Source organism: Onychomys torridus, chromosome 7 (genome assembly GCF_903995425.1).
Source record: "Onychomys torridus chromosome 7, mOncTor1.1, whole genome shotgun sequence".
Classification (NCBI taxonomy): Eukaryota; Metazoa; Chordata; class Mammalia; order Rodentia; family Cricetidae; genus Onychomys; species Onychomys torridus.
The window spans coordinates 81,954,488-82,026,576 of NC_050449.1; the positions used below are offsets into that span (position 1 = coordinate 81,954,488).

The 72,089-nt window shown below is 40.0% G+C and overlaps 1 protein-coding gene across 1 annotated transcript; it reads right to left on the reverse strand.

Moving 5' to 3' along the window:
• Window positions 1-20,622: 20,622 nt before the first annotated feature.
• On the reverse strand, window positions 20,623-59,860 carry LOC118587532. The gene is made up of 16 exons (XM_036193563.1): window positions 59,794-59,860; window positions 58,479-58,503; window positions 55,722-55,835; window positions 42,095-42,165; window positions 41,054-41,072; window positions 39,963-40,076; window positions 33,899-33,933; window positions 33,074-33,098; window positions 30,281-30,421; window positions 25,534-25,601; window positions 25,069-25,093; window positions 23,780-23,820; window positions 23,360-23,384; window positions 23,072-23,140; window positions 22,129-22,185; window positions 20,623-20,724 (listed from the first exon to the last, which is right to left on the reverse strand). Exons 1-16 carry the CDS (start codon window positions 59,848-59,850, stop codon window positions 20,630-20,632), a joined length of 981 nt encoding a protein of 326 aa, XP_036049456.1. The 5' UTR covers window positions 59,851-59,860; the 3' UTR covers window positions 20,623-20,629.
• Between the last annotated feature and the right edge of the window lie 12,229 nt (window positions 59,861-72,089).

The following is a 72,089-nucleotide window of genomic DNA, read 5'->3' on the forward strand; positions in this document are numbered from 1 at the left end:
AGGTTCTGACATATTTCCAGAGGAACATTACCTAATATTGTTCTCAAGGACTTGGGTGTACTATAAAGGGCTGTTCACCTTCTGTCCTAGGTGTTGGAGATATTCTGGGGGAGTACTTTAAGCCTATCTGTATCTGTGGCAGATACTATCAAAATATCAAATGTGCCTTCAAGATGGAGATCTGGGTACTAGAAAGATGGCTCAGTAGCTAATTGTGCTTGCTGTTCTTTCAGAGAACTGGTCTCAGTTCTAAGTAGCTGCATAGGATGGGTCACAATTGTCAATTACAATGGCTCCAGGGAATTTGACATGCTATTTTTGTACTCTGTGAGCATACTCATGGATATAGAAATAATAACAAAAAAGACATTTATTCAGGATTATTGGCATTATAGTATTAAGATGCTAAAACATACATAAACGTAATTAAAAGTTGTAAGCTATTAAAACCACTTAAAACTAAAAAAAATAAAACAACAAAAAGCAAAGAAGCTGTCTTTAAAAAGTTGGCAATCAGAGTCCTGCCTCTAGGACCCAGGCCCTGGGATACAACCAGTCCCTAGAAACCCCCATCCATCTCTGCCCCAGTTTCTGGCCAGCAGGGAAAATTCCTCTGGGCAGGGATACAACCAGTCCCTAGAAACCCCCATCCATCTCTGCCCCAGTTTCTGGCCAGCAGGGAAAATTCCTCTGGGCAGGGATACAACCAGTCCCTAGAAACCCCCATCCATCTCTGCCCCAGTTTTTGGCCAGCAGGGAAAATTCCTCTGGGCAGGCTCCACCATCAGAACTGCCATCAGACCCAGCAATCTCCAAGACCCATGCTCTAATGCAATACCCAACCCCCTGCGAAACCAGTGGCTTTCTGAGACATAGAATATACCAGTTGTTATTGGACCAAGAGGTGAGTGAGTCTTCTCTAACCCAGAGAGTCGTGCTTCAGGGCCTAGGCGTTGGGACACAATCAGTCCCCAGGAAGCCCCACCCATCTCTTCAGTCCCAGTTATTGGCCATCAGGAAAGGCTCCTGTAGGCAGACTTCCCTACCAACTCCCCATTGGACCCAGCAATTTACAAGAACCACATCCTACCCTAATACCCAAACTCCTTCAACACTAGAGCCTTCCTGAGGTACAGAACCTGCCAGCTCTCATTGGCCAAAGAGCCGTGATAAGACCAAGAGTGGCTCCCTGAGCCACAGAATCAGCTAGCTTGGATTGGACCAACAGCACCTCCCTGAGATACAGAATATGCCACCTCAAATTAGACCATGAGCTAAGATTGGACCCAGAGGGGCCCTGTGAGACACAAGACACAGCAAGCACAGACTGGAACAATAGCAGCTTGCTCAGAAATATGCATCTCTTGTACCTACTGGAGAAAGAGATGGGTAGATGCCAGTGCAAAAACACATACCACAATATAAAGAGCAATACAGCATCACCAGAACTAGGCCTTTTATAACAGCAAGACCTGATTATCATAATGTAGAAGCAGAAGAAAGCAACCTTAAAAATAACTTCATGAATATGCTAGAGGTCTTTAAAGAGGAAATGAAAAATTCCTTTAAAAAATTAGGGACAAGAAAAACAAAACAAAACAAAAATGGAAGAAATCAATAAATCCCTTAAAGAAAGCCTAGAAAACCATGAAAAAGCCATTAAACAGGAAAAGGCAACAGTTCAAACACGGAAAGGGAAATAGAAACAATAAGAAGACACAAACAGAGAGAATGCTAAAAATAGAAAATATGAGTAAACAAATAGGAACTACCAATGCAAGCATACCAACAGAATACAAGACATGGAGGACAGAATCTCTGGTGCAGAGGATGTAATAGAGGAAATAGATTTGTCAGTCAAAGAAAACACTAAATCCAAACAAGTATTAACACAAAATGTCCAGGAAATCTGGGACACCATGAAAAGGCAAAACCTAAGAATAATAGAGATAGAAGAAGGAAAAGAATACCAACTTAAAGGCAGAGAAAATATATCTAACAAAATCATGGAAGAAAACTTTCCAAACTGAAAGAAGGAAATACTTATGAAGATAAAAGAGGCTTATAGAACACCAAATTGACTAGACCTCCACCCCCAAAAGTCCTCTCACCACATATTGAACCACTAAACATACAGAATAAAGAAAGAATATTAAAAGCATCAAAGGAAAAATGCCAAATGACTTATAAAGGCAGACCCATCTGTATAACACTTGACTTCTCAATGGAGACTTTGAAAGCCAGAAGAACCTGGACAGATATAATGCAGACACTAAGAGACCATGGAAGCCAGCCTATTCTAATATACCCAGCAAAACTTTCAATCACCATAGACAAAGTGAACAAGATATTCCAAGACAAAACCAGATTTTAACAATATCTATCTACAAATCCAGCCCTACATAAAGCACTAGAAGGAAAATTCCAACCTAAGGAAGTCAGATACACCCATGAAAACACTGGCAGTAGATAACCCCACAGCAGTAAATCTCAAAGAAGGGAAATACAAACACACTCCTACCAAAAGAATAACAGAATTAACAATTACTGGTCATTAATAGCCCTTAATATCAATGGATTCAATTTACCTATAAAAAGACATAGGCCAGAATGGATAACAAATCAGGATCCATCTTTCTGCTGAATATAAGTAACATACCTCATCTTCAATGACAGACACTACCTCAGAGTAAAAGTCTGGTAAAAGACTTTCCAATCAAATAGATTTAAGAAGCAAGGTGGTGTAACTATCCTAATATCTAAGAAATTAGACTTCAAAGTAAAATCAATCAAAAGAGGTCAGGAAAAACATTACATATTCATTACAGGAAAGATCCACCAAGATGAAGTTTCAATTCTGAACATTTATGCCCCCAATACAAGGGCACCCACATTTGAAAAAGAAACAACACTGAAGCTTAAATCACACATCAAACCCCACACATTAATACTTGGAGACTTCAATGCCCCACTTTCACTACTGAACAGATCTGCCAGACAGAAAAACAAGGAACTAACAGATACAATGACTCAAATGGACTTAATATATATCTACAGAACATACCACTCTAACACAAAAGAATATACCTTCTTCTCAGCACCCCCAAAAACCTTCTCTGATATCAACCACATACTCTGTCACAAAGCAAATCTCAACAGGTAAAAAATAAATTTGAATAACTTCCTGTATACTATGGGACCACCATGGCTTAAGATTAGATTTCAACAACAAAAATTGCAGAAAAGCAAAAATCTCATGGAAACTGAATAATGCCAACTGAACCACCAATTGCTCAAAGAAGAAATAAGAAACAAAGTAAAGACTTCCTAGAATGCAATGAATATGAATGTACAACATACCCAAAATTTATGGAACACTATGGAAGCAGTGCTAAGAGAAAAATTCATAGCACTAAATGCATACAAAAAGAAGTTGGAGAAATATCACACTAGTGATTTCACAGCACACCTGAAAGCTATAGAACAACAAGAAGCGAACTCATCCAGGAGGAATAGACATTTGAGGGTTGAAATCAATAAAAATAGAAACAAAGAGAACAATACAAAGAATCAATGAAACAAAGAGTTGGTTCTTTGAGAAAATCAACAAGATAGATAAGCCCTTATCCAAACTAACCAAAAGGTACAGAGAGAGTATCCAAATAAACAAAATCAGAAATGAAGATATAACAACAGACAATGAGGAAATCCAGAGAATCTTCAGGTCATACTTCAAAAACCTGTACTCTACAATATTAGGAAATCTAAACGAAATTTACAATTTTCTGGCTAGGTACCACATATCTAAGTTAAATCAAGACCAGATAAATAATTTAAATAGACCAGTAACCCCTAAGGAAATAGAAATAGTCATCAAGTTTCCCAAGCAGGCCAGGTGGTTGTGGCACACGCCTTTAATCCCAGCACTGGGGAGGCAGAGCCAGGCAGATCTCTGTGAGTTCAAGGCCAGCCTGGACTACCAAGTGAGTTCCAGGAAAAGGCGCAAAGCCACACAGAGAAACCCTATCTCAAAAAAAAGTCTCCCAACCAAAAAAAGCCCATGACCAGATGGCTTCAAAGCAGAATACTACCAGTTATTCAAAGAAGAGCTAATACCAATACTCTTCAAATTGTTCCACACAATAGAAACAGAAGGAACATTACCAACCTCCTTTAATGATTTACTCTGATTCCCTAACCACACAACAAGGAAAGAATAACAGACCAATCTCCCTCATGAACATTGATGCAAAAAATACTCAATAAAATATTGGTAAACTGGATCCAAGAACATATAAAAAAATTATCCTTGATCAAGTAGGCTTCATCCCAGAGATGCAAGGTGTTGAACATATGAAAATCTGTCAATGTAATACACCATATAAACAAACTGAAAGGAAAAAAAAACCACATGATCATTTCATTAGATGCTGAAAAGGTCTTTGACAAAATCCAACACCCATTCATGATAAAGGGCTTGTAGAGATCAGGAATATAAGGAACATACCTAAACATAATAAAGACAATTTACAGCAAGGCAATAGCCAACATCAAATTAAATGGAGAGGAACTCAAAGCAACTCCACTAAACGCGGGAACATGAAAAGACTCTCCACTCTCCCCATATTTATTCAATATAGTACTTGAAGTTCGATCTAGAACAATAAGACAACAAATTGAGATCAAAGGGATACAAACTGGAAAGGAAGAGGTCAAACTTTCACTATTTGCAGATAATATGATAGTACACATAAGTGACCACAAAAATTCTGCCAGGGTACTCCTACAGATAATAAACTTCTGTAATGTGGCAGGATATAAGATTAACTTAAAAAAAAATCAGTAGCCCTCCTATATACAAATGCCAAATAGGCTGATAAAGAAATCAGAGAAATATCATCCTTCACAATAGCCATAAAAATATAAAATATCTTGGGGTAACTCTAAGCAAGTTAAAAGAAACTGTATGATGAAAATTTTAAGTCTCTGAAGGAAGAAATTGAAGAAGATATCAGAAAATGTAAAGATCTCCCATGCTTGTAGATAGGTAAGATTAACAGTAAAAATGGCAATCTTACCAAAAGCAATCTACAGATTCAGTGCAATCCCATCAAAATCCCAACACAGTTCTTCACAGACCTGGAAATAACAATACTCAAGTTCATTTGGAAAAACAGAAAACTCATGATAGCTAAAATAATCCTGTACAAAAAAGCCACCTTTGAAGGCATCACCATCCCTGACCTCAAGCTCTGCTATATGCCTATAGTAACAAAAACATCTTGGTCTTGGCATCAAAACCAATATGTGGACCAATGGAATCTAACTGAAGACCCTGACATTAATCCAAACACCTATGAACACCTGATTTTTGACAAAGAAGCCAAAACTGTACCATGGAAAAAAGAAAGCATCTTCAACAAATGGTGCTGGCAAACCTGGATGTCAACGTGTAGAAGAATGTAAATAGATCAATATCTATCCCCATGCACAAAGCTCAAGTCCAAGTGGATAAAGACCTCAACATAAATCCAGTTACACTGAACCTGATAGAAGAGAAAGTAGGAAGTAGCCTTGAATGCACTGGCAGAGGAGACCACATCCTAAATATAACACCAGTAGCACAGACACAGAGGGCAACAACTAATAAATGGGACCTGCTGAAACTGAGAAGCTTCTGTAAGGCAAAGGACACAGTAATTAAGATAAAATGACAGCTTACAGAATAGGAAAAGATCTTCACCAACCCTACATGTGACAGAGGACTAATCTCCAAAATATATAAAGAGCTCAAGAAACTAGACATCAAAATAATGGACAATCTAAAAAAAGGGGGCTACAGAGCTAAAAAGAGAACTCTCAAAGGAAGACTCTCAAATGGCTGAAAAACATTTAACGAATTGCTCAACATCCTTAGACATCATGGAAATGCAAATAAAAATGACTCTGAGATACCACCTTACACCTGTCAGAATGGCTATGATCAAAAACAATGAAGACAGAGCTCTTTTTATTCTCTGAAAAATCAAAAATGACTTCCTTCTCCTTTGAGATGTAAGTTCGGAAAAGTTTGGAACAGGTGTGAGTACAGGTGAATTAACCAGAGAGATGTGAGTTCCCAAGACAACATTAAAAGTATTCTACTACATAAGCTATCAGGAGACAAATTGCTCCTTAGCTTTCATTTTAGAGGTAACTAGATGGAGTTGACAATGTCCCCTATATGCTCAGATATTTGAAAACTTGGCAGCCAGTTGGTGGTGCTATTGTGGGAGGCTTGGATGGTGTCTCTTGCTGGCAGAAGTATGTGATTAAGGATGCAATTAGCGATTAAAAGCTGAACACTTCCAGTTAACTCTCTTTGCTTCATGTTTTCAGTTGAGGCTGTGAGCTTTCAGCTTCCTGTTCTTGCTGTTATGCCTCCCTGCCATGATGGGCCCCTAACCCTCTGGAACTACAAGTCAAAATAAACTCTTTCTTCTATAAAACGTACAAACAAACAAAAACACTGAAGATAGCTTATGTTGGAGAGGATGTGGAGAAAGGGAAACACTCTTCCACTGTTGGTGGGAGTGCAAATTTATACAGCCACTCTGGAAATCATAATGGTGGTTTCTTAGAAATTTGTGCATCAATCTTCGTCAACACCCAGGTGTACTACTCTTGGGCATATACTCAAGGGATGCTCAACCATACCACATGGACCCATGCTCAACTATGTTTATAGCAACATTATTTGAAATAGCCAGAACATGGAAACAGCCTAGATGCCCCTGAACTGAAAAAAAATGGATTAAGAAAATGTGGTACATATATCCACAATGGAGTACTACTCAGCAGAGAAATCTATGATATTATGAAATTTGCAGTCAAATAGATGGAACTAAAAAATATCATCCTGAGTGAGGTAACCCAGACTCAGAAAGACAAACATAGTATGTACTCACTTATAAGTAGATACTAGATATAAAACAAAGGATAACCACACTCCAACCCACAACCCTAGAGAAGCTAGCTAACAAGGAAGACCATAGAGGGAAACATGGATCACCCTGGGAAAAGGAAACAGATGAAAACTCCATGAGTCAAAAGGGGATGAGGGATGGGCAATGGAGGATAGGGGATAGGGGATGAGAATGTAAGAAAATAGGATGGTTGAGCTGGAACAGGGATGGAGTGGGAAAGCAATGAAAGAGATACCAGGATAGAGGGAGACATCATGGGGATAGAGAGAAATCGGGTGCTAGGGAAGTTCCCGGGAATCCCCAAGGATGACCCCAGCTTGGACTATTAGAAATAGTAGAGAGAGTGCCTGAACTGAACTGGCTTACCCCAGTGACCAGATCGGTGAATACCCCAACTCTCATCACAGAGATTCTCTCCAATGACTGATGGAAGCAGATCCAGAGATGCACAGCCAAACACCAGGCAGCGCTCCAGGAGTCCAGTCAAAGACAGAGAAGAAGGATTTTATGAGCAAGTGCATCAAGATCATGATGGAGAAACCTGCAGAGATGACCAAACCAAACTAGTGGAAACTCATGAAAGTTGGATCAATGGCTGTGGAGCCTGCATGGGACTGGGCTAGGCCCTCTTCATGGCAAGACAGTTATGCAGCCTGATCTGTTTGGGGGGCCCCCAGACAGTAGGATCAGAATCCATCCCTGATGCATGAGCAGGCTTTTGGGAGCTTATTACCTATTATGGGACACCTCTAGCAGACTTAGGCAGGGGGGAGGGGCTTGGACTTGCTTCAACTGGATGTGTTTCCTCATGGGAGGCCTTGTCTTCTTGTGGGGAGAAGTAGGGGGTTGATTATGAGGGGGAGGCTGGGGGGGCAGAAGGAGGGAAGAGGTGGATCTTTGATTGGCGTGTAAAATGAATGGAAAAATTTTCTTAATAAAAAAAGGAGTTGGCAATCTGCCCTAACAGGCAAGGCATTTAGGAACCTGAGACTGATTAAGGAGAGCTGTATTGATCTATACAGGCAGCTTCTGAAGCTGCTCAGAGGCTGGTCCCACTGACTGTTGTCCATAAACAGCTAGGTAGCCAGTGTGTCCTGGGGTGAGACAGAGCCTGGAGGTCTGGTTCCTTCTCCTTGATTCTGACAACCCTAGGAAGCAAGAGAGGAAGTAAAGGTCAGAGCACAGTAAGCTGATGTTATCCATCTTCCAAGTGTACAGCAGATCTCCCCATGAGAAGGTGTAATGGGTCATCATTTTTATCTGCCATGTGGACCCCAATGCTATTTTCTCACACCATGTATTTCTGTGTTTCTGTGTGCTTGTGTACTGGTGATTATTATAGTTATGTGTCTTCATCATCAGCTTTTGAACTTGGGCATAAGGCATTTCATTATCTTTTTTAAAAAATTTATTATATTTGTGTTTTAATTTTACACATCATCCATGGGTTCCCCTGTGCTTCCCCCTCCTGCTCCTGCACCCACCTTCCTCTCAGCCCCTACCCTCCATTCCCATCTCCCACAGGGCCAAGACTCCCCTGGGGATTCATTTAAACCTGGTGGATTCAGTACAGGCAGGTCCTGTCCCCTCCTTCAAGGCTGAGCAAGGTTTTCCTGTGTAAGCCCAAGGTTCCAAACAGCCAGATGATGCACTAAGGACAGGTCCAGGTCCCACTGCCTGGGTGCCTCCCAAAACGTTCAAGCTATTATATTGTCTCACTTATCCAGAGGGCCTGATCCAGCTGGGGGCTCCATAGCCTTTGGTTCATAATTCATGTGCTTCTATTTGTTTGGCTACTTGTCCCTGTGCTTTTCCAATCTTGGTCTCAACAATTCACACTCTTATAGTCCCTCCTCTTTCTCGACAATTGGAGTCCTGGAGCTCCACCTGGGGCCTGGTTGAGGATCTCTGCATCCACTTTCATCAGTTATTGGATGAGAGTTCCAGCATGACCGTTAGGGTGTTTGGCCATCTGATCAACAGATTATGTCAGATCAGGCTTTCTCTCGACCACTGCCAGCAGTCTACAGAGGATGTATCATTGTGGATTTCTGGGGACCTCTCTAGCACTCTGCCTATTCCTGTTCTCATGTGGTCTTCATTTACCATGGTCTGTTATTCCTTGTTCTCCCTTTCTTTTCCTGATCCAGCTGGGATCTCCTGCTCCCCTAAGCTATCTTTCCCTTGAAACTTGCCCTTCATTACTCCCACTGTTGTCCAGGTTGTTCATGTAGATCTCATCCATTTCTCTGTCATTGGGTGATCCCTGTGTCTTTCCCAGGGACCCGTTTTCTAGGTAGCCTCCCTGGAGTTGTGTAGCAGTCTAGTCATCTTTGTTTTACATCTAGTATCCTCCTATGAGTGAGTACATACCATGTTTGTCCTTCTAAAAACCAACATGTGGACCAATGGAATCGAATTGAAGACCCTGACATTAACCCGCACAGCTATGAACATATAACTTTTGACAAAGAAGCCAAAAATGTACAATGGAAAAAAAAGCATCTTCAACAAATGGTGCTGGCATTAAAGGATGTCAAGGTGTAGAAGGCTGCAAATAGATCCATATCTGTCACCGTGCACCAAACTTAAGTCCAAGTGGATCAAAGACCTCAACATAAATCCAGTTACTCTGAACCTGATAGAAGAGAAAGTAGGAAGTAGTCTTGAACACATTGGCACCAGAGATCACTTTCTAAATATAATACCAGTAGCACAGACACTGAGGGAAACAATCAATCAATGAGACCTGTTGAAACTGAGAAGCTTTTGTAGAGCAAAGGACATGGTCAACAAGACAAAGCGACAGCCTACAGAATGGGAAAACGTCTTCACCAACCCACATCTGATAGAGGTCTGATATCCAGAATTTATAAAGAACTCAAGAAAACAGACATCAAAATGCCCAACAGTCCAATTAAGAAATGGGCTATAGAACTAAACAGAGAATTCTCAACAGAGGAAGTTCAAATGGCTGAGAGACATTTAAGGAATTGCTCAACATCCCTAATTATCTGGGAAATACAAATCAAAACAACTCTGAGCTACCATCTTACACCTGTAAGAATGGCTAAGATAAAAACACTGAAGACAGCTTATGCTGGAGAGGATGTGAAGCAAGGGGAACTCTCCTCCACTGCTGGTGGTAATACAAGTTTGTACAGCCACTTTGGAAATCAATGTGGTGCTTCCTTAGAAAACTGGGAATCCATCTTCCCCAAACCCAGCCGTAGCACTCCTGGGCATATATCCAAGGAATGCTCAATCATACCACAAGGGCATTTGCTCAGCTATGTTCATTTCAGCGTTGTTTGTAATAGCCAGAACCTGGAAACAACCTAGATGCCCTTCAACTGAAGAATGGATAAAGAAAATATGGTACATATACACAATGGAGTACTACTCAGCAGAGAAAAACAATGATATCATGAGGTTTGCAGGGAAGTGGATGGATCTAGAAAAAATCATCCTGACTCAGAAGGTATTTCATTTTCCATAACTCAGTTTCCTCAACTGACATGTGGATGTCAGATCCCAGATTGGCAGTGTTCTTTGAGAATTTAGAAGATGGACTGTGCTGTTGAGTTCTTAGCCATATAATCCACCTCATTGCCAGAAGTTCCTGTTCATTCACTCAACTGAGAGGAGGTTCAGCACAAAGAGCCACACTTCCATCTGGGGACACCTCCTAAGGCACAGATGCTGGAAATAACTTGAAATATACATCTTCTCCTTAAATAACTCTGTCTTCTGCTTTCTGGTTTGTGGAATTGCCGTGAGCAAGGATAGAAAATGCCTTCCAAATGGCATTGTGGACTCCACTATCTGTACACATGCTGAACTAAAACTTATCTTAATTAATATTAGAAGCACACATTAGTAGGTTCATATCTAGGACTTAGAATAAGTAACTATTCCGTGTTAGCTGCTTGGGTAAGAAGAAGGATTGAGCCTCACCACAATCACTTCCTCTACTTACCATCCAAATCATACCTTAAATTTTTATTTAAAATATGTTAGGACATCTCCCTAATGAAAAAGGTAAAATGTTGAAATGGTCAAACCCACCAGGTTTACATTCATGAGTCTGTCTTCCTGTTTTATCTGGATACAACTGATTTAGTACCTATTGGAAAATATTAGATAATGATTCTCATTTAATTGACTGTGACAAGCTTTCGGAGACAACCTTGAATCCAAGGATATACAGTCTGGCTTTAATCCACATGAACAAAGGTGTTAACAACTTGGAATGAAATTTGAGACCTCAAGGAAGAGAAAAAACCCATTCATATCTACAGGTTATATGTATGGGAGAAAGTATTTGGTATTCATATTGTAGTATCAGGATGGCAGTGGTGTGACATAATTTTATAGTTTTTCCCCAGTTTCAATATAAGAAACTTCCATGTCCATTCCCTCATTCCATGTGCCCCTTTCAAAACAAGGAAAACTGTGAGTGCTGGTGGGATGAGTAACATTCCTTCTCTAGTTGAGGGTTTTAGAATCTATGAGGAGACATACTATGAACATGTCTGTGCAATTGAACTGAAGACCTTCTGTCAGTGAGGATAGCACCATGGCATGGGCTGGTGTAGAGGACTGAGCAAAAAGGGGTAAAACTGAAATCAAATGAGCACAAGCATTCATCTCTCAGTGCTTCCCAATACACATACAATATAACTTGATGATGCATTCTCCCATGACTGTGATGGATTATATGTCCTCTGAGCTGAGAAAAAAGCCACCTTAGTTGCTTTTGTCAGGACAAGAAGAAAAGTAACTGATATAGTCAGTTGTAGTTTTAGATTTCTTGTCAGTTGCTCTCCTGAGGTGGCTTACAATTGCATGTGAACATGAGATGGGAACTATTGGCTAAGTCTTCATTTTGCAGATCAAAATCAAGGAGGCATGTATATTTAATTGACATCCTTGCTGAACCTATGGAAATAACCAAGCCCAACCCACTGAACTCTTTCTTACACCAAGACATACCCTTTGGTCATGATTCACAATCACAGAAAACTCACCTGAAATGGGAATGTGGCCCAAAACTAGAATGCACAGCCTTTCTGTTTTATAATCATAGTCCAAACCAGAGTGATTAGTTTGAATTAACAGTCCCAGACTCCCTGAATTAATATTTTGCCAGCAGAGTTTTGTCCAGGAATGCCTAAACTAATTTATATCTCATAGAACACATAACGTCAACAATTTATATCTTGTTGGATGTTTGCCATTTTCAATGTAGAAAATTTGTCCTAATATTTAACTGTCAATTGTTTATGACTATCCCAGCACTGGTGATATTTAGTGTGTTCATGGAATATCACTGGTTAAGTTGTTAAGAGTAATAAATACTCTCCAAGACTGCAAATGTTCCCTGAGACAGAGCCTGCCAGCACCTGACTGGACTAAGAGGTGAGTATTTATCTTCATATCAGAACATCCCAGCCCCTAGGCTTTGGGCCCAGGGGCACAACCTTGTCTCCCTTGACCCCCACCCATTGCAGTTCCAGTTTCAGGCCAATTGGCAGGCAGATTTCCTGCACACAGGTCAGACTATCCCCATCCCACATCAGACCCTGTAACCCAAGCCTCACCATCCCCATATCCCACCCACCCTCCAAGACTGCAAGTGTTTCTTGTGACAGAGCCTGTCAGCATTCCACTAGACTGAGAGGCCAGTTGGCAGGCAGACATCCTGCAGACAGGTCAGACTGCCACCATCTACCACATGGTAAGACTGCTGCTACTCCCTGAGACAGAGCCCATTAGTGCCATTTGGACTAAGAGCTGCTCGCTAAGACAAGAAGTCCATCAGCATTGACTAGACCAAGATCTCCCACTGGATCAAGAGTATCAATCAGTCCAGGAGAGGCTCCCTCAGACACAGACACTACTTGCACCAGGTGGAGAAAGAGATGGGTAGACGCCAGTGCAAAAATACAGTCAACAACATAAAAAACAATATTGCTCCATCAGAACCTATATCAGCAAGACCTGAACATCCCAACACAGAAGAAACAGAAGATATCTACCATAAAAATGACTTAAAGAAGATATTAAAGATCTTATATTTTTGGTTGTGAGCCTAGCCTTTAACGGCTGAGCCATCTCTCCAGCCCGATATTAAAGATCTTAAAAGAGGAAATGAAAAATTCCCTTAAAGTAATCTTATTAAAATCTTAAAAGATGAAATGAAAAATCCCCTTAAAGAAATTGAAGAAAAGTCAAACAAAAAATAGGAAGAAATCAGTAAATCCCTTGAAAGCCAAGAGAAAGTAATTAAAGAAGTGATGAAAACAGTTCAAGATTTCAAAACTGAAACGGAGTCAATAAAGAATACACAAACTGAAGTAATGCTGGAAGTGAAAAATCTGAGCAAACGAACAAGAACTACAGATGCAGGTATAACCAACAGAATGCAAGAGATGGAACAGAGGATCTCTGGCATTGAAGATACAGCAGAAGAATAGATTCATCAGTCAAAGAGAGCGCTAAAACCAACAAAGTCATGACCCAAAATGTCCAAGAAATTTGGGACACCATGAAAAGACCAAACCTAAGAATAACAGGGATAGAGGAAAGAGAAGAATAACAACTCAAAGGCACAGAAAATATATCCAACAAAATCATAGAAGAAAATTATCCCAACCTAAAGAAGGAAATGCCTATAAAAATACAAGAAGGTTACAGAACACCAAATAGACTGGATCCAAAAAAAAAGTCCCCTCACCACATAATAATCAAACCACTAAACAGAATAAAGAAAAAAATATTAAGAGCTGCAAAGGAAAAAGGCCAAGTAACATATCAAGGCAGACTTATAAGAATAACACCTGACTTCTCAGTGGAGACTCTAAAATCCAGAAGGTCCTGGACAGATGTTATGCAGATACTAAGAGACCATGGATGCCAACCCAGACTATTATACCCAGCAAAACTCTCAATCAACATAGACGGAGTAAACAAAATATTCCATGTTAAAACTAGATTTAAATAATATCTCTCTACAAATCCAGCCCTACAGAAAGCACTTGAAGGAAAAATCCAACCTAAGGAAGTTAGATACACCCATGAAAACACAGGCAATAGATAATCCCATACCAACAAACACCACAGAAAGGAAACATACAACACCGCCACCAAAAAAAAAAAAAAAACCAAAACAAACAAACAAAAAACAAAACAAAACAAAAAAACCAACAAATAAATAACAGGAATTAACAATAACTGGTCATTAATACCCATCAGTATCAATGGTCTCAGAATGGATACAAAAACAAGATCCATCCATTTGCTGCATACAAGAAACACACCTCAACTTCATAGACAGATACCACCTCAGAATAAAAGGCAGGGAAAAGACATTCCAATCAAATGGATTTAAGAAGCAAGCTGGTATAGCTATCATAATATCTAATAAAATAGACTTCAAACTAAAATCAATTGAAAGAGATCAGGAAGGACACTACTTATTTATCATGGTGAAAACCCAACAAGATGAAGTCTCAATTCTGAATATTTATGCCCCATATACAAGGGCACTGACATTAGTAAAAGAAACATTACTTAATCATAAATCATACATCAAACTTCATATACTAGTAGTGGGAGACTTTAGCACTCTACTATCACCAATGGACATGTTTGCCAGACAGAAACTTAACAGAGAAATGAGGGAACTAACAGACATTATGCCTCAAATAGATTTAATCAATATCTACAGAATATTCAACCCTAACATAAAAACAATATACCTTCTTCTCAGCACCCCATGGATCCTTCTCCAAAATCAACCAATGCTTGGTCACAAAGCAAATCTCTACAGATACAAAAAAATTGAAATAACCTCCTGTGCCTTATCAGACCACCATGGCTTAAAGTTAGATTTCAACAACAACCAAAATTACAGAAAGCCAACAATCTCATGGAAACTGAATAATGCCCAATCGAATCACCAATGGGTCAAGGAAGAAATAAAGAAATTAAAGATTTTCTAGAATTCAATGAAAATGAATGTACAACATACCCAAACTTATGGGACACTATGAAAGCAGTGCTAAGAGGAAAATTCACAGCTCTAAATGCCCACATAAAGAAGTTAGAGAAATCTCACAGTAGTGACTTAATAGCACACCTGAAAGCTCTAGAACATGAAGAAGCAAACTCATCCAGGAGAAACAGATGCCAGGAAATAATCAAATTGAGGGCTGAAATCAATAAAATAGAAACAGAGAACAATACAAAAAATTAATGAAACAAGGAGATTTGGTTCTTTGAGAAAATCAACAAGATAGATAAGCCCTTATCCAAATTAACCAAAAAGCAGAGAAAGAGCATCTAAATTAACAAAATCAGAAATGAAAAGGGGGATATAACAACAGACAATGAGGAAATCCAAAGAATCATCAGGTCATACTTCAAAAACCTGTACTTCATAAAATTGAAAATTTTGAAAGAATGGACAATTTTCTGGATAGGTACCCCATATCTAAGATAAATCAAGACCAAGAGCAGATAAACTATTTAAATAAACCAATAACCCCTAAGGAAATAGAAATGGTCATTAAAAGTCTCCCCCCCGCCAAAAAAAACAAAACAAAACAAAACAACAACAACAAAAAACCAGGACCAGATGGTTTCAGTGCAGAATTCTACCAGATTTTCAAAGAAGAGCTAATACCAATACTCTTCAAATTGTTCCACACCATAGAAACAGAAGGAACATTACCAAATTCTTTTTATGAGGCTACAGTTACTCTGATACACAAACCACACAAAGATGCAACAAAGAAAGAGAATTACAGACCAATCTCCCTCATGAACATTGATGCAAAAATACTCAATAAAATACTGGCTAACCAAATTCAGAAACACATCAAAAAATTATTCACCATGACCAAGTAGGCTTCATCCCAGGGATGCAAGGATGGTTCAACATACGAAAATCTGTCAATGTAATGCACCATATAAACAAATTGAAAGAAAAAAACCACATGATCATCTCATTGGATGCTGAAAAAGCTTTGGCAAAATCCAACACTCCTTCACGATAAATGTTCTAGAGATATGAGAAATAAAAGGAACATACCTAAACATAATAAAGGCAATTTACAGCAAGCCAATAGCCAACATTAAAATAAATGGAGAGAAACTCAAATTGATTCCACTAAAATCAGGGCCAAGGCTGTCCGCTCTCCCCATACTTATTCAATATAGTACTTAAAGTTCTAGCTAGAGCAATGAGACAACAAAAAGGCAATCAAGAGGATACAAATTGGAAAGGAAGAATTCAAACTTTCATTATTTGCAGATGATATGATAGTATACATACGTGACCCCAAAAATTCTACCAGGGAACTCCTTCAGTAAGGTGGCAGGATACAAGATTAACTCAAAAAAATCAGTAGCCCTCCTATATACAAATGAAAAGGGGCTGAGAAAGAAATCAGAGAAACATCACCCTTTACAATAGCCACAAATGTTATAAAATACCTTGGGGTAACTCTAACTAAGCAAGTGAAAGACCTGTATGATAAGAAATGTAAGTCTCTGAAGAAGAAATTGAAGAAGATAAGTGGATACTAAATGGGAGGGAAGGGATGGCCAGACTGCAACCCGCAACTCCAGGAACCTAGCTAACAGGAAACGACCCTAGGAGGGACACATGGATGACCCTGTGGAGGAGAAGTAGATGAGATCTACATGAGTGGACCAGGTGGGTGGGGGTGGCAGAGAGCAAGGAGTAGGGGATGAGAACATAGGGAAATGGGAAGGTCAGAGTGGGAGGGCAGGGAGGAAGATACCATGATATATGAGGATATCATGGGAATAGGAAGAGGCAGGGTGCTGGGAAAGCTCTCAGGAATCCACAAGATTGAACCCACTTTCAAAGGCAGTGGTCCAGAGGGTGCCTGGACTGGTCTACTCTGGTGACCAGCCTAGCAAATAACCTAAGTGTCATCATAGAGCCTTTGTCCAGTGACAGATGGAGGCAGATACAGAGATCCATAGCCAGGCACAAGGCTGCCTGGAATCCAATTGATAAGAGAGAGGAGAGATACTGCAGATGAGTAATGTAGAGATCATGATGGGAGGACATGCAGAGATGACTCGCCACACTAGTGGAAGCCCATGAACTGTGGACTGGTGGCTGTGGAGCCCCTATGGGACCAGAATAGGCCCTCTGGATACGTAAGATGGTTGTTTGGCTCGAACTGTTTGGGGGGCACCCATGCAGGGGAATCGGGCAGGCTTCTAGAATCCGGTGCCTGTGGTGTGACACCTTGCACAGCCTTGCTGCAGTGGGAAGGGGCTTGGACCTGCCAAGGCTCAGTGTGCTGGGCTCTGCTGACTGCCCACGGGAGACCTCGATTTGGGGGATGTGGAGATGCAGGTGGCTTGGGAAAGAGGGCTGGTTGTGGGAGGAGGGAGGAGGGAGAAGGGCGGGTCTGTGGATAGCATGTGGAGTGAGTAGAAAATTTCTTATTAGAGAAAAATGAAAAAAAAGAGTAAAAAATACATCCAGACAAGATCTTTGATGTATTAATTTTATATATACACAAAAGCTCTCTTGGATATTTTGAAAGTTGCACACATTTTTTGTAAGCTTATTGAGGAAGAATTTGTCAAGTAGTCCAAATTGGCCTTGAAATTCTCCTGCTTCACCCCCCAGATTGCAGGGATTATAGGCATGTGCCACCATGCCTATGAGGAAATTGTATTTTCTCAACTTTTTATACTTTGCTGTGCCCAGTCTAGCCTGCCTACAGGAAGAGTATTGATGGGGAAAGGTCATAAACCAGCAAGAGGCATCACTAGAAAGAAATAGCAGGCCAAATGACAAGTAAGTAAATAAAAGGTAGTCCATGTTGGTCTAGACTACATAGCTTAAATATGCTTATTGGAACCCACAACTGTGACAGAGTTTAAATTACATTCAACCTGGTTTGATCTTAAGGGTTGCGGCCATTCTCCAAAGCTGGAATACTTAGCTTTGGGAGCCTAAATTCAGGAAGGACATACTTGTAATTTTCACACTGGAGAAGCTGACTTGGAAGGATTGAGTTTTTGGCCATCTTATGCTGAGTTGCAGGTTAGCCTGAGCTATATAGTGAGACCATGTATAAAACAAACAAACAACAAAAAAACAACCCAATACACACACACACACATACACACACACACACACACACACACACCAAAACAAAACAAAATAAATACTATTTGCAAGGTATTTCTCTGATGTGATGTTCTCTAGTTAAAACACAAATATTTTGGGAAGAGGGAACACATAAAGCTTTTTTAGTTGTGTACATGTTGCTATAAACAAATTACTAGTATTATAGTTAGGGTTTCTATTGCAATAATGAAACAACATGACCAAAAACAACTTGGAGAGGAAAAGGTTTATTTTGCACCAGTTCCTACAGTTCATCATTAAAAGCAGTGAGGGCAGGAACTCACACAGGGCAGGAACATGGAAGCAGGAGCTAGTGCAGAGGCCATGAAGAGGTGCTTCTTATTGGCCTGCTTCTCATGGCTTGCTTATCCTTCTTTCTTACAGAACCCAGGACCAACTGCCAAGGATGGCACCACCCACAATGGGCTGGGCTCTCCTCCATCAACCACTAATTAAGAAAATGCCTGGGGTTGGGGATTTAGCTCAGTGGTAGAGTGCTTGCCTAGCAAGCGCAAGGCCCTGGGTTCAATCCTCAGCAAAAAACAAAACAAAACAAAACAAACAAACAACAAAAACCCCCAACAAACCCAGAGCCAGATATTGGGGTAAAAGTTGAAAGATCAAAGAAGCAGAACAGCCAGCCACTAGCTTACCTCTATGAAGTCCTCAGGCTCAAGAGAGCGACTTTATGTTTCCTCAAGCCTTATATACCTTTCTGTGTCCTGCCATATTACTTCCTGGGATTAAAGGCATGTGTCACTGCTGCCTCATTCTGTTTCTCTCCTGTAGCCCAGTGTGGCCTTGAACTCATAGAGATCAAGACAGATCTCTGCTTCCTGAGTGATAGGATTAAAGGTGTGTGTCACCACTGCCTGAGCACTATGTCTAATTTAGTCCTCTGACCCCCAGGTAAGCTTTATTGGGGTATACTATATATTACCACATATAAACAGAGGACAAATAAAGGGTTATTTCAATAGAGAAGAGACTCTGCAGTGGCTGAACAGCCCTTCCTAGGCTGCCAACCCATCATAGTCTGAGAGCATCCACTTCCCAGGGACTGTGCTATGTGCAAGGACCCTTGACCTGGGATGCACTTTTCCAAATTGTGGCTTCATCTTCTGTGTATCTCTATTCCAGTGTATCTCAATGCCTCCAGTAACTTATACCTGAAGAAGCCCCAGGCAAGGCAGAGTTGTGCTTTCTGGCCTTGATGGTACCACAAGCCTTTGGGACCTTGCTATCTCAAAGTGGAAAGAGCTCTTTTCTCTCTCCAGCAAGTTTCCTCAACTCTGTAAAAAGTGTTATTACGAATCAGGCTTGGTCAGGTTTCTCCACTCTCATCTCTCAGCCCCACTCTCTACCGTTTCCTCTTTTTTAAAAGTATTTTTTATTATATTTGTGTTTTAATTTTACATATCAGCCATGGGTTACCCTGTCCTCCCCCCTCCTGCCCCGGCCCCCACCTTCCCCCCATCCCCTCCCCTCCATTCCCATCTCCTCCAGGGCCAAGACTCCCCTGGGGATTCAGCTCAACCTGGTAGATCCAGTACAGGCAGGTCTAGTCAAGCTGAGGAGCCCCCAGCTGGAGCAGGCCCTCTGGATAAGTGAGATAACTGAATAGCTTGAACTGTTTGGGAGGCACCCAGGCAGTGGGACCCGGACCTGTCCTTAGTGCATGAGCTGGCTGTTTGGAACCTTGGGCTTACACAGGGACACATGCTCAGCCTGGAAGGAGGGGACTGGACCTCCCTGCACCGTTTTCTCTTGATGCCATTCATATATTCTTTAACACAAGTAACCTCATACCCCAACATGTGGTTCTTAGTGTACTGCATGACCTGACCTGTGCATTTACCTTCCATTCTGACACCCTGGTCCTACCAAGTTTGGTGTCAAGCTGACACAAGCTAAAGTAATCTTGGAGGAGAGAGTCTCAGTTGAGAATTTGCCTACACAAGACTGCAGGCTGTCGGCAACCTTATAGGACATTTTCTTAAATAGTGATTGATGGAGGAGAGCCCAGCCCATTGTGGGTGGTGCCATCCCTAGGCTGGTGATCCTGGGTTCTTTAAGAACGTAAGCTGCACAAGCCATGAGAAGCAAGCCAGTAAGCAGAACCCCTCTATGCCCTCTGCATCAGTGCTGCCCCCAGGTTCCTGCACTGAAGGTCACAGACAGGCTAAGTGGAGGGTAGGAGTCCAGCATCCACAAAGATTCTGGACTCATTAAGGAAATGGAGTAGCCTGACATGGGCTCTCCTATAGCAAGCTCCCTACATCCAACATCCCCTGACAACTGTACAAAGCTTTGATATAGCAATTTTTCACCTTAGCGAAGCTCTGCTAACAAGTGAACTGGAGGCTCAACTGTCTGTCTCTATCTCCGTTTCTCTGTTCCTCCTGCCCCCAGTGATTTTAACTTCATGACACCTCCGGGTATGCAATACTCACTGGGCAATATTGGAGACTTTTTATTAGTAGTAGCGCTTCCTCCTTTTCTTCTTCTTCTTTATGGGTACAATATCTTCATCTGAAGATTTAGTTGGGGCTAGATACAGCACATTCAGCACTAGGAATAACATAGGAATAGGTTCAAAACAGGGAAGGAGTCATGGCACAAAGCTCTGGAACATTGTTGGGTATTTCTTGCAGGGACCAAGTTGACCATCCTAGGTAAGTGACAACTCCCCCACACATGCCAGCTTCCATGCTATCAACATTGTTTGGGAGAATTTTCTATTGGCTGCTGTTTGTTGTTTGTAATTTTTGGATGTTCCCCTTGGGTCTCCTTTCACATCAAAAACAAAGCTTTGCTTGCTAACTGTGTTGTGCTTAACATCCCTGTTCCCATTCTGTTCAGCTCCCTGCTTTCCTCAGCTAGGCAAGAACAACCCTTCATCTGTTTTCCATAAGGAAAGGTGTGACCAGATGACCTGTTAAGACTCAACTGTGTCTTGATGGGCATGTCCCTAAGAAATGTCTTATTGTATACACTTCCCATTGGGATTTTTGGCTGCCCCATAAACTTTATAAAGGACTCAGGTGAGGCCACATTTCAAAAGAAGGGGAAGAAAACCAGGTACACTTAGGCACAAAACAGGAATGTATCCTGAAACCTATGTTGGATGGTTAGGTCCCATCAGATGGGCAATGCAACCCAGTATGCACAATCAAGAACAAGGCAGCAGAGACACACTTTCATGGATTACTAGGCATAAAGTGCAGCGTTCCTATTCCATTCAGAAAATAGGCAAGAGGGTGGAGAAGGCTCTGGGTAAGGGACAGAAGAGTGGTCAAATAATGTGGGCAGTGAAGTGGGCTCCTTCGTGGCTGTGGACACATTGATTAGAAAGAGGAGTCCCTGAGTTTACCCAAGGCAGAATCAATGCATCAGAAGTAGAATACAGAGCAAGCAGACATACTTTGCAGTGAAGAAAAACCCTCATCCAATTGCAGGGGTTCCATAACAGACTTTCGGGGAATATACTCTCCTTTGATTTGAACTCTAGACCAGTGAAGATAGGTGAGAACTATACTAAGTATGAAGCACATAAACGTTCCAGACAGCTCAGAGGACAGAATACACAGGCAGACATGGCAAGGTGATCTAAAGAGACAGGGCAGGAAATTGACGTTCAGACATAAAGAGGATAAGCCAGAGAGGACTCAAAAGATAAAATACAAGTGGCCATGCACTTTAAATCCTGGGATCTTGTGTACCAATTATGAACTAGGAATATCTGAAAAGGAGGCCTTATCTGTACCAGAGAGTCCCAGATCCATGCTCAAGTACTAGGTCAGAAGCTCCAAGATAGGTGTCAATGTGTCCTTTGACTCGTTCACCCTAAAGGTCAGTCTAGTGTGAGGAGTACAGGCTGGAAATGAGCTCACATACAGCCTTTCCTTTTTTCCGTCCCCACAGACACCTTGTCCACATGACAGAGTAGACACAGAATGCAATGTTGTTACCTACCTGGAGCTACAGTACTCGATATCTTTCTCAACTCCCAGAGCTGTACTTCAAAAGCATCTGGAAGAAAGCAGAGTGGCTCATTCTGTCTACAGAAGATACAACCATATCAGTTCACACCAGATACGCCTCAGCTTTCTACTGGTTCCTTGACATCTTAGGTTATGGAAGGTGCTTCAATGAGGCCAGACTATTCATTCTGCCACCCAACCATAGATTGCCCTTCATATAAAGACTGAATGGGGGCTGGAGAGATGGCTCAGAGGTCAAGAGCACTAGCTTCCAGAGATCCTGAGTTCAATTCCCAGCAACCACATGACTATAGAGAGTTGTGATCCATTGACAGTTCCTTCTGTCACAACTCACCAATCAAAAGTGAGCACCACATGTACATTTTTCCCCAGACTACATCAGAATACACACAATTTACAAGGAGAGCTCCTGATTAGAACCTGAGGCTGGGAGCTTTGCAAGAGACAGAGGCAGGAAGGATGGGTGTTGTGGTAAAGATTGTATTTTTATTTGTAAGTTTATTTCATCTGTATTGCTTGCATATGAATACCTGTATATCACATGCATGCAGGCCAGCTGAGACCAAAAGAGGGCATCAGATACCCTAGAACTGAGATACAGATGATTATAAGCAGCTATATGGTTGCTGGGACACAAATCTGGTCCTCTGGTAGAGCAGCCAGTGCACTTAGTCAAAGAGTCATCTTGTCAACTCCCCCCAATCATCTTTAACTTTAAGTGGGGATTGGTGTCATTGTTTCTACCTCTCTTTACAATTATGCCTGTATAATTGTATATATTAGCATGCAAATTTCCATGCAAATCTACACCTCACTGATACATTCCCCACTGCTTAAGCCTGTCAAGCAGAAGGTACAACCTGACTGTCCTGGATCCTCTCCTATAGATTCCAGTAGGGCATGCTGTTACTTACCAGGAAAGCTCTCTTTACTATCGATATTCTGCTGTTCTTCAACATCTGTATCTCCCACCTGGGCTACACCTGCAAGAACATCAGGACAAAGCATTTTGGGTGAATCCATGACAATGCACACAAAATTAATCCCAGTTTTCTTAGGATTTTCCATGGAGCGTCTATGGCAGAATCATTTCCTCTCATTTAACTTTCAACCTTCCTTCCCAACAAGAATCCTGATTCAGGCTTCTAAGGAAGGAAACACTAAGAGATTTCCTGAACAAGAGAGGGATTTCACATACTTACAACTTCCTAGCATGTTGGAAGCCACCTGCAATTTTAAAACAGAAAGCATTGTTAAGATTGGGCTATACTGTGTACTTCACAATGGTCTGGTTTTCTCTTCATGACTCAGGGAAAATGGAAATAGCTCTACTGGTGCTGCATATGACACCAGTAGAGATGGAAAGAGCCTTTCCTGCACTGCACTTCCCAAGTCCATTAACACTGGAAGCAAATCCTTAATAGAACAGGGAAAGTAATTTCTGAGGGACCTGCTTCTATGATTCAATTTTAATAGATGTGGTGATGTCAAAGACACCACAGAGCTGGAGACCCAGTGGAAGAACCCCCCCCCCCCAAACTCCACAAAGGAAACTGTCTTTCAAAGAGTAACACACATGGAACCCAAATACTTTTGTAGAAGACATACAAAGGTGTTCTTACCGTATGCTTGGATTCTGGAACATGTATACCACCTGGGAAATCTAGGAGAAAACAGAGTAACTGTGAGGATGTTGGCAACTAATGAAATATTCTCAATGTGCACATGTGTTCATGGAGATAGCTTGGGCTGTTGCTGGGCCATCCTCAAGTGTAGAAGGATGTTCCAGAAAAGAAAAAAAAACCAGAACAAAATACAACCTAGGAGCCTGGTTCCTCAATTAAAGCCCCTTTAAACAATATAAAATAAATCCAGCTGATTCACACTTTGTGGTATATACTTGTAATCCCAGCATTCAAGTGGCAGGTGAAGGAGGATCAGGGTTCAAGGTCAGATTCAACTTTATAGTGAGATAGAGGCCAGCCTGGGATAAATGTTTCCCTGTCTCAATAATATATATATTATTCCCCAGGGAACAGCTGCTCAACTGAATCTTTCTTTAGTTACTGACAAGCTAGGTTGGAAAATCTTATTGTTCACAGTGCTATTAGAAAGCTATAATATTTCCATCATTTTTTTTTTTTTTATGTTTTGGGCCAGCTTCTAAGACATGAGTCCAGAATCTACAGCAGGAAGCCACCTTGTCCTTCATAATTGTTTTTTAACTTCAAAGGTCTCTGGGAAATGACCAGACACAGCAGGGAGTCTTTGGACTTTCATGAGTGCCTTCAAGCCTCTGTGGATGTGGCCTAGTTTAATATGCAGTTAACAGGACATGGAGGCAGTTTGCCATGAAGGAGCAGCATCTCTGAACCACATGGTAAACTCTCAGCCCTGCTGACAAGGCTCTCAATTTTTCTTAAATGAATTTAAGGTTCAACCATGGAAGCAAGAACAATGGATTACCCAAATAGATCTCTGTTTTAACTTTCTGCTTTTGACATTGAGTCAGGAATTCTTTTGTTCTGAAGCAAGGGTTATGACAATTCCCAGGCACAAATGTCATGAAGACCAGCAGAGTTAATAAAGTATAGAGTTCATTTAAAGTGTGTATGGGAGCATGAACTATGTCCTCTATAAAATATTTCATGCACAATCACATATACTCAGAATCACAAGACATTGAAGCACATGAAACCCTAACATTCTTTATGCACACAGGCTCATGGAAATCTATGCAGAAACTTGACTGTAAAAGGGCATCTAGAACACTTTTAAAAAATCATGTTGACTGTTTTGCTCCTTTCAGAAACAGCAAGTTGGGTAGCCTTTTAAAGAGAAGACAGTAAGGGACACCCTACCTATCTTAGCATTTACATTTTTCCTCATCAAGGAGTTAAACAATACTTACAACTTTGGTATTCTTCCCAGGCTCCCTGAAATTACAGAAACAAAGACATTTGAGGGTATCATCATGGGACATGTAGGCATATTCCTTTATTTTTCTTTGTCAGTATTGAAAAGGCATGGCAATCACTGCCAACATTAACAGCTAGTAAAACAAAGATAAGATATATCTGTGACAAACCTATGATTTTTTTTCTTGAATGATGTATCTATAACCCTCCATAAAAAAATAGTTAATCCAAGGAAGAATTGTTTTCCAGAGGGACAGGTAGAGCATCTTTTCTGTACTCTGTCTGTGCCACTCACAAATGCTCTTTCTCTTAAGGTGTCCATTGGCAAGAGACTATTCTACTATTGCAGAAAAAACAGCATAGTATATATAAAACACACTATCATATTTTAATAGCAAAACTCAATGAAATGGGAAATTCAGACAGCAACTATATCAGTCACAGAAAGGTCACTTTACTTCGTCATGATGGTCGAACTCTTCCTCTCGACAAAAAATCTGTTTAATATCAGGAACATTTGTAGAACCTAGAAAGACAGAGTGACTGTTAATCACTGGTGCTGTGGGCCATGGCTTGCTGAGAGAACACAGCTTAGCTTACACAACAGGATTATATTTATGGCTAAGCTCTGAAGGCTAGACCAAGTGGCTGCTGGAGCATCCTCATCGAAAGCACCCAGTCAATGAGAAGCAGGGAATAAATGGAACACTTGCAGTGTGCTGATGGCAATAGAAGACAATAAGATAGTTTTCCAATGGTACAAGCTTCCCATTACTCCTATCAATCACTTGAAGACCAGACAGTCTTCTAAAACCAAGAAATAATGTGAGTTTTAATTTATGCTAAGTGCCATCTAGTACACACTCTTCAGGATACCCAAAAGAATGTGGTTTATGGAGTGGCATCAGTGAATATGAGAAAATAAAGACCATGATAACATCTCACCTCTGCAGTACATCTGGGTACCTCAGAACGCCAGAAACGAAGCAAGGCTCGCAGCAATCCAGGAGCTAATTCAATGAACTATGTAGCATTTTAGCTTCTAGTGGCACCATGCTCCATTCCCTAGTTCAGTGCATGAACTACAAAGGAACAGTCACATACTGGGGAAAGGAAAACCTCTAATGCTGTTCTGTTTGAGTAGCACAACTTTTCTCTGGAGTAGATATGATTTTTAAAGTGGACTAATAGAGCTATGTAATTTTTATCTTTGGAGTAGAAAAGCCCTTTCTCAAGTCATCTGCTAAAAGCATTAGCAGACCGTGTTTTTCTGGTGGTTTCCTGTGGTAATGAGCATATTCTGGGGCAAACATTCCAGAAAATGAAATCACAATAAAATGCATGGAGATTATTTACACACTTCCTACATTCTTTTGGTAATCTAGATCCACACTCAAGGAGGAAAGTGTATACACACACACACACACACACACACACACACACACACACACACAGAGAGAGAGAGAGAGAGAGAGAGAGAGAGAGAGAGAGAGAGAGAGAGAGAGAGTTCTGACTACAATCAAGACATGAGGCTTTATCTCTTTTCCCAGGGACATTGAAGCTCTGTTCATATAGGAAGGTAAAACTAAGAATTCTGTACCCTTCAGTGTATTGAAGCTCCCTTCCACAGACTAATAGAATCCCATGACAAAGAGTAGGATACTTGCTGGTTATATGCAGTTAAAACTCATCCCAATCATTAATTCACTATTACAGAAAACCCCCAGAAACACATGAGAAAGAGAATAATCACTGTAAATATGTCATTCATAAAGTCACTAAAGAAACTGAGATTTAAAACATAAAGGAGCAATAATCAATTTCAAGGTAGACAAAACCATTTTAGAGCAATGTCTGATTAACAGAAAAAAACATAAGGTATATTTGAAAACATGAAATATGGTCTTATGAAGAAATGTGCTACTAAAACTCAAAGTTACTAATTGGTAGCTTTAAAAGGACCTTATCATAATATTCACCTTATGCTAGTGTGGAACTTAAGATTTAGATACTAACTTGGAGAATTGTAGGGTTCAGCAGAGTAGAAAGGGAACATGAATTGGTAGGGAGGAGGAAGGAAGATATTAAGGGGGTCATTGTAGAACACAGGTGACCTGAAGGTAAAAGGAGGAATAATGGGAGGGAGGTCTGAGTGGGGAAAGGGATGGGAGGGTAGAACAAAGGAGGGATAGCACTAAGGATATTTGAAAAGGCTAAATGGAAAATTCCAAGATTAAATATATACACAAATAGTCATACAAAAGTATGTAATTGGAATTACTCCATACAGAGAATTATCCCAGAAGCCATGTCTTGCCCTATAAACATTTAAGGGCCTGAAAAGGTGGCTCAGAGGTAAAGAACACCTGTTGCTTTTGCAGAGGACCTGGTTTTGATTCCCAGAATCTACATGGTGTCTCATCATCGTCTGTAACTTTAGTTTCAGAGGATCTGACCTGTCCTCTGGCCTCTGAGTGGACTAGGTACTCATGAGATGCATTAATATAAATACATGCAGATAAAACATTCATACACATAAGACAAAATAAGACAAAATTATTTTTGAAGCCCAATGTTTGTGAGTACATGTGTATGTGGCCATATGCACTGGCATGTGGTTCATCCATGTGTTTGTGTGAATACCTGCCTGTACTCATTTTCATGGAGGCTACAAGAAGGTTTCCACTATCCTGCAGTATTGTATCACTTCCCTTCAGCCAGGGTCTCACACTGAAGCTGAAGTCAGGCCAGCAAACAAAGTCACAGATGTACTCCTGTTTCTACTACAGGCAGTGCTGTGGTTACAGGCACACAAACCAATGCCTGGTCTGTTATATGTGTCCTATAGATTCAGACTCAGGTCTCACTGCTTGCACACCAGCGTTCTATCAAGACATTTCTACATACTGCACAATGATGTCATATCTTTCTACTATGAAGCACTACATACACTGGGTATGTGTAAATAGGGAAATATTTTTTATTTTTTGATATTTTTGCATATATTTTATGGAATTATAAAATGGATTGTCATCTAATTTTTATTTATTTATTTATAGTAAATGTTTCTAGACACTACAAAATTTCTAGTACATGCAGTGTAGTTTTGAGTTCTTCAGATTATTTTTTGGTTTTTCTTTATTTCTTTTCTGCTTTTGTTTTTGAAACAGGTACCAGGGAAACCTAAGATCCCATGTGTTGCCAGACACAGATATCAGGGTCAATATGGTACTCAAGAAACAGGAGAAAGAGATGGAAGATGGATATGGGCAAGAGCTTCTAATGAGAGAGAAGAATGAGAAGTGTGGAGTGGAGGCAGAGTCCTGAGTCTCCATGGAGCACACTGCTTAGAAGCAGAGGCCCTGAGTTTACAGTAAGGACAAAGTACATTAAACTTATAATACATGGCCTATAAAAAGTAGTCCAAAGCTAGTGGGACAATGAGAATGCAGGAGCAGACATACTTGATACTTGTGATGAGCTAAGGCCTCGCACCTACTGAAGACACTTGGAGGAAATGGGCTTCTTATCCCAAGATGAAACATACAAGTATACTAAAGCACAGGGGACAGATACAGACAAAGTCCAGATAGGTCCCAGGAGCTGAGATCATGTTCCTAAGCCCTAGTATATGGGTAGGAGTTCATGGGAACTCCTAAGCCCTCTGACCTTGTAGATTGAACCCAGAATGCATTAAAAGGGGTCAAAGCTAGGCCAAGGTCAAGCTTCTTCCTCATCCACTAGGTCAGTGGTTGCAAGACAGATGCCAGCTCTCAGATCTCCATTACCTCAGTCATCTTGCACATCAACCAGTCCAGGGGGAGGAGAAGAGAATTCAAATGAGCTAAACTCATATGTTTGGCACTTACTTCCTGGGACCAAGGCCAGACTAAAAAGCCTTTCTGTCAGTTTAGCCATGCCATTCTCTGGGTGTCCTTTAAAACAGGTCTAAACATTGAAGAGCAGACCATAAAAATGATAATATAAGCTCTAAAGGACTAGAGGAAGAGGATCTGTTTCTCCTGCAGCACTGAGCCAACACTATGAGAATTTCATATGCAAATTCTTATGTATGAGCACATGAGAGAATTGTCCTAAGCAGAGAGATTGGCTCTACCGTAGGTTAGCACACAACCATAAACAAAAAGTACGTCATGGCTACTGTGATGATTCATCTCAATTATCAATTTGATGAGATCCAGAACCTCAGAGCACACCTGTGGGACATTATAGTAACTAAGACAGCTGAGGTGGGATGATCCACTAACTGTGGGGAGGCATCATTTCCTTGACTGGGAACTTGGACAGTAAACATAGAAGAAAGGGAGTTGTGCAATACCATTGACTTTTCACTGCTTTCTGGTTCTGGTTACTTCAGGTTTCTCTCTATATAGATGCCCTGCAATCATGAAATGAATTCTCAAGCTAATTGCAAAATAAACCTTTCACCTCTAGTTTGTTTTTCTCAAAGTATTTTGTTAAAGAGAATTGAAAATTAATTTAGGCAGCATTTCCATGGAGAGCTGTTGCGAATCCTTATGCTTCTGAAAGAGGAAAAGCACAGGAAACTCCCATTTCCGTGTACTTACTCTTTCCTGCTCTCTTGCACTCCCAAGCACAGGATGTGACACAGCCACTGCTGGGATCTTTCCCCCAAAAAGGCTGCTACATAAATCAAATTTCACCTGTACTTTGGGAACTCTTCAGATCTAATCCATTTCTGTTACCCACATGTGGGAATAAGTAGCAGATAGGGAGGTTCACCCATTCCTGCCCACATCAGTTGAAGCTACATCAACTTATACATATGCCCCAGATTTCCTCTAGTCCATGTTATTCAGCAAGAGCCAAAGTGACTTTTAAATATATCTTTAATTTCTATGGTTGTCCGGGCAGTGGTGGCCCATGCCTTTAATTCTAGCACTTAGGAGGCAGAGCCAGGTGGATGTCTGTGAGTTCAAGCCCAACCTGGGCTACAGAGTGGGTTCCAGGAAAGGCACAAAGCTATACAGAGAAACCCTGTCTTGAAAAACCAAAAAAAAAAAAAAAAATTCTATGGTTGTATTTTTACTGATGAGATAGATAGATTAACATTTTTCACATATTAAAAAGACTAAATCTTTTCATTTTTACAGATAGTACATAGGATAATTGACTACTACATAGAACAGAAACCAAGCCTCAATATATCAATGTGTACACTACCTTCTCTTTGTGTTTGTGGCATTTCTTTAGAAGTACTAGCGACAGCTGGAGCAGCTGGAGCAGCTGGAGCAGCTGGAGATTCCTCCACATGTTGAGAGGTGATAGTTTTCTTCTTATAAAATCTTCTAAATATTGAAAATACTGGGAATGTCACAACAGGGAGAGTTACATTAGTTTATGGCAGAAAAACAGAAAAGTAATCATAGCTGTGTTTGTAAATTTGATCTAATTTCCTGTTTCCGGCTAGTTATCAGAGTTAAGAGTGTTGCTTCAAGAAGATGACCATATTTTGTGATTAAGCAGTATACAGACACTATAGGTAATGTCTACATTTATGTGGCTGGGGCAATACAGAAAGAGCAGCAGGACTGAATGTGTTATATGGGTTTGGTGCCAGATAGGAGCTCTTCTTTCTGAGAATCACATGAATACAACTGTTGTTCACACAATTCCTCTTTCTTCCATGCTTTTTCCCAAACACTGGAAGTTTTAGAAGGACTTCTCATAATACTTTCTAGTTTAAAAGAGAACTACAAATGATAAATTATAAGTAAAGGCACATGTACAGCAGAAATGCTCTAATAATGTTTGTTAAATACCAGAGGAATTCAACTAGACACTAGTACTTATTGTAGATGGATTTCTAAGTGGTCTTATTAACTAAAAAACACAGAGTCAGAAATAGCTGTGAAAATCTGACAGAGATCAGAGGAATCAGAACAGTCACCAGCTAACCTTACCTCACCACACAGCTGCTTACAAAGTACCAGCCACATCCTGTCTTACTTGCGTCTTTATTGCTTTGCTGTTCTGCCCTCTCATTGGCTATCTTAGCCTAGCTACCTCACTTCCTTGCCACTGCCTATCTGTATAGACCTGTAGGCTTCTATGGTTGGTACTGGGATTAAAGGTGTGTGTCACCACACTTGGCTCTGTTCCCTAGTATGGCCTTGAATACACAGAGATCCAGATAGATTAAGGGCATGTGCTAACATTGTATGACCTCTGTTTTTACTAATAGTAGCTAACCTTTATCCTCTCATCCTCAGATAAATTTTATTGGGGGACACAGATAAATTATCACCACAACTTATAGCTCACACTAACATGTAGCATTGCCTTAGATGAGTTGAGAAGTAAAGAACTGTGTGCATTCCCTACTTTTGACCTTTAGGTACCACAGTAGTTACACTCCTGTCACTGTGACCAAACACCTGAAAGAGATACTCTTTTCCTTCCAATCTTTGATTCAAAATTGGAGTAGAGGGCTCTGGCTTAGTACAAATTTGTGACTCTTCTCCTGCATCTTCAACCTGTCATGTCCCTCTCAGGGACAAATTTTCATTGCCAGGGAACCACACTGAGAGATTATAGATTCAAACATATTCCTTAGAAATACTCAAGAGTCCAATTCATTCTAAACCATGTTATTGCATGGCAGTTTGACAAAAATGAAACATTCCTTCAATTGGTCCAGGCTTGACGTCTTCAATATGACCAAGCAAGAAAAGCAGTTTGGTATTTGTGTAATATGTATGCACATGGATTTCTAGATGACAAATATCTTCACCTACTATATGGATGACCCAGATAAAGTGTAGCTAGAAGGGCAGAGTCTGTATTAGCACTAAGCGTGCATCATACCTGCTTAGCTCTGATTCATCAAAGTCCAGTTTCTACAGACTCTTCCATCCACAGGCTCTATAGGGACAATTGAGTCACACTGACTCCTTAAACATTTTTTAAACTACCAGAAATACCTATAATGGAAGATTAGACTGAAAATCCCTATGTATAAAAGGATAAGTTTGAATTTATGATTCTCCTTACTCCAGGTCCAAAGAATTGGGTTTATAGAAGTGTGCCACCATGGACACACATTATACAGTCATTGGGATCAAATCCAGGGCTTTGCACATGCTAGGAACACACTAAACCAACTGGTCCTTACATTCCTGCCCATTGACCCTCTCTGTCAAATCCTGACTGTGAGAGTACTGTAACACAGCATCTTCAAAATGATGATATCCAACCATACTCTGCCTGTATAATTCACAGCCGCTTATATCATTCCACTGAGTGCTCAGACATAGCAGGCAGCAGGGAGACTGACCACCAGTGATAGAAGTAATATTGGAACAAAAGTCATATCTACCATAAATCCAGTTATTACACACATCCTACCTATTTTTCAGTGATCTGATTAAACATATGGACTTTCCATCTATCACTCACTGTGATGCTCATCATTGTCTGTAATCTCCCTAGGGCTGGGTTGTTGCAGGCAGATGCTGAGAAGCTAGACCTATCACAAAGGGATTCCTAAGTCCTTGACAAGTAAAAAGTACTTCCTGAGCTCTATCGCTGGAAAGACCGATGACTTATCTCCTTACCTTGGGCTATGATTCTCCAGAGAGCTGCACAAAGAAACAAGTCTACCACACATCTCTATGGCAAGGTTTGAATACTTTTTTTGTAGGTAAGATGTGTATCTTGCTTTTTGAATTGACAAATTTGTCACTGGAAAGTGGATTGTGTCATAGGGATAACTGTATTGGGGTGGGGGAAATCTATTTAGATCCTACCTGGTGCACAAAATTCCAAAATAACTGAATGCAATGACTGCAGACACATGGGTAGGACTCGTTACTCAGGGCATTGCCTTCCCGCCCCCCTTAAACTCCCAATGCTCACTCCCAATAGGAGTCTCATATCACATTGGTATATCAAAGAAAAGACAGCCAGCATTTAAATAATTCTAAAACATGTCTTGAGTGATGCCATAATACATACTGCAATTGAATTTTCTATTCTTCACCTGTAATTGAAAGGAAAGAAAAAAACACGTTGAGGTTGAGGTCATACAGAGTCTATTTGCATAGCTCTTTAGTTCATGCTATAACACAGCATAGTGTAAAGTAGGATAGAAAAAAGACATAAAAAAGACTGTATTGATACATAATATGATGATGTCACAGAAAACCAGGGCTACATATTTGTGACAAAAACTAATACATCCTACATCTCTGCTAATTCAAAGCGAGGGCAGAGGACCTCTTCTGTTTGGCCTTCACTGAGGGCTCCTTATGCTACATCACAATATGGCAGACTAACTTAGCAACTTGCTTTGGGAGATTATTTTCTTATATTGGGGGGTCCTCCAATTATTTGCATGAATGCACATGTTTTAAATATATTATACCCTACATATTCAAATATTGGATACACAAAGCTTCCCACCACATAGACTTTTGGGGAACAACCCAAACTCCATCTAGATGGCAGGCGGGAGAAACAAATAGAAGAGGATTCTTAAGGAAAAATACACACCTTAATAGATATGTCTGCTAACTTCTGAATCAATATTACACAAATTTATCTAACAAAGAGCCTTTTTTCTCCAGAAAAAAAGGCCTCGTCACACAGACTGTGATACTTGATGCTAGAAGATTTGATTCAGTCTGGATCAGGATGGTAAATTCCTCTTTGTCCTCTTCCTAAACTAACTCTCTTATACCCATGATGCCCTGCTTAGTTTTGTTGTTCAGTTGATATCCACTCAAACATAAGATCACTAAAGTAACCTTTCTGTCTTAGAGAAAAGAAAGGTCCCCTTACCTTCTCTACCTTCCCTTGTGTCTTTTCAGGTAATGCTAAGGGGACAGAAAGTAATGTTAGCTCATGGTACTGCTTACTACTCATGCAGCATTCTTACTTGATGTGGCTAAAAGTGCATGGACTCAGTACAAGTGACTAGACCTAATAAAAAGGATGGTTGGGTGGCTGCTGAACTGTCTTCCTTTGAAGGGAAATTAAAATAGAGAGAGTCTTGGAGATATATGAGTAACAGAACTGTTGTATTTTCAGACAGTGATAACCTAAACCAACATAAAATAATCTATGTGATTGAAGATTAAATACAAATCTTCACATGTATTCTCTTTGGAGGGACAACTAGTATGGCTCAGTTTGCATGTGGAGGTCAGAAGACATATTTTGGGATCCGAAATTGTAGATGCATAAGATAACCCCTTCACCTACGGCTTAAGAAACATTTGGTAGAGGAGTGGAAAAATTATAAGAACCAGAGGAATAGGACATATGCTGCGAGATCATGTCTTCTAGACATGGCAGGGATGATGTAACCAATGAAATCTCAATACAATTCCCCAAATAGGACCTGCATCAGGACAGTTCCTACTGATATGCCACCTTACACCAAGAGCTACAGGCAATCAATGGCTGTAGAGAGATGAAGAATCAATTTTCTCCAGGGGTAAGCCCCCTTATAAGTTATCTAATCCCAAACCATGAACACTAAATATACAACAGTATACATAATATACATAAGAGCAATATTAAATGGATTCATCTGTATATGTAACTATAATTGTTATCATAGAAAAGTCATATATTTGAAGGATGGTCATGGGATGAGTTGGATTGAGGAGAAGGTGGGATAGAATAATATAAATACAGTAGTCACATTAAATTCTTAAAGAATTAAAAATGTAAATTATAACAACCCTGATCTTTCATTTTTGTCTTCCTTCTTTCAATCAAGGTTTTTCATTGAAGCTAGACCTGGACTAATAGCCAGCAAGACAGAGAATCCTCCTTTCTCTGCCCCCGAATATGCTGGGGTGTGCACAGAATTGTCTGACTTTTTTATGTGCCCTGGAGATTCAAAGTAGGGTATTGATGTGTGTACTGAGCCATCTGTATACCATGTATTTAACTTTAAACAACTATTTAAAAGTGAATGTTCATGTCCCATTACATTATCTCTCAAAGACAAAGAATGATGCAATCTTAGTAACTATGAAAAATATGAGGTAAATTGTAATAATTCATCATATGTGGTACATATTTTATGGAATAACATTGCACAATGGATAATATACATGTGTTTTATGTGTTTATGAACATAATTTTCTGGTCTTTATCACACTTCTGCTTTGTGAATTATTTATCAACAAGCAGCAACCCTTTTAAACTTACCAAAACTCCTAAATAATGATTAGAAGTTATGCATTTTTGACAAGGTGAAGGCCAAAGTCATGGGACTTCTCTTAGAGAAGGCACAAAGGATAGGCATTTCCTAGAAGGTATTCTTTTCCATGCAAAATGAGGGTCTGTGAACATGAGGCTACCACAAGTATATATATGTGGGTAAATTCAAGAAAGAGTCATTGTAGGGAGCTGACATTTCACTGATTGGAGTCACAGCCTCAGGTGTTTGGACCAAAGTGACCACCACATGTCAGTGACTTTACTGTTCTTTGTCACTCTTCCTAGGATTTCAAACTATGTTCTTCTGTTGTGTGTGTCTTTGTCACTATGTGTCTGTCTGCCTATGTGTCTGTATGTCTATGTGTGTTTGTGTGTATGTCTGTGTCTACATATGTCTACATGTGTGTTTCTCTGTGTGTGTATATGTGTGTCTATGTGTGTGTTGTGTGTCTGTATATATTTTCACTTGGTTGTTTTTTACTGTGTCTTGTATCACTCTGCTTATGTGACTGCTTCTAGCTGACTCTGATTAACTCCTCTGTCTTTACATGTTCACATGCCTCAGTTGCTCACCATCAGCCTTTCAGCTCTGCCCATCAGGTAAAGGGATGATCCAGATGACCTACTAAGATTCAACTGTCATTCTGGGCATGTAGTCCACAAGAAGTTTTATATTATGTCCTCTTCTCTCTAATGGTCTTCTGAATCTGATGAGTTTAGCAAAGGAGTTTAGCAAAAGACTCATTCAGGGAACTCCTCTGAGCAATGTTTCATAGTATGAAACATCAAGAACAAGTTTACTGATACAAGGGAATTGCCACACTTTTATATATTTCCAGGTACAGAGTCTAGAGACCACATGGCACTCCAGAAACAGGAGAAAGTGGCTGGAGAAGAAAGATGGAAGATTATGGGGTGGCGACTGGTCCTGGGTCTCTCTGACACCTTGCTCAGAAGCAATAGCTGCTGAGTTTAAGGTAAAGAGACACACAGAATTAAAGCTATAGAGATTGCCTATGGAGCCCAACAAGAGAATGCAGGAGATCAGACTTTAAAAGATCAAAGTTCTTGAACCTACCAAAGAAGGGAGGAAACACACTCCTTAGATATGAACTCATTTCTACCCCAGAACAAGCATGTCAGCTATTCCCTGGAGAAAGTCACAAATATGAAAAACATTGAGGACAGAGACAGCCTGTGGCAAGATGGGTGCCAAGAGATCCCCAATTGCTCATGTCTTTTAGCCCTTCGAACATGGGTATTAGTTTATGGGAACTCCCTAAGGCACCATCTGCATCTTGGAGCTGGAATCAAGAATGCATGAAAAAGAGCCAAGGCAGGGGCCAGAGATGAGATCCCTCCTCATTCACAAGGTCAGAGGCTCAAGGATGAATGATAATTCTCTAACCTCCTTTACACCTCAGTCATCCTGCACGGCAGTCCAGGATGAGGAGCATAGGCTGGGAATGTACACTGAAGATATGGTAGTTCTGTCAGAATAAACAGCCATTTTAGCCATACTCTACCCTGTTGGTGCCACATGAAGTAGGAGTTAACAGTGAAACGAAGACTATGCATGGATTTCTACAAGTCCTGAAGGATGAAAGGGAAGGGCTCTGTTCTTCCTTCATCATTGGGCCCACACTGCTAGACTCGTATGGAATAATCCTTCTCTACACTGTGTGAATACATGTTGCTATGATTGGTTTAATAAACAGGCTGACTGGTCAATAGTTGAACAGAATAAAGTTAGGTGAGAAAGCCAAACTGAGAATGAGGTGATGAGGAAGAGTGGCGTAAGAGGAGTTGCCAGTCAGATGGAGAAAGAGTCAGACATAAAAACGTGATAGAGGTAAAAGCCACAAACCTCATGGGAGAATATAAGTGAATAGAAAGAGGTTAAGTTGTAAAAGCTAATTAGTAACAAGCCTGAGCTATTGGCTGATCATTTATAATTTATGTTAAGGCTCAATGTGGTTTTTATGAAGCGGCTGCTGGGACACAGAGAGACTCTGCCTATATTAGACTATCATCTACTGGTTTCTGTGAGTATAAGAGAGAATGCTGTCCCTCACCATACAGATTGGCTCTATCACAGGTTAATACACAAGTGAACAAAATATTTCATGGGCACTGTCATGGTTAATCTCCACAGTCAACTGGATGATATCCTGTACTGAGCATACAAGTATAAGATTATATCAACTAGGTTAGCTAAGGTGGGACAACTAATGAACTCTCCTCAGCATTATGGCTTAGGAAGGTGTGGTGGTTATTGCTTGTCAACTTATTTGTATATGGAATGAACTATAACCCCCAAATGGAGGGCATATCTGTGAGGAGTTTTTTTCTTAAGTTGAAGTAGGAAGATCCACTTCTGATTCAGATCTTTGGGATAGGAAGACACACCTTCAGTCTAAATCTTTTGAGCTAGGAAAAGGCACACACTTGAGGCATGAAGATGCATGTCTTTAACCAGGAACTTGAGTCAGGAAGCCACAGCTTTAACCCAGCTCACACTTCCTGCTGGAAGCCTATATAAGGACATGGAAGAAAGAAGCTTTTGCTCTTTGCCTGATTGCTCTGGTCTTGTTAGCAAGTGTATTACTTCACTGGCATTACAGCCTACTTCTTCAGAATTCTGTCTACTGAGACACCCAGCCTCATGGACTGAGCAGCTTCTAGATTCTCAGACTTTCTGTTCATAGTCAGTCATTGTTAGATTAGCTGGACCACAGCCTGTAAGTCATTCTAATAAATCCTCCTTCTACAACTATATATAGAGATTCATTCTATTCATTATGCTACTTTAGAGAACCCTGACTAATCCAGAAGTGATCAAGTACTATATAAAAAGAAGAAAGTGAGCTGAGCCCAAGCATTCATCCATCTAGGCTTTCAACAGGTGTTGTTTCTTTTCCATAAGCTCCTGCCTCTATATATGGCTGCCCTGCAATTATCGGCTGTAACCTTAGACTCCATGAACTAAAGAAGCCAATTATTCTTTAGTTTGTTTTAGCCACACCTGAGAAAAAAATTCAGACAGACACAATTAAAATGAAGAGCTAGTAACCACAAGCAAAAGCTTAGGAATCTGGTAGTGTCACAGGCTGAAAAGATATTCTGTTACTCAGTTCTAAATGTCTTCATTAACAACCCCTCACCCCAGGCTTTAGGGAGGTATGTGGAAGAGGAGGTAGAAAGGAGCCAGTGTTGAATGACATCAAGGAAATACTGTCTTCCAGACACAACAGGACTGATGCACATATGAACTCACAGAGACTGTGGCAGCACACACAGGTTCTAGCCAGACAGGGTCCCAGTGTTGAGAGGGCAAAGTAGATAGGAGCTCCAATTCCTAACCAAGAAGCTGGCAAACTCTTGCAAGGTAAAAATCAGTTTTCTCTAATAGAGTCACATTAGGTTTATTAACCGCACTTAAAGGTAGGTCCAATGAAAGCTGTAGATGGCCAACACAAAACAAACACAATGGTGTTTTTGTAGACATTTGGCGTCTCATATTGCTTTGTTTGGACATTTTTAAAACCTTACTGGTCTTTTGCAAGTATAGTATGGTTTCTGATTTTGTGTTTTATGTTGCTTTTTTGAGTGTGTGTGTGTGTGTGTGTGTGTGTGTGTGTGTGTGTGTGTTGTGCTTTTTCACTGATTATATACTGGTTTTCTATTTTTAATTTGTTTCTTTTCTAAAGTGAGAGATAAAACAGTGGATGGGTGGTGAGGTGTGGAGAATCTGGGAAGAGATGGAGAAGGGGAAACCAAAATCAGAACATATTGTGTAGGTTTTCAAGAAAAAAGGAAAATATCCAAGACATATTAAATTTTAAAAAGCAAGCCTTGAAAAAAAGAGTAATGTCCTGGGAAATACTGTCTTCAAATGGCAAAACACACTTTCCCCAGACACTGCTTACCACTGTGCCACTGAAAGTGGAAAAGGATATCCCCCTCCTGTTTTCCTTGTCCCTACTGATATCTTTCCCACTTCCTGACCTTCTAAGCACAGTGTGGAACATGACCACTCCTGGGACCCTTGCTCATTGGATCAATCCAGGAATATTTTTTATCTAATTTGAATTTTCACCCTCAGTCATGAAACATTAGACTTTTACCAAGTCCCTTTGAGAAACATTAGCTCTACTCCATCTGCATCACCCACATGTGGGAGAAAGTACTAGAGAGGGTGGTTCACCCATTCCTGTCTACACTAGGTGAAGCCACCCTGATCCAACACAAGAGGAGCTTAAGCTTTCCACCGGTTCATACTACTGAACGAGCAGCCAAGGCGACATTAGATGTATTTTTTTCTTTTTTCCCCCTTTTTCTTTATTAAGAAATTTTCTACTCACTTCACATACCACCCACAGATCCCCTTCCTACCTCCTCTCACCCCCCGAGTCCTCTCTCCCAAGCCATCCCACATTCCCACATCCCCCAAATCAAGGTCTCCCATGAGGAGTCAGAAGAGCCCAGCACACGGAGCCTTAAATGTATTTTAAATTCTGTGATTATGTTTATATTGAAGACCTAGATATATTAGTATTTTACTACATAGGAAAAATAGTCTTAAGTTTATCTATAGACCTAGATATGAAGCAAAATAATTAGCAACCAGTATATACAATTGGACAGAATTATGGAATTCCCACTGTACCTTTTACTTGCGTTGGTGTTGTTTCTGCAGAAGGACCTTCAGGGACGGGAGATCCTTCCACATCCCGAGGGGCAAAAGATTGCTTCCGACAAATTTCCCTTAAGAATGCAGGAACTGGGAATGCATTATAACAGGGAGTCATGTCAGACTCACGACAGAAAAACAGAGGAAACTAACAACTGTTGTGTGTTTGTCCATTTGATCTGATTGCTTGTTTCCAGGTACAGCCATCAGAGTGAGAATGGAGCTTCAGGAGGTTCACTGAATACAGTTTATAATCCATTAAGCAATACATGGACTGTGTAGGTAAAGTCTAAATTTATGACGTGACAATAGAGAATACTGGAAAGAGCCATATATAACAAAAGCCTAAGTGAAAAACGCCCACCACATCTCCCCATGCAGTGTCTGTCTCCCATTCTCAGAATCACTGATCTGACTAGAAGCATGTGGGCTTTCTAACCTTTCATGGTTGTGAATGTCTGTAGGTAGATGAAAAGCAATGCCCCGGGGTTTTGCCCTCTGTGGTAGTCACGATAGAGTGACTTGATCTTGATCTCTGCAGTTTTGACTTCCTGAAGGCAAATGCTGGGAAGCTGGAACTTAGGGATTACCAAGTCCTCAGGCTACAAAATGTCCCTTGATCTGTATGGAGAGCCTCATCACTTACCTCTGTGCCTTGGTTTATTCTTCAGCAGAGTAGCACACAATATACTGTATGTAATGGGCTTTGAACACATATACTGTAGGTAAAGTGTGTATCCTAATTTGTTAATTTATTAGTTTGTCACAAGAGATTTGACTGGGTAATTAGGATATCTATCTTTGGGAAAAATAGATTTAGACATAGCCTGGTACAGAACATCTCAAACAATCTAAAGAGACCAGATCTGAATCCAGTGACAATAGACAATTCCAGTTTTGTTTTGTTTTTAACTTTGAGTACTACTATAAAAATAAAACAACACAAAATCCAAACACTTTCCTATAGGTGGCTTAGATCACAGTGGTGCATTACACATAGGGATATCCAGTAGTTATACAATATATTTCTAAAATATGTCTTAACAGAGGTATTTCATAATACATACTGCGTTTTCTAGACTCCGCCTGAAATTTAAAGGAAAGAAAAGAGTTTGAGCACAGGTCATGCTGAATTCTGTTTACATGGGTCTTTGGAACACATGTCAACATGGTATGATGCCAATCAAAATGAGCAAGAGTCCTATGTATTAGTATATTATGTGACAATGTCACAGAAGAACTGGGACTCTGTAGTTTGTGACTGTTCTCACTTTTGCTGGTTCAAAGGACAGATTAAGAAACACTATTTGTTTGGTCTCCACTGAATGTTCCTTAAGCCACACCACATCTTTATAACCTGACTGTGAGATAATTTCTCCTATAGTTGGGCCTCAATTATCCTCATGCTGTCTTACCATTCAACATCCTCACACTGAAATTGAGAAACTTTTTCTACAATTGCTTCCCTGGAACATAATCAAACTATATCAAGATTTTAGGAACCAGAAGTGGCTGTCAACTTCTGAGTGAAAACTATACACACAAGTAAAGAGGAACTATTTTCTTCAGGTGAAACCATCCTCCCACACAAACTGTGATAAATGACACTGAAAACATTTGTTTAGTTCAATCAGGAGCAAACTGGTACAATTCCATTTCCTTTTCTCCCTGAGCTAACCCACGATGCACCTAGCTTTTGTTAATCAAATTTCATATCCACTACAAGGTAAGAGATGTGGTGGTATTGTGTTGCCCAAAATATTGTGCACGCTAATAGACTTATCTGGGGTCAGAGAACAGAAAAGCCACAATATTAAACATAGAGGATAGGCAGTGGTAGCGCATGCCTTTAATCCTAGCATTCCAGAGGCAGAGATCTGCCTGGATCTCTGTGAGTTCAAAACCACACTGGAAACAGCCAGGCACGGCAACATGAGCCTTTAATCCCAGGAAGTGATGGCAGAAAGCAGAAAGGTATTTAAGTCATGAGGAGCAGGAACTAGAAGCTTTTAGCTAGTTAAACTTTCAGGCTTTTGAGATTTTAAGATTTTTTGCTACAAAGGAGACAAAGCAACTTTTTATATTAGAGAAAGGAAAGGAAGTCTTACCTCCACAATCATCACTGGTGGCGCTCCCTGTTCTCTTGAGGAAGATGCAATGTCAGCATTTTTATGTACCACTGAAAGGACAGAAAGTAACTTGTCAATGTATGATGTTGCTTTTAATTATTTCAGGGATCCTTGCTTGATGTGTATAGAAGTCCATGTAGCTAGCATATGTGACTAGATCTAATTTTTTTTCCAATCCACTCCTACTCTGTTTCTGTTCAGAAAGGGGCAGGCCTCCTATGGGTATCAACAAAGCATGGCACATCAAGTTGCCATGGGACTAAGCAATTCTCCTTGTATCAGGGCTGGTCAAGGCAATCCAGTATGAGGAATAGAATATTAAGAGCCAGCCAAAGTGTTAAGCATGGTTTGCTTTTTGTTCATTCCCAGAACTGTGGATTATATTGCTGGCAAACAAATTACGGCAAAGAGAAGAACTGAAGAGAAATGAGGAACAGAACTTTTGGTTTTCTAGACAATAGAAATCTAAATCAATGTGAAAAAATCTTTCACTGCATGAAAGTAAATAAATCTTTCAAAATATGCACTGCATTTATTCTGGTTAGAGGAAACCATGGCTGTGTCTCTGTGTGCAGGTGGGATTTAGAGGGACTCTTCAGGGATCTGGTTTTCTCCTTTCACCATGTGAGTTCTGGGATTCAATTGCAGTTAGATCAGAAGGCTTGGCCGGGCAGTGGTGGCACATGCCTTTAATCCCAGCACTTGGGAGGCAGAGGCAGGTGAATCTGAGTTCGAGGCCAGCCTGGGCTACCAGTGAGTTCCAGGAAAGGCGCAAAGCTACACAGAGAAACCCTGTCTCAAAAAACAAAAACAAAACAAAACAAAACAAAAAAGATCAGAAGGATTGGCTGAAAAAGTCATTATGCATTGGTCCAACCTATCTTTTCTTTCTTTTTTTAACTTTTTTTTTTCATTTTTACTTATTAAGAAAATTTCCCTACACCAAGGCTGAGCAAAGTATCCCAGCATAGGCCCCAGACTCCAAAAAGCGAGCTCATGCACCAAGGACAGGTCCCAGCTCTACTGCCTGGGGACCTCCCAAACAGTTCAAGCTAATCAACTGTCTCACTTATCCAGAGAGCCTGATCCAGTTCCATGGGGGCTCCTCAGCCATTGGTTCACAGTTCATGTGTTTCCATTAGTTTGGCTATTTGTCCCTGTGCTTTTTCTTATCATGGTCTCAATATCTCTCGCTCATGCAATCCCTCCTCTCTCTCGCTGATTGGACTCCCAGAGTTCCACCTGGGGCTCGGCTGTGGATCTCTGCATCCGCTTCCATCAGACACTGGATGAGAGTTCTATCATGACAGTTTGGGAAATTTTACTAGGATAAGCATATCTAAGAACAATTCTTGCCTATGTTGTATGCATATTATTTCCTAAAGGATAGCATATCATATATTTTGTTATGCTGTGCTGAGTATTGTCAGTATTCTACAGGGTTTTAAGGAGCATGAAGAACATGTATGTGTTATAGCCCTATAAGACACAGTGTAATATAAGGGCTTGATTAGTTTCAGATATTGGTGCTAAGGAAAATGGGAAAAATTCTAAGGAAATACTGAGCAACTGCACATAATAACACAACTCTGCAAGCCATGACCAAAGAAGTAAAGGAAGCATGGAATCAACTTCCAAATTCACATTATCGAAGAATTTATCCAAAGTATAATGTGAAAGAACCAATCAAAAATTCCAAAATTTTAAGTTCAATGTTGAGTTAGCAGAGCAATTGGGAAATAATCAATTTGGGCATTGCTGGCAACAATGATATCATCAAGTATCAAGTACCAACATTTATGTCTAAAATTTAAAGGTAACACTGGAGAGAAGTCAGAATAAGAAAATATATCCTTTTCAATTGGCATAGTATAGTCCCCAGTACACATAGAGTACTGGTTTCAGAAGGGCACTTGTATATAAGACTGTACCTACACCACCTGACTTCTCCTCCCATCTCATTAATCCTCTTTATTGACAAAGAAGCCTCTGCTTTGTTCACATCATATACACATAAGTAATTTTATTTTTATATTAAAAACCTATACCTTCAAATGAAAAAGAAATCACCTGGTACTTGTCTTTTTCAATGTAACGTAAGACATTTAACATGGCAATTACATATATTTTCTGAAAATGACATAATCTCATGCTCCTTAATAATTTACATAGTGTCTTATTTAAGATTTCTGTTGCTGTGGCAAAACACTATGATTGTAGAAGAAAGAGTTTATTTCAGCATATAGTTCTCTCTTCACACTCAGTTCCTGGGGGAAGTCAAGACAGAAACTGAACAGGGTAAGAACCCAGAGTCAAGAGAGGATGCAAAGGCCATGAAGGAGTAATGCTTACCAAGGCTCATTTAGCCTGCTTTCTTATAGCACCCAGTGACACCACCATGGGGTGGCACTGCCTACAGTGAGCTGGTCCCTCACGCATCAATCATCAATGAAAAAAACGCACCACAGGCTTGCCTGCAGGTGTATATGGTGGGAGCATTTTCTGAATGGAAGTTTCCTCTTCCCAAATGACTCTGGTTTGTGATAAGTTGAAAAAAACAAAAACAAATAAACAAAAAAAGCAAAAGACAAACAAACATCTGAGACAGCACACTCTGCTTTCAGGGAGAAGGGGATTCCAACCCCCCATTTTAATTTTTGAAACTATAATTTAGTTACAACATTTCCTCCTTACATTTTGGGGGAAAGGAATTTAAAGTAAGCAAAGTACAAGTAACCTGAAAATTCAAGATGCTATGAATGCGACCTTTCATGAAGTAAAAATCGCATATAGAATATTCTTCTTCCTAAAATCTTTTCTGTTAATAGTAAGCTTTTTGTTGTCTGGCAGCTTTATGGTGAAATGAAGGGGGTAAGTCCAACCACTGAAATACTGCATATATTAGAAGTAGGGAACTATGTGAGAAAGCCACAGAAGATCACAGCTTCTGTGATTAGAACCCCAGGGATGTTAAAATATGTTTGAAATACTTGACCTTATTGCAATAGTAACAGAAGTTGGTTACACGATTGTTGCAGTAGTGTAAAATGAATTTCAGGTAATTTGTCCTGTGTGTGTGTGTGTGTGTGTGTGTGTGTGTGTGTGTGTGTGTGTGTGTGTGTGTGTGTATGTGCCTGTCAATTAAAACAGGAGAGCTAAAAGAGGGCATGGCATCTCTCATAGACTCTGGAGATAGGATCACAGCTAATAAGCACTAGAAATACTACTGTCTATTCACCCAACAGTGTAGTATTACAAATATGAACAGCTCTGTCCAGCTTTTGTATGTGTGTGAGCAGATTCAAATTCAGGTCTCCTGCTTTTCTAGTAACAGTTCTTCCCACTGAGCCATTAATTACCTCAAAGTTTATTTTATAAAGCTATTTGAAATGGTGTGTTGATTTTGTTTGCAAATCTCTCAAATGGAAATCACTAGATATAGCCTGTAAGTGTGTAAATAATGATCAAGTTTAATATTTTATCATACTTTGTACATATTTTGTGGAAATAAACTGTAAAATAGATAATGGACTGTAATTTATGCATGTATGCTTTATCTTAACTTCATGATATTTCTAGACCATGTAGTTAGTATACATGTAATTTTTGTATAGCTGATACAAGTCTTTAAGGAAATTCCTAATACAACACATAGAAGTGGAGACTTTTTTCACAAGGTCAATGTCAAGGTCATGCACCTTCATTTTACTTCATTTAGGAAAGGCTATAAACTCGGTGGGGTTTCTGTCCTCCCATTAAAAAGAGGCATTCTGTTACAGGATAGGTTGCCTCCAGCTTAGTTACTAATGGAGAGAGTGGAGTGTTGGGTCAAGTTTGGGACAAGATACTGCCCTAATTTGTGTCATAGCACTGGGAGTTTCATAAGGGCCAATGTGATGGCCACATATCAGTCACTCCTTCACCTTCTTCCTTACAATCCATAAAATTTGGAACAACTTTTTCTGGGTTTGTTGTTCTTCTAATATACAGAGTCTTGCCTGGTTGATGAGACTTCCTCTGGCTGACTGAGTTCAGCCTTTTCTTCTCTCTTCACATAACCAAGCTATACAGCTAGGCATCAGGAGTCCTTTGGCTTTGCACACCAGATAAAGGACTGAACCAGATAACCTACTAAGATTTGAATGTCTTTCTTTCTGGGTATATTGTCCCTAAGAAGGTCCTATACTCTTTACTCTCAAAGATCTTATCTGTCCAGTGAGTTTGGTGAGGAAGAGATAATTAGAGATAATACAAAAAGCAAAGAACTATCTGAACTGAGGGTGGGAGCATGCCAGAGGGTTAAGCTATAGTGTGTTCTAGTATGTAGTGTCAGAACTAGATAATTGGTGGAAGGGAACCTCCAAGACTCTACAGATAGCCAGGCACAGAATGCAGAATGAACATGGCACTCAGGAAATGGAGAAACTGCTGGAGAAGGAGAAAAGATAAGAAACTCTAAGAAGGGATATCGAAGTGTATGAGGCTAGAGGTGGGGTCATGGGGCTCTATAGGACACACTACTCACAATCAGGAGACCCAGGGTATGCAGTGAGTAACACAATGCATTAATTCTACAAATAGTGCTTGTCATGGTGGAGCTGAACACAGCTAAACAATGAGAGAATTCAAGGGAAGCCAACACACTTGTGGGGAGCAAGCGCCTTGAGCCTAATGAAAAGAATCCAGGGAAGACACAGGGAACTCATTTCTGAGATTATAAATCCTTCCCCTAAAGAAGACAAGTCAGGAAAGCCTATAACAAATGAAAGACACAAATGGTGATAGCACAAAGGACAGACACAACCCTATTATCAAATAGGTGCTAAGAGACCTGATACCCAAGTGCCTATAGTCCTTTAGTCCTAGGAACTGATGTAGTTTACTAGAACTCCCAACCCCATATTCTGAGTATTGAAGGCTGATCCAAGAATTTATGAAATGGGGCCAAGTGTGTGCTAGAGTTTAGGTCACACCCCACCTAATAGGTCAGAGGCTCCAAGATGGATGTCAGACCTCTAATTTCCCTTGTCTCGGCCATCCTGTATGTCATTCTGAGGTGAGGAACACTGCCTACAAGGGAGCTAAAGTCATACACTGAGCCCTTACTCCAGGACATTGAAGCCTTGGGGTTTTGACAGAATAAAAGGCCATTCTGGTTCTTTAGCCACTCCACCCTGTGGGGTCCATGTAAAGCAGTGGTTCACAGGGAAGAGAGAAACATGAAGTGCTGCTACAAGACCTGGGAGAAGAAGGGAGAAAACCTGTTTCTCCTGCATCGCTGGGATCACACTATAAGACATGTTCCTATGGGTTCTGGAGAGAGAAAGTTGTTCTCTGTAGATAAATTGACTCCGATACAGGTTAATACTCAAAAGTGAAAACAACACTTCATTGGCTTTATGATGCTGAAGCTCAGCTGTCAAACTGATGAGATCTGTGTTGTCTGTGCATGCCCTTGGGGTTTATCTTGATTAGATTAAGTTAGATGAGAAGACCTGTTCCCTGTGGGTACAATCATTCCCTTGGATGGGATCCTGGACAGTATACAGTATAAAAGGAAGAAAAGTCAGGACAGTACATTCATTCTTTTTTTTTTTTTTTCTTCTGGGCTCTGGTTGCAAGGTCGGTCTCCTTCAAGTTTCTGTCTCTATCTACTGCTTCCCAATTATGGACTCCAAACTCAAACTCTATGGCAAAGTAAACCTTTCCTTGCTCACTGCCTCTGGAAAAGTAATCTTAACAAAACTTCTCAGGTGAGCTATAACAACAGTCAAATGTTTGGGCATTGGGACTGGCAAGGGAAGAATGGTCTATGAATTCTGGGAAATACAGTCTCTATATAACAGAGCCAGAAGCAAAGCACCCTCATCCCTGCCAGTGTAAACCATTATGCATTTGAAAAAGGAAAAGCACAGAAACATCACAGGTTTCTGTGTCCTTACTGATCTTTCCAACTCCCTTAGCCTCCCAAGCACGGGGTCTAAGATGACTACTCCTAGGGCCCCCTCCCAGTGGACCTGACTAGGAATGCCTTTATCTAACTCAAATTTCATCCTCACTCTTGAGATTCTGGACATTAATCAGATCACTCTTGAGACTTTTCATATCTGCATCATCCATGTCTGGGACAAAGTGACTGAGAAGGTGGCTCAGTCACTCATGCCTACCCCAGGTGAAGCCATACTCACTCATACAAGGTAAGGCTCAGCTTTCCTATGCTTACTTAATGAAAGGCAAAGGTTATCTTTAACCTTTAAACCTATTTATCCTATTTAAATTCTGTGGTTTTATTTCTACAGATGAGCTAGATAAATTAACAGTATCTACACATTAAAAACTACAGCAAAACATCTCTATAGATTTACATATAGTGCATAGCATAAAGGGCATCTACTATACATAATTGAACACAATTACTGAATTCCCTCAGTACCTTCTGTTTTAATATGTGATGTTTCTCTGGAGGAACTGGTGATGACTTGAGGTCCATCCATATCAAGCGGGATCACAGTTGTTTTGATGCACCTTTTCTTTAGTAATGCAGAAACTGGGAATGCAGTCACAACAGGGAGAGTTATGTTAGCTTCATGGCAGACAAACAGAGGAAACAGAATAGTTGAGTGTTTGTACATTTGATCTCCTTATTTATTTTCAGGTAAGTCACTATTATTAGAATGGTGCTTCAGGAAGATCACTGAGTCAGCATCCAATTAATTATGCATCACGTGATGATGTAGATAAAGTCTATTATGGTCACATGATGTAGGTAAAGTCTAAATTATCACAGATGTGACAATAGAGAAAGAAGAGTAACATGACTGTGTTATGTTGCTGTGGTGACTGATAGGCAGCATTTAAATCCCAGTTAGAGCATCAGGACACAGTGAAATCCATGCAATCCCACTGTGATCAGATCTTTGCACCAGGGAACTAAAAATTTCATGAGGAGTCTTATTGATGTAAAACATATGTTAAAGCATAAGGAAAAACACATGGATTGTACAAGTGTTCTACAATGTTTGTGAAATGTAAAAACAATTCAATTAGACAAGAATGACTGAATCCTGAGCAAGTATTTAGTTTGCTACAGGACAGTGACCAACAGTTATTTAATTTTCATTCTTTGCTTATCCAGGATATTTTACAGCTCATTCAGGACATATGGTATCACTTTAAGTGAGTTTTGAAGGTAAGGAGCTGTGTATTCCTCTAACTTTTTAACCTTGGGTACCATGTTAGTCATATCCATGATGCTCTGATCAAATTCCCTGACAGATATAACCAAAGAGATAGATGCTCTGCCTTTGATTCCTGACTCCAATTATGTATTTCCTCCAAAATAAGTTGTAGAAGATCTCTGAATTAGTAAACACAGCCTTTACCCAACATCTTCATCCTGACAAGGACCTCTCAGGAAGTGATTCTGATCATCAAGTACCCACACTGAGAGGTGACTTATGCTTGTGTGTCTTCTGTGATGAGTCAGAGTCCAAGTTATTCTAAATGAAATTGTCACATGAAGGTTGGACAAAAAAACAAGTTCCTTTAAATTGTCCAACCCTGTACAAACCCTGAACATGACCTGACATTAAAGGGGGGTCTGGTGCTTCATGATGTAACTACTCTCTGGGTGCTAATAGATAAGAGATGTGGCTGCACAAGTCATGACTGCATCATGTCTGCTCACTGTTTCCTCATCAAAATTTTTAATAAAATACTTGATTGTTTGAGAATTCCATAAAATGTATTTTGATCATATTCATCTCTACTCATCACTCTAACTCTCTTGATTACATTTATATCTCTCCACTCCTTACCAGCTCTGAGTCCTTTTTATTCTCCCTAAATAACCTACCAAGTTCAGTTTGTGATAATCATATACTTATGGGCATGTGGCTATTCTCTGAAATTTGGTCAACCTGCTATGGGCAAAGTCAGTTTCTATATACTCTCCTTCCATCAACAGATCTTATAGGGACCTCTTCTATTTCAGTTTATATTTTATTGATTATTTGTTTTGTTTTATTGATTAAAAAGGTCTTTAGCCTAGGCTGGCCTAAAATTCACTATTTAGAAAAGGCATCTACCACTCTAAATCAAAGATTATAGATTGTGTAGTCCTGGGTACATTATATGGAGTTTTAAGGCATGATAGGTATGTACAAAGCCAAACCCCATAATAGCTCCACTTAACACATCAGCTCACTGGTGAGAGCCTCAGCATGCAGACAACACCAATGTGGATAGAATGATGCCCAGTGACACTCTTCCCTGGTGCCTATGTAAATTCCCCAGAGCAAAAATGGAATAGGCAACATGGAGTCTAACTACCCATGACAGGAAGTAGCCTTGTTGCTCAGAGTCTAGCTCTCCTTTAAAAGTTTATTGTTGGTTGCTTGCACAGGACCTGTACAAGATTAAAGAGGTCAACACTGGCTTGCAGGGAAGAGAGGTTCAGAAGCCCTTCTAACCCCTAACTGAGAAGCTATTGGTAATTTATGGCTTTTGTGTAAAGGAAGGACAGTTTAATTAAAGGTGTTGTCCCTGGAAGGTCAACCCAGTGTCAGTTTGAGCATATGTTTAGCACAAAATGGAATAGCGAGTTATTTTTTAAGGATAAAATTTGGGAAAAGGTAAAATGAGAGAGGATCTATGAACAGTAAGAGTCATGAGGGATGAATAAGACAAAATACAGTGAATAAACTTATCTAAATTAATAAAATTATATTAACAATTTTAAAAGAAATAAAATTTTAAATGTATTGCTGGAATAATGATGCAGCACAGATCATGAAATGAATGATGACTGGAAGTCTTAGTGGACACTGTCCTTAAATTTTATGGCTCTTTGTGCCCATGCCGATGTTGTCTAATCTGTTAATGGTTTTCTCCAGAACTTACAGGAATACATCATATCTAAGAGAAACCCATTTTGGAATTATCCATCCTACTTTCTCATGTACATTATTTAATTTTGGGGCTCTGTCACCCAAAAATAAGCATGTGTGCTTCTCTACGTTTTAAAGCACTGACTGCTGTATGCTGAATGCCATTACATAGGACTTTTAACCACTACAGCAGTCACTGTAGTGTTTGGGATCCCTATTGATTTGCCTTATTGCAAGCAGATGCAAGAAAGCAGAACTCTTCTACAAGAATTACTGTGCCCTTGATGGGATGGTAAGAAGTGGCTTCTGAGATGCATAGCTAAAGAGCCTTATCACTACCTCTTATTCTCTGGTTGATTCATCTATGAAGGAACGCAAGCATGTAACCCAACCATGCATGGCTGTGGTCAAGTTTGGACACATTTTTGTAGATAAATTGTATTCTGATTTTTCAATTTACAAACTTGTCACTAGAAATTGGGTTAGGTAGTTGGGATATTTTCTTTTGGAAAAAATTTTGACACAACTTGGTAAACAAATCACCCAAATAACTAAAGGAATCACAGTTGAACATGACAATTATAGACACCTAGTCATGTTTGTTACTTGGGATGTCATGTCATATATATTTATCAGTAAGCAGCTCATATCACAGTAGTCCATCAAAAAAAGACAACCAGTATTTATACAATTCTCATCTAAATTGTGTCTTAAGAGGGTGATTCTACAGTACATACCACATTTTCGTTTATTATATAACACCTGTAATTGAAATGAAAGAAAGTATTTAAAATTTAGGTCATGTTGAGTAGTATTTGTAAAGATCTCTGATCCTTCCATAGTTGAAATGGAGACTATATTAATGGAATCCTTATTTGATGATGTAACAGAAGATCTGGGACTCTATACTTTGTGCTAAAGACTAGTACCTTTTCCAATTTTTTTCTGATTCAAGGGCAGATCTTGATAACCTGTCTGGCCTCTACTGAAGGTTCCCTAACCTACATCACTTAACATCTATGAAAACTTGTATTTTTATTTTTTCATCTTTCAATGTTGTTGTTCTTTTTTTTTTTTCATTTTACATACCAACCACAGTTCCCCGTCCCATCCCTCCTCCCATTCCCCTTTGCTGCTTCCTCCCATGCTCCACCCCTCATCCACTCCTCCAAAAGGGTAAGGCCTCCCATGGGGAGTAAAAAAAAACCTGGTACATTCAGTTGAGAAAGGATTAATACCCCCCACCATGCCTATCCCTCATCAAAGCTGAGCAAAGCATTCCACCATATTGAATGGGCTCTAAAAAGCCAACTCACAAAAACTTATATTTTTCACTAAGTTATTTTTTGTTTCTAGGGACTATGGTAGAAATAATTTGAGCATATGACCCAATGTTTCACATGTCAGGAGCTTAGTGTGTCTAGCAACATGAAGATCTTTTGTTTATTTGTTTGTTTTTTCGAGACAGGGTTTCTCTGTGCAGTTTTGGTGCCTGTCCTGGATCTCACTCTGTAGACCAGGCTGGCCTGGAACTCACAGAGATCTGCCTGGCTCTGACTCCAAGTGCTGGGATTAAAGGTGTGTGCCACCACTGCCTGGCAACATGAGGATATTTAAAAACATGATGTACTGGGCTAGAAAGATGACTCAGATGTTAAGAGCACTGGCTGTTCAATTCCCAGTACCCACGTGGCATCTCACACCTGTCTGTAACTCCAGTTCCAGGGCTTGTGATACTCTCATACAGACATACATGCTCATACTGGGATTTGATTTCCAGCACCCACATGGTGTTTCTGCCCTGCTTGGCAGCAAATATATACATGGTGCAAATATACATACACAGGCAAAATATGCACTTAAAACAACAACACATGATGAACCTGATCAGTTTTATAATTAAAATGTGATACCCACTGAGGTAACCTTTCTATCTCAGAGAAAGAAAAGGCCCTTTTACCTCCACCATCCTCATTGGTGGCTTTTGCTGGTCCACTGGTGAAGCTGCACTGTCAGCTGGTTGATGGGATTCTAGGGGGACAGAAAGTGACTGTCAGCTCACAGGACTGCTTACTATTTCCACTGGACTTTACTTGATGTGGGTAAAAGTGCATAGACTTAGTACATGTGACTAAACCTAATGAACAAGATGGTTCTGATGCTGCTGCTAGACTGTCTTTCCATAAAGCAAACTAAAACAGAGGGAAGACTTGGAGAAAAACGAGGATTACCTTTGTGTTGTATAATATTTTGTTTGTGTTCTGACAAAAAAGAGAAACAGAACCAGGTGGTGGTGGTGCATGACTTTAATCCCAGCACTAGGGAGGTGGAGACAGGAATATAAGGTGGGTGGAGACTGGATCTCAGTTTCCCATTCAGTCTGAGGACACCTAGAGAGACAGGATTTCCCCCATTCGATCTGAGATTTCATAGAGGTAAGAAGTTTCTAGTGGCTGGCTGCTCTGTTTCTCTGATCTCCAGGCAAGCTTTATTTGTTAGAACACAAACAAAATATCCTACAACACCTTAGTACATGTAGTGAAGATCCAGATGACCTACTGAGATTCAACTGCCTTTCTAGGGATATTGTCCCCAAGAAGGGTTCTGTTCAGTTCTCTCCCAGTGACCTTGTCAGCCTCATTAGTTTTGTGAAAGAGAGACATTTAGTGAATACAAACAAGCCCAGTACACCAAGGGCTGAGGCTGGGAGATATGCCTGGGAGTTAGGCCACATTGCATGGGCAATGTGTTCCAGTATGTAGCATCAATAATAAGTTAACAGGTAGAAGTGATCATATAGGCCTCCATGAGTTGCCAGATCTACAGTCCTGAGTCAACATGGCAATTATGAAAGAAGAGAAGTGGCTGGAGAAGGATAGGGGGAAGAGGTAATAAGGGATAATGAAAGGTGAAGGCTAGAAGTAGAATCCCGTGTACCTGGCATACATGGCTCAGAAGCAGGAGCCTGACATTACAATCAATAAACACTGTGCATCAAACCTACAGGCCTATCCTATGATTGATACCAGATCCACTTGTACAATTAGAGAGTCCAGGAGAAGCAGGCATACTTCTGATGAGCCTTGGCTGTGAACCTACTCAAGTAGCTATATAAAGAAGCCATTTTGAGGAAGATGATTCCTTAGATTATAATCTCATGTTGCAGAAAAGATGAGATAGGCCAGACCATGCCAAGAGTAAGAGAGATACTCAAGTACTGACAGCACAGAGGACAGACATAGCCTATGGCCAAGATGGGAACCAGGAGAGCTGATCCCTATGAATCCATGTCCTTTATCCTGAGGAACCTCGGCAGTCTTTTAGGAGAACTCTCAAACCCAGCCTCTGCCTTGGAAGATGGATCAAGAATGCCTGGGCACTAAGGATGGGCAAGAGTAAAGACCCTTTCCCATCCATTAAGTCAAAGGATCCAAGATAAATATCAGGCTCTAACCTTCCTTGACTCAAATATCTAACATGCAGGCCAATGTAAGGAACATAGATTGAAAAGAACATAAAGACATACTTAATTGTCAGAACTTTGCTAGTGCTGCAATGAAGCCAGACTAGAGAGCCCTACTAGCTATTCAGCAGTTACCTGGCAAATGTCCCTTATAGAGGGACAAAAGAGTCACGAGAGGACGAAAAAGGCACTGCTACAAATGTATCAAGGGACCCAGGGACAGGAACTGCATCACCAAAACCACTTCATAGGCCCTTTATTTATATGTACATTTGAGTGTAAAGGGAAAGGTTGTCCCCTATCAGAGAGACTGGCTCTACCATATATTAAAACTCTAAAATGACCATATCAGTTATTTTAACATCAGCAGTCAACTTCATAAGGTCCAGATCCCAGAGCATACCTTTATGGCATTATCCTGACAAGGTTAACTGAGGTAACAAATGGTTCAGCTATTAGTGCATTGTTCCTGGGGCTGAGATCCATGACTGTAGGAGAAGGTGAGCTGAGCATAAACACCCCTTTTCTCTATTCTTGGTGCACTGGACCTCTGACTCAGGCTCCTTTGTCTATGGTTTCTCAGCAAATATGGACACCATACTCATGACATCATGGCAAAACAAACACTCCTTCTTTGGCATGTTTGGGTCATAGTATTTCATCACACAAACTGGGAAAGTACCTTATACACACATTCCATGGAGAGCTAGCAAGCACAATGACAGACTTGGACATTTGGTAGTGATGAATGCTGAAAAGCATTAAGTGTTAAAAGACTGCCTTCAAATGACAGAGCCAGAAGCCAAGAATACTTAAACCAGGCAAGACTACCATGATGCCTTTGGAAAGGAAAAGCATAGAAACCTCCTGCCATGTCCTTGTCTCTACTGTTCTTTCTCATAAGCACAGGGTGTGAAACACTACTCCAGCGACCCACTCCCCTTGGGTCAGAGCAGAAATGCTGTTATCTGTTTCAAATTTTGTCCTAACTCTTGACAATTTTGACAGTCACCATGTCAATCATGAGATTATTTATATTCAGTTCATCTACATCACAGGTTTCTGGGATAAAGTAATAGAGAGGTTGGCTCACCTATTCCTGCCTGCCCAGGTGATGGGACAGTGACAGAGACAGCAAATTTACAGTATCTACATAGGAAAATACTGCTAATTTATTCAGTTTGTTCATGTATCACACAATATGATCTATAATTATGAAACACAATTCAATCAAATTACTGCATTTCAACAGTACCTTCCATTTCACTTTGTGGTATTTTTCTGCAAATTTCGGCTTGGGCTTCAGGTCCTTCAGCATCTTTAGGAACAACATTGACCTCCCAATTCAATTTTCCCAAGATCTTTGACCCTGGGAATGCATTCACAACAGAGACAGTTATGTCAGTTTCATGGCATAAAAATAGAGGAAACCAGTAATGGTTCTGTTTGTCCATTTCATCTCATGACCCCTCTGCAGGCACTGTCATCAGAGTCAATGTGTTGTTTTGGGAAAGTCTCTGCATGCACTGCACATTCCAGTATGCATGACATTGATGTTGAAGGGAAGTCATAAATGCATGTCAATGTGACAATGCAAGAAGAGCAACATGACTGTGTTACATTGGTGTTGTTCCTAATAAGCAGCATCAACATTTCTCTTAGAGTCAGATAAACAGTAAAATTTACAAACTCCCTCAGTTCTGTGTGGTTTTCACTAAGATGCTATATACTTGACTCTCTATGAGACTTTTCAGTTCAAAACACAAGTATTTATGCATATATATACATATATATGTATATACATATATATACACATATATATGTATACACACACACACACACACACACACACACACACACACACATATATATATATAACCACATAAATTAAAACTCAAAGAAAAGCAGATATACTACAGACATGCTCTGTGGTATCTGTTAAATGGTAGAAGAGTCAGCTACATGTGAGTGAATCCAGGTAGCATGAGGTTTGTGTTGGTTACTCATGTAACCAACAGTAGAGGATGTATTTATTTTCACTGTTTATCTTCACTCTTTACGTGAGAGGCTAGGAGGGTCCTAGATTAGCAGAAATTTATGGTCTTCCTCCAATATTTTCAATCTGCCTGGTGCCTCTCAGTGAGCAATTCTCTGGTTAGAGGACCACATTGAGAGGTGAACATTACATATTTCCTAGAGATGCTGAGATTCAAAGTCACTCAAAGCCAAGTTGTCACATGATGGTTGGGATGAATAGAAACTTCCCTTCCACTATCCAAGCCTGGATATGTTCTCATCATGAACTGACAAGAACAGCAGCCAGGTGCATTGGTAATATACTAAACAGTGCCCGTACACATCACTTCCTAGGTGACATCCTCATTGCCCATCTGTACAGCCTTTATTAATCCTAACTAAGATAGGGATAGTGACCACAGGAGCACTGAGAATGTCCCTTACTTGTTCATGCCTTTCTCACCAAAGTCCTATATTGCTATGTTTTTCTTTTTCCAGAAAATATCTGTATTCTAGTCTAGCCTGAAATTCACTCTACAGCAAAGAATGACCTTGAACTTGTGTCTCTCCTTCTTCCCCTTCTCAAGGGCATAAATTAATAGGACTGAGCCATCCTGGGTACATTTTAAGCAGAACCAGGAATCACTCTGGGTCCTGGACATGCTAAGCATATACAGAGGCAATCAGGCCATAAGCTCCAGCCCATATTAGCATACTAGCTTCCACAAGTCCTGAAAAGTGTAGTTGCACTATGAAATAATGGTATTGAGTCACACAGTTCACTGCTGAAAAGATGTACCTACTGTGTGTGAATTTCAAAACATGGAGACTGACCACCACTGAGAGGAAAAACTCCTGAAGCATAGAGTGTGCCCAAATTTTAAAGGTGTATTCCCATGGGGCCGGTGGCATAGCACACTCCTTTAAAAACAGCACATGTAGGCTTAGGCAGGTGAAGCTGTATGAGGTCCAGGTCAGAAAGTGTATATATATATATATATATATATATATATATATATATATATATATATATATATATATATATATACAGTTCTAGTACAGCCATGGATACACAGTGAGACCTGTCTCAAAAATAAACCAAAAACAAACCCCTAAATTCCTTAAAGAATGAGATAGCACTGATAAACATCTAGGTGGTGACCAGAATTCTTAGTTGACACTGTGCATAAATTGTGTTGCTCTTTGTTTATACTAATATTGTGAACCCAGTTAAGCTTTTCTCCAGATCCTATTAAAATGAGTCATGTCTATTCAAAAGCGAGTCCCACATCCACCCCAGGCTCCCATGTATTGTGTTTCATTTTCAGGCTCTGTCATCCGAAAAGAAGAATGTGTACCTTTCAAACTATTTCCTGCCTGCTGAATGAGACTACTTAGGACTTCTACCCATGACAGCAGTCATTATAGCATTTAAGATTCCTGTAGATTTGCCTTATTGCAGGCAGATGCTAGAAGCTAGAACTATTCCATAGGGATTATTGTGCCCATGGTGGGGTAAAAGTGGCTCTTGAGATGAGCAGCAAAATATCTTTATCAAAGCTTCTGAATTATGCTTTATTCAGATATGGATGAACACAAAATCATATGCCTGACAAAGCATGGCTATGATGAAGTTTGAGCACATTTTTGTAGGTAACCTGTATTCTGACTTTTCAATTTACATATCTGTCACTGTAATCTAGGCCTGGAAAATGTCATGATGATTTTTGGGGAAAAAGATTTAGACACAACTGGTAGTATAATAGACAAGACTAAAAAAAGGGTTTACTGATGAGCAAAACAAAGAAATATCCATAAGTTTTTACTTGCTGTGTTATTTCTTCTAATTTTTTAAAAAAAGCCCCACTACTAAAACCACAATTCTAATTACCAGTTAGCATTTTAGATTACAGTGGTGCATCACACAAAAAATACAATCAGTGTTTTCACAATTCCTATCTAAACTGTGCTTTAGAAAGTGATTAAAAATACATACCATATCTGCGTTTTCTAGACATCCCCTGTAATCAATAGGAAAGAAGATATTTAATGCCATGATCATGCTGAATAATGTCTGCAAAGGCTTTGGCTTCTCCACTGACACAGTATAATTAAAATCAGGACAATAAAGAGACTGTATTAATGGGTACATTATTTGATGATGCCACAGAAGATCTGAGTCTCTCTACTTTATGACACAAACTATTACCTTTCACACTTTCTCTGATTCAAAGGCAGATCAGGTAAATAAGTCTGGCCTCTAGAGGGTTGCAAAACCTACATCACATACCAGCTATGAAAACTTGTATTTTTCACTAAGGTGTTTTCTGTTACTAGGGACTACATTTTACAAATAGCTTGAGTATATGGCCCAAAGTTTGATGTGTTGGAAGCTTAATGTGTCCAGACTGGATGTTCAGTGTTCAGTTGGTAAGATCTTTAAACCATGAGGATTAGTGGTCTGAGGCGTTGTGTTTTCTTATAAGCTGAGCATTGAGGAATGCAGAATTTTTTAATGTGCATTGGTGTTTTACCTGCATGTATGCCTGTGTGAAGGTATCAGATCCCCTGGAACTGAAGTTACAGACATGTGAGCTGTCATGTGGGTGCTTGGAATTGAATCCGGGTCATCTGGAAGAGTAGTCAGTGTTCTTAACCACTGAGCCATCTCTCCAGCCCTGGAATGCAGAATTTTAATTGTAACTTCACCAGTACTTCTATCTAGAGGCCTGCTGCCATTTTGGTCTTCTATGAAATTTTTGTTGCCAAGGAAGACAGGATTATAGTTTTATCTGACAGATTGAGATAGTATGGCGTATTCTTGGTTATCAAAATACTCATGTAGCATGGGGTTTTTAGTTGGTGAATATCTGCAATGTGGGGGAAAGCATGGTACATGCTATATAATCTCAATTCCCTAAATGAATGTACACTTGCAGCATCTAGAAGGACACATCGAGCTGAGCTGCTTGTGACTGGGTGGCTATTCTTGGCTTCTTATGCTGTTTTTCCTGTAATGTACATACTACAAATAAATGCTTCTTTTAAAAGCTTTAAAAAAAAAAGAAAAAAGAAGCACCCACCTTTATGGAATCACTCATAAAGCAGAATGCAAAGTTGTGCCACATTGTGATATATGCTATCTTAACTCAAGACCAAGTTGGTACAGTTCCATTCCCTTCTCTTCCCATACAAACTCTCTAATATCCATGCCTCAGATCAGTTTAATGATTCGAATGTGATACCCAATGAAACACAAGGGGACAACTGAGGCAACCTTTCTACCTCAGAGAAAGAAAAAGCCTTCTTACCTTGACCATTCTAATTGGAGGCTTTCGCTTGAACACTGTTGTAGTTGTGTTGTCCATAGATTCAGGAGACACTAAGAGAACAGAAAGTGACTCTTAGCTCACAGAACTGATTATTATTTGCATGAGATCTTTGTTTGAGGTGAGTAAGAGCACACAGACTTGGTACATTTTACTAAACATAATGAACAAAATGGTTGGGCTGTTGCTGGACTGTCTTGGTACATTTTACTAAACCTAATGAGCAATATGGTTAGGCTGTTGCTGGACTGTCTTCAAGGAAGACAAACTAAGGCAGAGAGATCTGAAGACAAATGAGGAGTAGAATGTTTTTCTTTGTAGGAAATGGGAATCTAAAGCTGTGAAAAAAATCTGTTATATGGTGTAAAGAGGAAATCTTCCAAAAAAAATTTTATACAGGGACTCAACAGCTGGCAGTGCATCCAGCAGAAGTGAACCTTATGTACCTGGTTCTCTCAGTCAACCATGTAGGTTTCAGGTGCAAAATCTTGATCTCAATCTTGACCCCATAAAACAAATCTTATGATAAAAAATCACAGAGCACAATCAGTCCCTGTGATGATTTTGAGTGCAAAGTAATTGCTACTGTCATCAACCTCAGCTGGCCATAAGCAGACTTTTACCTTCGTACATATAGTAAAGGTCTGGTCCAAAACTTTACTAGAGACTCAACTGCCTTTCCAGGCATGTTTCTCTGAGAAGGGTTCTTTTCTGTTCTCTACACTTATTTTTTCAATCTCATGAGCTTTGTGAGAGATAGACATTTAGGTATTAAAGACCTAGAACACCCAGGACTGAAAATGGACATTTGTCTGTGAGTTAGGCCACACTTCCTGGACAATGTGTTCCAGTACACAGTACCAATAAGGTAACTGGAAGAATGAACCACATAGCCTTCTGTGGCTTTCCAGAGCTATAGTCCCCAATCAACATGGCAATTGTGAAGAGAAGTGGCTGCAAATAGGAGCAAGAGGTAATAAGAAGGGATATTGAAAAAACTTTTTTATCCATTAAGGCAAAGGATCCAAGATGGATATCAGCCTATAACCTCCCTTGACTCAAATCACCCAGCATGCCAGTTAAAATTATAAGCATAGATTGCTAAAAGGTAAAGCTATACATTAGGCCTTTACTTGTCAGGACATTGCTAGGGTTTCAATGAGGCCATACTAAAGAAGCCTGCTAGCTACTTAACAGTTTACCCCGTGGATGTCCTATAAAGCAGGACTAAATGGTCAAAAAAGAACCAAGAAGGACACTGTTACCAAAGTCCCAAGGGACCATGGGAACAGGATTTGCTTATTTTATATCACCAAGACCACTTTGTAAGAGCTTTATCTATAGGTACATTTGAGTGAACAGAAGAGGGTTGTTCCCCACCAGAGAGACTGGCTCTACCATAGATTAAAATGTTGTGTGATATTTGTACAGTGTGTAAAAATGTGTCACTGTGATTAGTTTAATAAAGAGCTGGATGAAATAGGTAGGCAGGAAAAGGTTAGGTGGGAATTTCAGGGATAGAAAAGACTCTGAAAAAAAAAAGGGAACAGTCACCAGGCATACATGTATTGGGAACAGGAGGTGTAAGACAGAAGAATAGAGGTAATGCTAACTGATAGAATATAGATTAATATAAGTCAGTTAATTTAACTTGTAAGAACTAGTTAGGCACAAGCCTAACTTATAGGCTAAGCTTCATAATTAAAAAGAAGTCTTGATTTTGTTATTTGTGAGCGAGAAGCCCAAAGAAATATCTGACTACATATGGCACCCAACATGGGACACAAACCCATTACCCTAAGATTACAAGTCTCATAATACATTGATAGAATTAGCCAGGCTGAGACATTGAGTGAACCTAATAATAACCACTAAACCACAAGGGAGGCTAGGCTGTTGAGCTAGCCAGGAGCATCCTCATGGCATGATTTCTTTCCTATTTTTGCCTCTGTCTTTTAGTCTACCCTTTTAACTAGGGAAATATTAGGAATGTACTAAGCTCATCCTCCGTGACTTCATTTCATTGTCCATTTTGAAGTCATATATTTTCCTTCTTAATGCTGTGGTATCTGTGTGATCATATTGGCTCTTGATATGGAAGCCTTAAAATACACTCCCTAAGGACCTACCCAACTTGGCCCCAGTTTCCGGCCAATTGGCGGGCACTGTGGGAAGGCTCCTCTTTTCCAAGACTGCAGGCAGACCTGCAGCCTCCACACCCTGTCCCCACACCTATTTGCCCGAGACCACAGGCCACTTCCTGAGACTCAGAGACCAGCGCACAGCTCGCAGCTCCCATCCGCCCCAGAACTCCCATCTGGACCAGAGACCAGAGAGACTCTCCGGTGGGCACTACAACCTCAATGCCTTGCCCACACACCCATCTGCTGGAGACCCCAGCCGCTTCTGGAGACTTAGAGAGCAGTGTCCAGTATTCCATCCTGTCCCGGATCTCCCATCTGGACCAGAGAGCCCCCAGCTCCCATCTGCCCCGGAACTCTGATCTTGACCAGAGCTTCAATCCTGTCCTGGAACTCCCATCTGGACAAGAGGAGCTCCCATCTAGACAAGATAAGGAGATCTCAGGGACTTCCTGAGACTCAGAGTCCAGCCACCCAGCTCCTATTCAGCCAGCACTCCCATCTGGACCAGAGCTCCCATCCAGCCCAGAGCTTCTATCTGGACCAGAGAGAGGCTCCCTAAATCCGTCAGCTCAATTTGGACCAAGTACACTGATAAGACGAAGAATGAACCCACAAGGAGACAGGCAGACGACAAGGCAGAAGTACATACAACAAAACAAAGAGCAATACAGCATCACCAGAACCTAGCCCTTCCCCAAACAGCTAGACCTGAACATCACAGAATGGAAGAAGAAGAAAACAACCTTATAAGTAACATCATGAAGAGGCTAGAGCCTTATATAGAAGAAATCAAAAATAATGTGGAGGAACAGACAAACAAAAAATGGGAAGAATGTTATAAAAACCTAGAGGAAAGGACAATTAAAGCAAAAGAAAATAATAAGTCCCTGAAAGAAAATCAGGAAAAAGCAAGGGAAACAGTCCAATATCTGAAGAGGAAAATAGAAAAAATGAAGAAGACACTAGCAGAAGGAATGCTGGAAATAGAAAATCTGAGTAAACAAACAGGATTTTCAGAGGCAAGTATAACCAACAGAATGCAAGAAATGGAAGAGAGGATCTCTGGTGTTGAAGATACATTAGAAGAAATAGATTCATCAGTCAAAAAAAAAAAACACTAAAACCAACAAAGTCATGACCCAAAATGTCCAAGAAATTTGGGACACCATGAAAAGACCAAAACTACAAATAATAGGGGTAGAGGAAGGAGAAGAATATCAACTCAAAGGCACAGAAAATATATTTAACAAGATCATAGAAGAAAATTTTCCCACCTTAAAGAAGGAAATGCCTATGAAGATACAAGAAGCCTATAGAACACCAAACAGACTAGACCCCCCAAAAAAGTCCACTAGCCACATAATAATCAAACAACTAAATATACAGAATAAAGAAAGAATATTAAGGGCAGCAAAGGAAAAGGGCCAAGTGACTTATAAAGGCAAACCCATCAGAATAACACCTGATTCTCAATGGAGACTTTGAAAGCCAGAAGGACCTGGACAGATATAATGCAGACACTAAGAGACCATGGATGCCAGCCTAGACTAATATACCCAGCAAAACTCTCAGTCATCATAGATGGAGTGAACAAGACCTTCCAAGACAAAACCAGATTTAAACAATACTTATCCACAAACCCTGCCCTACAGAAAGCACTAGAAGGAAAATTCCAACCTAAGGAAGGCAGATACACCCATGAAAACACAGGCAATAGATAACACCACAGCAGTAAACCCCAAAGAAGAGAAGTACACACACACTACCACCAAATAATAAAAATAATAATAGGAACAAACCATCACTGCTCATTAATATCCCTTAATATCAATGGACTTAATTCACCTATAGAAAGACACAGACTAACAGAATGGATACGAAAACAGGATCTATCTTTCTGCTGCATACAAGAAACGCACCTCAAATTCAAAGACAGACACCTCCTAAGAATAAAAGGCTGGGAAAAGACTTCCCAATCAAATGGTCTTAAGAAGCAAGCTGGTGTAGCCATCCTAATATCCAGCAAAATAGACTTCAAACTAAAATCAATCAAAAGAGATGATGAAGGACATTACATACTCATCGCAGGAAAGATCCACCAAGATGAAGTCTCAATTCTGAACATTTATGCCCCAAACACAAGGGCACCCACATATGTAAAAGAAACATTACTAAAGCTTAAATCACATATAAAACCCCACTCATTAATAGTGGGAGACTTCAACACCCCACTTTCACCTCTGGACAGATCGGCCAAATTGAAACTTAACAGAGACATAATGGACTTAACTGATGTTATGGCTCAAATGGACTAAATCGATATCTACAGAACATTCCACCCAAACAAAAAAGAATATACCTTTTTCTCAGCACCCCAGGGAACCTTCTCTAAAATCAACCACATACTTGGCCAAAAAGCAAATCTCAACAGATACAAAACAATCGGAATAACCTCCTGTGTTCTATCAGACCACCATGGTTTAAAGTTAGATTTCAACAACAGAAAAAACTACAGAAAACCTACAATCTCATGGAAACTGAATAATGCTCAACTGAATCACCAATGGGTTAAGGAAGAAATAAAGAAAGAAATGAAAGACTTCCTAGAGATCAATGAAAATGAATACACCACATACCCAAACTTATGGGATATGATGAAAGCAGTGCTAAGAGGGAAATTCATAGCACTAAATGCCCACATAAAGAAGTTGGAGAAATCTCACACTAGTGACTTGACAGCACATCTGAAAGCCCTTGAACAGAAAGAAGCAAAGTCTCCCAGGAGGAAAAGACACCAGGAAATTATCAAATTGAGAGCTAAAATCAATAAAATAGAAATAAAGAGAACAATACAAAGGATTAATGAAACAAAGAGTTGGTTCTTTGAGAAGATCAACAAGATAGACAAGCCGTTATCCAAACTAACCAAAAGACAGAGAGAGAGCATCCAAATTAACAAAATCATAAATGGAAAGGGGGACATAACAACAGACAATGAGGAAATCCAGAGAATCATCAGGTCATACTTCAAAAACCTCTACTCCACAAAACTGGAAAATCTAAAAGAAATGGATAATTTTCTGGATAGGTACCATATACCTAAGTTAAATCAAGACCAGAGAAACCATTTAAATAGTCCAATTATCCCTAAGGAAATAGAATCAGTCATTAAAAGTCTCCCAACCAAAAAAGGCCCAGGACCAGATGGTTTCACTGCAGAATTCTACCAGATCTTCAAAGAAGACTTAATACCAATACTCTTTAAATTGTTCCACACAATAGAAGCAGAAGGTATATTACCAAACTCCTTCTATGAGCCTACAATTACCCTGATTCCTAAACCAAACAAAGATGCAACAAAGAGAGAGAACTACAGACCGATCTCCCTCATGAACATTGATGCAAAAATACTCAATAAAATACTGGCAAACAGATTCCAAGAACACATCAAAATAATTATCTACCATGATCAAGTAGGCTTCATCCCAGGGATGCAAGGGTGGTTCAACATACATAAGTCCATCAATGTAATACACCATATAAACAAACTCAAAGAAGAAAACCACATGATCATCTCACTAGATGCAGAAAAGGCATTTGACAAAATCCAACACCAGTTCATGATAAAGGTCTTGGAGCAATCAGGAGTACAGGGAACATACCTAAACATAATAAAGGCAATCTACAGCAAGCCAACAGCCAACATCAAATTAAATGGACAGAATCTCAAAGCAATACCACTAAAATCAGGAACAAGGCAAGGCTGTCCCCTCTCCCCCTACTTATTCAATATAGTACTTGACGTTCTAGCCAGAGCGTTAAGACAACATAAGGAGATTAAGGAATACAAATTGGAAAGGAAGAAGTCAAGCTTTCCCTATTTGCAGATGACTTGATAGTATACATGAGTGACCCCAAAAATTAAATCGAGGACTGATACAGCTTATAAACACCTCCAGCAACATAGCAGGATATAAGATCAACTCAAAAAAATCAGTATCCCTCCTATTTACAATTGACAAACAGGCTGAGAAGGAAATCAGAGATACATCACCCTTTACAATAGCCACAAATGATATAAAATACTTTGGGGTTACTCTAACTAAGCATGTGAAGGACCTATATGACAAGAACTTTAAGTCCCTGAAAAAAGAAATTGAAGAAGATGTCAGAAAATGGAAAGACCTCCCATGCTCATGGATAGGCAGGATTAACATAGTAAAAATGGCGATCTTACCAAAAGCAATCTACAGATTCAACAAAATCCTCATCAAATTACCAACACAATACTTCACAGATCTGGAAAGAATAATACTCAACTTCATATGGAAAAACAAAAAGCCCAGGATAGCCAAAAGAATCCTGTACAATAAAACAACCTCTGGAGGCATCACAATCCCTGACCTCAAGCTCTACTATAGAGCGACCATAATAAAAACAGCTTGGTACTGACATAAAAACCAACATGTGGACTAATGGAATCGAATTGAAGACCCTGATATTAACCCGCACACCTATGAACATATAAATTTTGACAAAAAGCCAAAAATGTACAATGGAAAAAAGAAAGCATCTTCAACAAATGGTGCTGGCATAACTGGATGTCAATGTGTAGAAGGCTGCAAATAGATCCATATCTGTCATCATGCACAAAACTTAAGTCCAAGTGGATCAAAGACCTCAACATAAATCCAGTTACTCTGAACCTGATAGAAGAGAAAGTAGGAAGTACTCTTGAACGCATTGGCACCGGAGATCACTTTCTAAATGTAACACCAGAAGCACCGACACTGAGAGAAACAATCAATCAATGGGTCCTGTTGAAACTGAGAAGCTTTTGTAGAGCAAAGGACACGGTCAACAAGACAAAGCAACAGTCTACAGAATGGGAAAAGGTCTTCACCAACCCCACATCTGACAGAGGGCTGATATCCAGAATATATAAAGAACTCAAGAAATTAGACATCAAAATGCCCAACAGTCCAATTAAGAAATGGGCTATAGAACTAAACAGAGAATTGTCCACAGAGGGAGTTCAAATGGCTGAAAGACATTTAAGGAATTGCTCAACATCCCTAATTATCTGGGAAATGCAAATCAAAGTGACTCTGAGATAGCACCTTACACCCGTCAGAGTGGCTAAGATCAAAAACACAGAAGACAGCTTATGCTAGAGAGGATGTGGAGCAAGGGGAACTCTCCTCCACTGTTGGTGGGAATACAAGCTTGTACAGCCATTTTGGAAATCAATATGGCGCTTACTGAGAAAATTGGTAATCTATCTCCCCCAAGACCCAGCTGTAGCACTCTTGGGCATATACCCAAGGAATGCTCAATCATACCACAAGGGCATTTGCTCAGCTATGTTCATATCAGCATTGTTTGTAATAGCCAGAACCTGGAGACAACCTAGATGCCCTTCAACTGAAGAATGGATGAAGAAAATATGGTACATATACACAATGGAGTACTACTCAGCAGAGAAAAACAATGACATGAGTTTTGCAGGCAAATGGATGGATCTAGAAAAAATCATCCTGAGTGAGGTAACCCTGACTCAGAAGGACAAACATGGTATATACTCACTCATAGGAGGATACTAGATGTAAAACAAAGATGAGTAGACTGCTATACATCTCCAGGGAGGCTACCTAGAAAATGGGACCCTAGGAAAGACCCAGGGATCACCCAGTGACAGAGAAATGGATGAGATCTACATGAACAACCTGGATGACAGTGGGAGTATTGAAGGGCAAGATTTGAGGGAAAGAAAGCTTAGGGAAGCAGGAGATCCCAGCTGGATCAAGAACAGAAAGGGAGAACAAGGAATAACAGACCATGATAAATGAAGACCACATGAGAACAGGAAGAAGCAAAGTGCTAGAGAGGTCCCCAGAAATCCACAGTGATATATCCTTTGTAGACTGCTGGCAATGATTGAGAGAAAGCCTGATCTGACCTAGTCTGGTGATCAGATGACTAAACACCCTAACAGTCGTCTTGGAACTCTCATCCAATAAGTGATGGAAGTGGATGCAGAGGTCCTCAGCTAGGCCCCAGGTAGAGCTCCAGGTGTCCAACTCTTGAGAAAGAGGAGGGACTGCAAGAGCATGAATTTTTGAATCCAAGATTGCAAAAAGCACAGGGACAAATAGCCAATTGAATGGAAACACATGAATTATGAACCAATGGCTGTGGACCCCCCAGCTAGATCAGACCCTCTGGATAAGTGAGACTATTGAATAGCTTGGTCTGTTTGGGAGCCACCCAGTCTGTGAGACTAGGACCTGTTCTTAGTGCATGAGCTGGCTGTTTGGAACCTTGGGCCTACACAGGGACACATGCTCAGTCTGGAAGGAGGGGACAGGACCTGCCTGTACTGAATCCACCAGGTTTAAATGAATCCCCAGGGGAGTCTTGGTCCTGGAGGACATGTGAATGGAGGAGAGGGGCTAGGGGGAAGGTGGGAGTGGGGGCAAGAGGGGGGAGGCCAGGGGAAGCCATGGCTGATGTATAAAATTAAAACACATAGTAATAATAATAAAAAGAAAAATAAAAAAAGAAGAAACACATACATACACAAAACAACAAAAATCTGAACCCAAAATAGAGATACTCATCATATCCTCCAAGAGAACACTGCAGTTCTATACATTTAGGCATCACACCCAAAGACAACCACATTCATAAAAGTACTACACCTAGAATTACATACTGACCCTCACACAGCAATAGTAGATGACTTCCATATACTCTCTTCAATATACAAGTCATCTAAATAAAAACTAGACAGAGATATGTTGGTGTTAAGTAATGCCATAAATCATATGTATCTAGTAGATATCTAGGTAATATTTTATCCAAACTCAAAAGAATATAGTTTCTTCTCAGCAGCTCATACAACTTTCTCCAAAATTGATCATACAGCTGTACATGAAGCAAGTCCCAACAGATATAAGAAAATTGAAATAACACACACCACATATTCATCCTAGATATTAACTATAGCAGAAACAACAGAAAGTGAACAGACACATGGAAACTGAACAACTACTGAAGAAAATTGAGTCAAGACAGAAATCAAGAAGGAAATTAAAACTTTTTGGAATTGAATGCAAATGAAAACACAGCATGCCCAGAGATATGAGATACAAAGAAGACATTCTAAGATGCAAGTTCATAACACTAAGTGCTCACATATAAATCAAACAAACAAAACCAAAACAAAGAGATCTCATGTTGGCAACTCAATAATAAATCTGAAAGCTCTAAAAAAGAAGGAGAAGAAGCATTGTTAGATATTTGATTACCCTGTGTGAGGATATGTCATTTTTTTTTCATAAAAATAGTTTAATAAAAAGCTAAATGGCCAATAGCTAGGCAGAAATTTGGGGGCACAGAGAATGCTAGGAAGAAGAGCAGAGATGTTGAGAAATAGGGAATAAGCAAGACATGCAGAAGGGGAAGTAACAGACATGACCCACATAGCAGGACATAGAGTAACAGAAATAGGTTCATTTAAGTTATAAGAACTAGTTAGAAACAAGCCTAAGCTATAGGTCAAGATGTAATAATTATTAAGAAACCCTTGTGCCATTACCGGAGAGCTGATGGTCCCAATGAAAAATCTGCCTATAAATGGTGTCTAATGTGGGGGCATGAATATCAAAACATAGGGCCTGAGAAAACAAACAAACAAACAAAAACTGTATCTAGAGTTTTCCTGCCTGGCCCACAGTCAGGACAAATCTTTCTCACCCGCCAGGCCCATAGACACTCAGACCCAACCAAGTAAACACACAGAAACGTACATTGTTTACAAACTGTATGGCCGTGGTAGGCTTCTTGTTATCTACTTCTTCTATCTTAAATTAACCCATTTCTATTAATCTATATTTTGCCACATGGCTTGTCGCTTACCTGTGTCTTTACATGTTGCTTGTCATGGCGGTGGCTGGCAGTGTCTCTCCTCCCCGAGCCTTCCACTTCCCAGAATTCTCTTCTCTCTTGTCCCGCCTATACTTCCTGCCTGGCCACTGGCCAAACAGCATTTTATTTATAGAGAGCAATATCCATAGCAAAAAACATTCTGGGAAAAGAGCCAGATGTATCTTCCTAGTCCTGCAGTCTCTCAGGCAGGCTGGATCTTGCCAGTGTACAAAGACATGGCTACTGGCTGCTGCCTGTGGGCTGGAGCCAGTCACCATCCACTAGAACCATGTGCCAGTGCCACGTGCTAAGCTAAGCTGCATGTCATGTGATCAGAGAATGTTGCAGATGTTTAGTAAAGCCAGGTCCGAACACAAGAAACCTCTAAACAGGTTACAGTGCATTTAACAGTATGGGAAGGCTTAAGAAAAATGATATAGACAGTTATAAAAATAGTAATAAAAAGTCTTTAAAGAGAGAAGTAAAGTTAAAAAATAAAAAAGAATATGAGAGATGGAAAATATATAGGAAGCCTGGATCCTGTATGGTGCTATATTGAATTTAAATTTTTTGATTGCTGATGAGCAAAGAATAGCTGCTGGGAGACATTGGATTATAAAAACTACTAAATTTAACCAGTCTATATATTTTTAAAATGTCTTAAATTCAAAATGGAAGTAAAGGAATATGTTACTTTGGGGAAGAGGTCATGCTTTGGTTTCCAAAGGAAATAAAAGGCTGTGGATTCATTCAAGGTAATTGGGACCAGATTTGAGCAACTACTGAATTTTGCCAAGACAGGGTAAGACAGTCCTTCAAAAATCCCTATTTCATAGAAGAGTCTGACAGATAGACTGTAGGCTAAAGATGGATGACCCAATGTTGTAAAGGCATGTAGATGCATGTTGAGTGACTGTCCAGGCAGCCAGATGTCTGTTGTTTCTACGGGTTTGGAAGTGGCTTGTACTGTACTTCCTGTTTACTCAGGTAATATTGTATCCTTCTGAGGTCTTAGATGAAGTTGAAGACTAGATAGTTATAGTTATACTTTTCCTTAGTTATGAAAGAAAAAAGTTAGGTACAAAACTTTGGATTCACCAAGAAAGGATAAATAATGGAGTATTTTCTTTGAATCCGCCAAACACAAATGGACTGGATATTGTAAAATGTTAAATACTTACTTGATAATTGTTCTCATATATATAGTTTTACTATATTAGAGTTAAAAAATATTTCCTACTTATTTCCCAAAAAGAGGAAAATATTGCAAGATATATGATTACACTGTGTGAAGATATGTCACTGTGAATTGTTTAATAAAAGGCTAAATGTCCAATAGCTAGGCAGAATTTGGTGAGCACAGAGGACACTGGGAAGAAGAAGGGAAGAGGTGCTGAGAGACAGGGGACAAGCAAGACATGCAGGAGGAGAGGTAACAGACATGAGCCACATGGCAGGATATAGATTAATAGAGATGGGTTAATTTAAATTATAAGAACTAGTTAGAAACAAGCCTAAGCTATAGGCTGAGATTACATAATTAACAAGTCTCTGTGTCATTATTGGGGAGCTGACAGTCCTGATAAAAAAGACAAACAACAAAAGAAGGAGAAAGAGAAGGAGAAGGAGAGAAGGAGGAGGAGGAGCATGAGGAAGAGGAGGAGAAGCAGGAGGAGAAGGAGGAAAGAAGAGATAACACCCCAAAGGAGTAGACAGCGAGAAATAATCAACTCATGGCTGTAATCAATGAGATAGAGGCACACACACACACACACACACACACACACACACACACACACACTCATTTTATAGCAGTCAGAACAACCAAGATCATCAATGAAACAAATGCAGCTCGTGCTGGCAAGGATGTTCTAGTCTAATTACACAATGGAATTTCATTCAGCCTATAAAAAACACAAAATTCCTTTGTGTAAATGTACTGCATTTTCAATATCCTCTCAATCAGTTCATGGACATGTAGACTAGAACAGCAATGAATGTGGATGAAAATGTGTCTCTGTAGGAGGATATAGAGTCCTTTGGGTACATTCCCAAGAGAGGAATATTTGGAGCTTAAGGTAGATATATTCCCAGATTCCTGAGGAACCACCACACTGATTGCCATATTGGCTGTACAAATTTGCACTCCCACCACCAAAGAAGATGTTTTCTTCTTTCCCCACATCCTTGCCACAAAAAGATCAG

Bases quoted from the DNA above. Each gene is read 5' to 3' on its own strand.
- LOC118587532 (XM_036193563.1), bottom strand. From the start codon at position 59,850: ATGGACAACACAACTACAACAGTGTTCAAGCGAAAGCCTCCAATTAGA. The intron at 25,094-25,533 runs GTAAAGTGACCT...CTGTAATTTCAG, and splicing joins AGTTCGACCATCATGACGAA to GGAGCCTGGGAAGAATACCA. The intron at 23,821-25,068 runs GTAAGTATTGTT...GTTTTCTCCTAG, and splicing joins CTGGGAAGAATACCAAAGTT to ATTTCCCAGGTGGTATACAT.